Genomic DNA, 72,089 nt, shown 5'->3' on the forward strand with positions numbered 1-72,089 from the left:
CTATTTTTTCACATTCTCACTTTGTTTCCTTTATATGCATTTGCTGTATATGTAAATGATTTGTTGATTATCCCACACTTTTAAACAATTACACATTACCATTAGGACATAATATATTTACTGATTTTATGTGTTTAGTCATTTTCATCCTTTCTCAAAATTCCTGTATCATATATACCTTGTTCCTTATGTACAGTTTCCTATACTTCAAAAAAATTTTAAATTCCAGTAAATATACAGTGTTGTATTAGTTTCTGGTGTAGAATATAGTGATTCAACACTTACATACATTAGTTTCCTATACTTTTATCTGTATCCAAAGCTATTGCTTATAAAAACACTCTTGAAAATTCCTCAAGCCAGCATCAAGTATTTCAGCTTCTCTGACCTTTTCAAAAAATTATTTTACATTATTCATTATTTTTCTAATCTTAATTTCGTTAATTTCTGTTCTTATCTATATTATCACCATCCTTGCCTTGGATTTAATTTACTTTTCTTTTTATATTTTCTTAGAGGAAGCTTAAATTTTTATTTTTATTATTTTTTTGAAGCTTGAATTTTTAAATCTGAGTTCCTTCTTTCTTATATAAGCATTTATTGACATAAATTCCCATGTAAAGCATGACTGGCTGAATCCCACAAATTCTGATATTTTTTCGCTTTCACTAAATTGAAAAGTGTTTTCTAATTTCACTGAATAGTTCCTTTTGATACATGACTTAGTAAATATATATTGTGTAGTTCCCAAATAATTGGAGACCTCACAGACACATTTTTTGTTAAATTCTTTAGTTTAATTCCATTATGGTTAAGAAAAGATTAAGTTGGTTAATAGCATTGTTAGGTTTCTTCTATACTTCCAGATATTTGGTTTATCTTCTACTATCATTTACTCAGAAAGGAGTGTTTAGTCTCCAAATATAATTGTAGATGTGGCTATTTCTCCTTTCAGGCTTATCAGTTTTGGTTTCATGTATTTTGAAATTCTACCCTGGGTGTATATACATCAGGATTGTTATGTCTTTATGAATCAGCTCTTCCATCATTATGTAATGTTCTTATTTATCCATATTACCATTTTACATCCCCACCATTCACGGATGAAAGTTCCAGTTGTTGGTCTTCCTTGCTTGCTTTTAGTAATGCTCTTTTAAAATTAAAAATTTTTTGTTTTAATTTTAACCTCTCTCAAATGTGTGCTGTGGTATTACATCATAGTTTAATTTGCATTTCTCGGGCAGCCCGGGTGGCACAGTGGTTTAGCGCCTCCTGCAGCCTGGGGTGTGATCCTGGAGACACGGGATCGAGTCCCACGTCGGACTCCTTGCATGGAGCCTGCTTCTCCCTCTGCCTGTGTCTCTGCCTCTCTCTGTGTGTGTCTCTCATGAATAAATAAATAAAATATTTAAAAATTTGCATTTCTCTATGGCTAATGATGCAGAACACTTTTTATATGCTTATTAGCCATCCCCACATTCACTTTGGTGGAGTGTTTATTGACATCTTTTGCTGATCTTAAAATTGTGCTCTTTTCTAATACTGGAATTTTGAGAGCTCTTTATATATTCTGCACATAAGACCTTTGTTGGATATATGATTTACAAAAATGTTCTCTTCCTGTTTGTAGCTTGACTTTTTATTCTTATTCTCAGAGCAAATTTTTTTTCAGAGCCAGTATTTTTAATTTTGAGTTATCTAATGTATCATTTTTTCCCTTTGCGGACCATGCTTTTTGTGTCATGTTTAAGACCTCTTTGCCTAACTCCAGGCCATGAAGATTTGGCTCTAGGTTTTCTTGTAAATATTTTGTAGTTTTTCATTTGACATTTAGATCTTATTTTTAGTATGAAGTTTGATGTTTAGATAAGAGATCACTTTTTAACATACTACTTATTGAAAAGGCCAGCATTTCTCAATTGGATTGTCTTCCTCCTTTGGAAAACTCCACAGGCCATTTTTGTATGAATCAATTTCTGGGCACTCTATTTGTTTTCATTGATCTATGTGTCTATCCCTTAGCCAATACCACATGGTCTTGATTACTATAATTTTATAGTAAGTCTTAAAATCAGCTAGTGTGGTTCTTCAAGCTTTGTTTTACTTTTTAAAAATGTATCCCTTCTCTGATATTTTCACTCATTTTCTCTCCTTTCCCTTTATTCTGTTTCACTATAAGTGAGGGTGACAAAACATGAGAGACACCTAACTCTGGGAAATGAACAAGGGGTAGTGGAAGGGGAGGTGGGCGGGGGGGGGGGTTAGGGTGACTGGGTGATGGGCACTGAGGGGGGCACTTGGTGGGATGAGCACTGAGTGTTATGCTATATGTTGGCAAATTGAACTCCAAAACAAATTTAAAAAATAAAAAATAAAAATGTATCCCTTCTAAAAAGAGGGGAAGGAAATTTAATAAACTTCTCTTGATTTTAAAGATAATATAAATTTTTTCTAAGATTTTATTTATTTATTTGAGAGAGAGAGAGAGAGAGAGAGAGAGCACAAGCAGGAGGTAGGAGCAGGCTCCCCACTGAGGATGGAGCCCTGATGTGGTACTCGATCCTAAGAATCTGGGATCATGCATGACCTGAGCTGAAGGCAGATGCTTAACCTACTGAGCCACCCAGGCACCCCAGAAAATAAGTTTTTCTAAACACTGACACAATTGTATCTGTTTAAGAGATCTTTTTATTGGAAAAAACTGGTATGTCTTGAGTCAGAAGAAACTAAAATAAATATAAAAAATAAAAAAAAAATGCTCTTCTGGTTCCATTGCCTTTTGATACTTTTTGGATTAGCTTGCCTATATCTACAAAAACTTCTGGGATTTTTAAAGATTATTTATTTATTCATGAGAGAGAGAGAGAGAGGCAGAGACACAGGCAGATGGAAAAGCAGGCTCCATGCAGGGAACCCGACGTGGGACTCGATCCTAGGTGTCCAGGATCAGACCCTGGGCCGAAGGCAGCGCTGAACCGCTAAGCCACCAGGGGCTGCCCAAACTTCTGAGATTTTGATTGGCATTGCTTTGACTCTAAATCATTTTGGTGGGAATTGACCACTTCACTATGATGAATCTTTCAGTTCATGCTTTCTCCATTTATTCAGTTCTTTGTTTTCTGCGATCAGCATTTTGTAGTTTTCGGCATACAGATACTATCTTTGGTTAGATTTATACGTAATTAAGTATTTCATTTATTTGAACTATTGAAAATGGTAGTTAAAAATTTTTGTGTTCCAATGTTTATTGTTGTTATATGGAAATATGATTTATGTTTGAGTATTAATTTGCTATCCTAATATTTTGCTAAGCTTACTTTTTAATTCTAGGAGTTTTTTTATAGTTTCCTTGAAATTTTTAACAGATAATTGTGTCTTCTAAGAATAAGGACACTGTTTTTCCATTCCACCCTGTATACTTCTTATTTATGTTTCTTGCTTTATTCCACAAGTAAGAATTCCACACAATCTTGAATAGGAAGAGAATAGTGAAAATAGACATTCTTGCCTTGTTCCTGATCTTAGGAGGAAGACACTCAGTCTTTTACTATAAAGTTTAATATTAGCTCTAGGTTTTTTGTAGATGTCCTTTATCAAGTTGAGTAGAGCTCCTTTCTATTTTTTGTTTTCTGAGCATTTTTATTATAATTGGATATTTTGTGTTATTTTGAAATATTTTTTGCTTCAGTTTAGATTATTATAAAATTATTTAGTCTGTTAATATGGTTTATCACACTAATTAATTATGATACTGAACCAGCCATGCATTTCCCAGATAAATCCCATTTACTTGTGGTGCATTATTATTTTTCTATATTGCTGGACTCTCTTTGCTATTATTTTTTGAGGATCATTGCATCTGGTTCATGAGGGGTATTGATCTGTAGTTTTTCCTCTTCTTATGCTATTTTATCTTGGTCTTAATATGAAGGCAATGCTAATCTTAAAAAAATGAGTTGCAAAAATCTTCCTCTTGTTCTATCTTCTGGAAGAGATTTTTATATAATTGATGACAACTCTTCAAAACTTTGGGAGAAATTGCTAGCAAAACCATCTGGATCTAGGCATGCCTTTTTAAATGTTTTAAAGTATTCCATTAATTTATGTAATAGTGTATAGTACTACTCAAGTTATCCATTTTATCTAGGATGAGCTTTGGTAGTTCCTGATTTTTAAGGAATTGTTCAGTTTCATCTAAATTTTTGAATTAGTTTATCCAAATTCTTCTTAGTATTTTTTCATCCTTCTAATGTCTGCAGGGTTTGTAATGGTATCCCTTGTTTCATTTCTGAAATTAGCCACTTAATGTCTTTTTTCTCTTTTTCTTTGTCTCTCTAGAGTTTTATGAATTCTCTTAATCTTTCCAAAGAAACAGCTTTTGGTTTCCTTGGCTTCCTCTATTTATTTTTTTAATCTCATCAATTTCTTACCTTTTATTTCCTTCCTTCTGCTTGCTTTGTCTTTTTGTTTCCCGGTTAAGGTGGAAGCTTAGATTATTGAATTGAGACCTTTATTCTTTCTTAATCTAATCATTAAATGCTATCATTTTCCCTCTAAATATTCCTTCAGCTGCATTCCACAAGCTAAGATATGTTGCATTTTAATTTCAATTCACTTCAGTGCATTTTTAGTTTAAGACTTTCTCTTTGACCCATTAAGAATGTATTATTTAGGGCAGCCCCGGTGGCTCAGCGGTTTAGCGCCGCCTTCAGCCCAGGATGTGATCGATCCTGGAGACCCGGGATCAAGTCCCACGTCGGGCTCCCTGCATGGAGCCTGCTTCTCCCTCTGCCTGTGTCTCTGCCTCTCTCTCTCTCTCTCTCTCTCTCTCTCTCTGTGTATGTGTGTGTGTGTCTCTCATGAATAAATAAATAAAATCATTCTTTAAAAAAAGAATGTATTATTTAATGTCCAAGTGTTGCGATCTTTTTCCCAGTGTATTTGTTATTGTTTGATTTCTAATTTGATTCCATTATGTTCAGATAATATACTCTTCATGGGTTCAAGTATTGAAAATTTGTTGATCCTTTTTTTATGACCAAGAATATTGTCTATTTTACTGTATATTCAATATGTGCTTGAAAAAATGTGTTTTGCTGTTAATGAGTAAAGTAATATTTGTTCCATATATACTTGTTTTCTGTATGAGTAGCTGGGGTTGAACTGGGGGCTTGATACACCACCTGATGGAAATCTTTTCTTTTTTTTTTTTTAATAATTTTTTTAAAAATTTATTTTATGATAGTCACAGAGAGAGAGAGAGAGAGAGAGAGAGAGAGAGAGAGAGAGAGGCAGAGGGAGAAGCAGGCTCCATGCACCGGGAGCCCGACGTGGGATTCGATCCCGGGTCTCCAGGATCGTGCCCTGGGCCAAAGGCAGGCGCCAAACCGCTGCGCCACCCAGGGATCCCGGAAATCTTTTCTAATATTCCCTCTTCTCAGCAATCTCCACTACACTCTGACTCTAAACGACTCCCTTTCGGTCCTCTAGCTAAAAAATGGGTCTGTAATATAGCCAGTCAGCTGTGCACTTCCTTTGAATGGTTTTTCTTCAGTGGTCACATTGTGGGAAAATAAAAACTAGGAAAAGAGACTTTTCTCACATCACACTTTTTGGATCTACATTTGTGTTAGAGAGATGAATTCCCTTCTGAGAGTTTTAGGTGCCTACACAGCTATTGCTGATGCTCTCACCACAAAATGATAGCTAATATTCCAGTTTTATTTATTTTTGAGTTTTATATAAATCGAATCATATAGTATATAGTCTTTTATGTTTGGCTTCTTTAATGCAGTGTTATGTTTGTGAGATTCATCCATGTTGATATATCATTAGTTTATTCACTCCCATTGCTATTTAGTTTTCTATTGTATAAATGACCATGATTTTAAAAACTAATTTCACTATTTGCAGATATTTTAAGGTTTTTCTAGTTTGGGGCATTATGGATAATTCTACCATTAAAATTATTAAAAATGTCCCAGAGCAATTTCTGGGATATACTATGAACATGTCTTCAAATTTAGTAAATAATGCCCTAATATTTTCCCAAGAGATTATAGCAATCTACACTCCTACTAGTAGTGTTTAGATCTTACTGGTGCTCTGCATCATTATCAACATTTCTTTTTGACAGTTATTTTATCAATCCTGGTTGGCATATTGTATCTAGTATCTTATAGTGGTTTAAATCTGGATTCCTGAATTTACTAAATAGGTTGACCACCATTTTATATCCTTATTGTCAATTTGTACAACTTCTCTTATGAAGAGTCTATTCTAGTCTCTTGCACATTTTAATATTATGCTGTCTTTTCAGTATAAGAAGTTCTAAAATTTCATAAATATTGTAGTATCTAGGTGGTGGGTATAAGTGCATTCATTATATAATTCGTTCAATTTTTTGTGTATTTGAAAATTTTTATAATGAAATGTTGAAAAAATTTCCATTGTCACCACTATTCTATGTTAGGTACATAATACTGTAATGGAGAAAGCCAGAGGCAATAATAAATTTTTTCCTTCAGAGCTAAAATAAAATTAACCACCCTACCTCACACAGTCATTATTACTCCTACACAGAACAAGCAGTGAAGATATGTGATTTTCCACAACCTTACAAGAGGCACTTCATTCCAAGTAATATAGATGATAATTACAGTATAGGTTTCCAGTATTCCATTTTTCCACCTGCAAGGAGGTCCTCACTGAATTTCAGCTCAAAAACCACCTCCAGAAATTCATTGTGAGTGCCTATTTCTTAGGAGCACTCTTTTTTTTCCATATTAAGATTGCATTTTTTATTTTATTTTATTTTATTTTATTTTATTTTATTTTATTTTTATAATTTTTTTTAGGTATTTATTTATTTATTTATTTATTTATTTATTTATTTATTTATGATAGTCACAGAGAGAGAGAGAGGCAGAGACACAGGCAGAGGGAGAAGCAGGCCCCATGCACCGGGAGCCCGACGTGGGATTCGATCCCGGGTCTCCAGGATCGCGCCCTGGGCCAAAGGCAGGCGCCAAACCGCTGCGCCACCCAGGGATCCCTATTTTATTTTTTGGTATACATTTTATTGGAGTTCGATATGCCAACATATAGCATAACACCCAGTGCTCATCCCGTCAAGTGCCCTCCTCAGTGCTCATCACCCAGTAACCCCAACCCCTCACCCACCTCCCCTTCCACTACCCCTTGTTTGTTTCCCAGAGTTAGGAGTCTCTCACGGTCTGTCACCCTCACTGATATTTCCCACTCATTTTCTCTCCTTTCCCCTTTATTCCCTTTCACTATTTTTTATATTCCCCGAATGAATGAAACCATATAATGTTTGTCCTTCTCCAATTGACTTATTTCACTCAGCATAATACCCTCCAGTTCCATCCACATCAAAGCAAATGGTGGATATTTGTCCTTTCTAATGGCTGAGTAATATTCCATTGTATACATAGACCACATCTTCTTTATCCATTCATCTTTCGATGGACACCGAGGCTCCTTCCACAGTTTAGCTATTGTGGACATTGCTGCTATAAACATCGGGGTGCAGGTGTCTCGGTCTTTCACTGCATCTGTATTTTTGGGGTAAATCCCCAGTAGTGCAATTGCTGGGTGGTAAGGTAGTTCTTTTTAACTCTTTGAGGAACCTCCACACAGTTTTCCAGAGTGGCTGTACCAGTTCACATTCCCACCAACAGGGCAAGAAGGTTCTAGGGGCACTCTTTATACAAGAATTATATCAGGCAGAGCCCAGCCTGGAAAACAGAAAGGAGAATTAAGCACCAAAAAACTGTTACATAGCGAGTGAACAGAGTGAGGCAACTCAATGAAGACTGGAAAATATCTACCATCTTCAGGTCTGAAGAGACAATGGAGAAAGTGGTAAAACCTGAGAAAACTAGAAGTTGGTGTCATCCATTAAGAACCACAGTAGAGAAAAAAAAAAAAGAACCACAGTAGAGGGGCACCTGGGTGGTACAGTCGGTTAAGCATTCAACTCTTGGTTTTGGCTCAGGTCTTGATCTCAGGGTCATGTGATTGAGCCCTGAGTTGGGCTCCATGCTCAGTGTAGAATTACCATAAAGATTCTTTCTCTTTCTTCCTCTGCTCTTACCCACCCCCACCCCCTCTCTAAAATAAGTAAATAATTATTTAAAAAAAATAACCACATTAGGGGCAGTCTAGTTTGGCCTGGGACCCAAGAGGGACTTGAGTAAATGTCTGATAGGCTGTTCAAAGAGGAAGGGGATCCGGGTTTCTCCCTTTCTTTTTTTTTTTTTTTTTTTTTTTTTTTGGTTTCTCCCTTTCTTTTACACACTAGTCTTACACATCACAGGCGCTTGTTGACTGAACCTATATGAAAGATGGTTAGTAAGGTAAGCTGAGAAATATGGTTCCCTGCAATGCAGAGCAGTACATGCAAAGGCCAGGGAAAGCATATGGCAGCAAGTGAGCTAACGATAGGCATAAGGAGAGTGCTCTCTTTTTTCTTTTTCTTTTCCTGGAAGATTTTGTTTAAGATTGATGTTTTTTATTCCTTAAATATTTAGTAAAATTTGCTGATGAAGATATCTGAGTTTGGATTTTTTTCTCAGAAAAATTTTAATTACTGATTCAATTTCTTTAATATTTATATAACTATTGAGATTTACAAATTCCTATGGGGAAACTGGGTGACAGGCACTGAGGAGGGCACTTGAGATGATCACTGGGTGTTATACTACATGCTGGAAATTGAATTTATTTTTTTGTTTTTTTAATTTTTTAATGGAAATTGAATTTAAATTTAAAAATGACGGGACGCCTGGGTGGCTCAGCGGTTCAGCGCCTGCCTTTGGCCCAGGGCGTGATCCTGCAGACCCAGGATTAAGTCCCACATCAGGCTCCCTGCATGGAGCCTGCTTCTCTCGTTGCCTGTGTCTCTGCCTCTCTCTGTGTCTTTCATGAATGAATGAATGAATGAATGAATAAATAAATAAATAAATAAATAAATTTAACAATGTAAATAGAAAATAAAAAAAGAGATTTATAAATTTCTTGTAATGTAAATTTGGTAAGCTGTATTCATCAGGATTTTGACAATTTTATCTAAAATTATAAGTTTATGAGCCAAAGTTTTTTTTTATTTCAAGTTTTAATTTAAATTCTAGTTAATGTATATATTATAATTGATCTCAGGTGTATAATTCAGTGATGCATCACTTACATATAACAGCCAGTACTCATCACAAGTGCCCTCTTTAATCCTCATCACCCATCTAGCCCATCCCCCACCCACCTCCCTCCATCAACCCTCAGTTTCTTCTCTATATTTAAAAGAGAATGGCTTCTTATGGCTTCCTTCTCTCTCTCTCTCTCTCTTTCTCTCTCTCTTTTCCCCCTTCCCCTCTGTTCATCTGTTTTGTTTCTTAAATTCCACATGTGAGTGAAATCATATGGTATTTGTCTTTCTCTGGCTGACTCATTTTGCTTAGCATAATACACTCTAGCTTTATTCATGTTGTTGTAAAAGGCAAGATTTCATCCTTTCTGATGGCCGGGTAATATTCCATTGTGTATACCACATCTTCTTTATCCATTCCTCAGACTGTGGACATTTGGGCTCTCTCCATAATTGGCTATTGTAGATAATAATGCTGCTATATGGGATCCCTGGGTGGCGCAGCGGTTTGGCGCCTGCCTTTGGCCCAGGGCGCGATCCTGGAGACCCGGGATCGAATCCCACGTCAGGCTCCTGGTGCATGGAGCCTGCTTCTCCCTCTGCCTGTGTCTCTGCCTCTCTCTCTCTCTCTGTGACTATCATAAATAAATAAAAATTAAAAAAAATGCTGCTATAAACATTGGGGGGTATAAACCCCTTCAAATCAGTACTTTTGCACCCTTTGGGTAAATACATGGTAATGTAATTGCTGGGTTGTAGGGTAGTACTATTTTTAACTTTTTGAGGAACCCTCCCATACTGTTTTCCAGAGTGGCTGCACCAACATTGCATTCCCACCAACAGTGTAAGAGGGTTCCCCCTTCTCTGCATCCTTGCCAGCATATGTTGTTTGCTGTGTTGTTACTTTTAGCCCTTCTGACAGGTGTACGGTGGTATATCATTGTGGTTTTGATTTGTATTCCCTGATGCTGAGTGATGTTGAGCAAGTTTTTTTTTAATAATAAATTTATTTTTTATTGGTGTTCAATTTGCCAACATACAGAATAACACCCAGTGCTCATCCCATCAAGTGCCCCCCTCAGTGCCCGTCACCCATTCACCCCCACACCCCAGCCCTCCTCCCCTTCCACCACCCCTAGTCCATTTCCCAGAGTTAGGAGTCTTTATGTTCTGTCTCCCTTTCTGATATTTCCTACCCATTTCTTCTCCCTTCCCTTCTATTCCCTTTCACTATTATTTATATTCCCCAAATGAATGAGAACATATAATGTTTGTCCTTCACCGACTGACTTATTTCACTCAGCATAATACCCTCCAGTTCCATCCACGTTGAAGCAAATGTTGGGTGTTTGTCATTTCTAATGGCTGAGTAATATTCCATTGTATACATAAACCACATCTTCTTTATCCATTCATCTTTCAATGGACACTGAGGCTCCTTCCACAGTTTGGCTATTGTGGACATTGCTGCTATAAACATCAGGGTGCAGGTGTCCCGGCGTTTCATTGCATCTGTATCTTTGGGGTAAATCCCCAGCAGTGCAATTGCTGGGTCGTAGGGCAGGTATATTTTTAACTCTTTGAGGAAGCTCCACACAGTTTTCCAGAGTGGCAGCAACATTTCACATTCCCACCAACAGTGCAGGAGGGTTCCCCTTTCTCCGCATCCTCTCCAACATTTGTGATTTCCTGCCTTATTAATTTTCCCCATTCTCACTGGTGTGAAGTGGTATCTCATTGTGGTTTTGATTTGTATTTCCCTGATCGCAAGTGATGCAGAGCATTTTCTCATGTGCGTGTTGGTAGTCAACAAAACTAAAAGACAACCTACAGAGTGGGAGAAGATATTTGCAAATGACGTATCAGATAAAGGGCTAGTATCCAAGATCTATAAAGAACTTATTAAACTCAACACCAAGAAACAAACAATCCAATCATGAAATGGGCAAAAGACATGAACAGAAATCTCACAGAGGAAGACATAGACTTGAGCATCTTTTCATGTGTTTGTTAGCCATGTGGATGTCTTCTTTGGAAAAATGTCTACTCACATCTTCTGCTCATTTCTTCAGTGGATTATTTTTGGGGTGTTGACTTTGATAAGTTCTTTATGTATTTTGGATAGTAACGCTTTATCTGATATGTCATTTGCAAATATCTTCTCCCATTCCATAGGTTGCCTTTTAGTTGTGTTGATTATTTCCTTCACTGTACAGAAGCATTTAATCTTGATGATGTTTATATGTAGTATTTTCATTTTTTTCCACTCGAAATATTATTTAATTTACATTGTGCTATATTCTTTGACCTATGAGATATTTAGAAGTAAGTTTCTTAATCTCCAAACCCATGGGTAATTTCCAGTTGTCTGTTACTTTTTCTTGCTTAATTTTATTGTAAATATTACTCTATGTGAGAGACAGCATACATAACAGATAACATAACTTAATATGATTTCTATTTTTTGAAATATGAGGTTTGCTATATGATCCAGCATATAGACAACTTTGTATATGATCCATGATCACTTGGAAAGAATGAGAATTCTGCATTCGTTGTATGCAGTGTTCTATAGATATCCATCATATCAAGTTCACTATTTGTGTTGGTCAAGTATTCTATGTGTTACTAATTTTTTTTCTGCTTGATCTTTTAGTAATGGAGAGAGATGTGAAAAAATTTGGTACTGTAATTGTCAATTTGTCTATCTCCATTTTTAGTCTTAGTAATTTTTATTTTATATGATATACTTTATATTATTAGATAAATACAAAACTTGAGAAGTTATAGCTTCTTGATGCCTTGAAATTTAGCATTAATAATTGTCCCTCTTCATTTCTAGTAATGCTTTTCACTATGAAGTCAACTTTGAAATTAATATAGCTATGCTGACTTCCTTTTGATTTGTGGTTTTTATATCATAATTTCTCATACTTTGACTTTCTGGTTTCCTGTATCCGTATATGTATCTCTTGTAAATAGCATTTTAGTCTTTCACAGTTAATGTAATTACTTAAATATATGAGTTTAAATCAATCATCTTACTTTTTGTTCTATTTTTTTGTCTCACCCATTCTATGTTATTTTCCCCTCTTCCCTTGCATTCTTTTTGGTTTGGTTAGGATTTTTTTCCCTGATTTTTCTCTCAAGTAACTTGGAAGCAATGTATCCCTGCATTGTTGTTTTTGTCGTTATTCAAAAATATTCCTCTATACTTGTCTGACTTAACAAATATTTATGTAAATTACTAATTATATCCTTTTCCCTAATAATTCAAGTGACTTAGAATATTTTAACTCTGTTTAGTTCATCCTACTTCCAAATATTTGTTTTTGTTTTTTTAACTATACACTTTTATTATGCACACATATACATATATACACATATGTGAGTATGCATGAATAATTATATTGTTGTATGCAGTCAATATTTATTTAAATTTACCAATAAAGTATTTATCATTTCTTTTGCTCTTTGTTACTCTTTGTATCTTTGGTCTTCCAACTGGAATCATTTTTCTTCTGTTGGAAAAACCTATTTAATATTCTGCCATTAGGAGAGATCTGATTGTGATAAATTTGGTTGTTTTTTGTTTGTCTGAAAACATTCTTATTTTACCCTTTAAAATTTTTTTTAAATTATTTAAGATAGAGAGAGTGCACTCGAGAGAGTACAAGTGAGGCGGGAGAGGCAGAGAGAGAGGGAGAAGCAGACTCCCTGCTGAACAGGGAGCCTGAGGTAAGGCTGTATCCCAGGACCCTGGGATCATGACTTGAGATGAAGGCAGATGCTTAACTGACTGAGCCACCCAGGTGCCTCTTACCTTCATTCTTGAAGTATATTTTCTCTGGATATAGAATTCTAAATTGGAAACTATGTTTCTTCTGTGTGGCAGACAACATACCATTATATTGTGCCCCCAGTTTCTGTTGAGAATTTGTCAGTCTAATTATTGCTCTTCTGATGTGTGGTAGACTGAATAATTTTCCCTCACATAGTATCCTTGTCCCAATCCCTCTAACTGCTGTATTCTACTTTCTGTGGCAATTTAAAGATCTTGAAATGAGAGGTTATCCTGAATTATACAGGTGAGGCCTAAATGTAATCATAAGTGTCTATATAAAAGAGAAACAGAGATTTGATAGACAGAATGGAAGAGGGCAATGTGACTATAGAGGCAGAGATTGGAATGATGTAGCTACAAACCAAGGAATGCTGGCACTCGCAAGAAGCTAGAAGAAGCAAGGAACAAAAAAAAAACAAAAAAAAAACAAAAAAAAAAACAAAAAAAAAAAACAAAAAAAAAAAAAAAAAAAAAAAGAAGCAAGGAACAGATTCTCCCCTAGAACATCTGGAGGGAGCACAATTGTACTGATGCCTAGATTTTGGTCTACTGTTGGTGATTTCAGGCTAATGTTCTCCAGAACTGTGAAAGAATATATTTCTCTTGCTTTAAGTAATCAGTTTTGTGGTAATTTGTCACAGAGGCCATGGGAAATTATCTGAAGGTAATTTGTTTTCTTATTTCAATCCTTGGCTTGGTCTACAGCAGTTTTAGTATAATATGCCCAGAATAGCTTTATTTATTTGTATCCTGCTTGTGTTCATAGGACTTCTTGAATCCATGAATTAATGTCCATTGTCATTGCAGAAAAGTTGTTACCATTATCTCTTTAGAGATTATATTTACTCCATTCTCTCTTTCATCTCCTCCTGAATTCTTTTTACACTATGTTATACCTTCTCCCTGTGTTACCTATGTCTCTTACCTCATCTTATGTATTTTTCATCTTTTTATCTGTACTTCACTCTAGATATTTTCTTCTGATCTATATCTCACTTAATTAGTATTTTCTCCTACTGCGAGGAATCTGTTGTTATATTTACCTTTTTGTTTTTACTATCAGTAATTGTATTTTTGACTTTATTTTTTTATTATTTGTTTATCTATTTTATATATATTTTTTATTGGAGTTCAATTTGCCAACATATAGTATAACACCCAGTGCTCGGGGATCCCTGGGTGGCTCAGCGGTTTCGCGCCTGCCTTTGGCTCAGGGCGCAATCCTGGAGTCCTGGGATCGAGTCCCGCGTCGGGCTCCCAGCATGGAGCCTGCTTCTCCCTCTGCCTGTGTCTCTGCCTCTCTCTCTCTCTCTCTCTCTCTCTGTGTCTATCATAAATAAATCTTTAAAAAAACACCCAGTGCTCATCCCATCAAGTGCCTTCCTTAGTGCCTGTCACCCAGTGTATTTTTGACTTTAGAAGTTTCATTGTATTATCTTCATTAGTACCAGTTCCTTGAAATAATTCTCAATCTATTGTTTCATTCCCTTTAGCATATTACACATGATTATTTTAAATCTGTGACTAATAATTTCTAAAGCTCGAACCCTCTGACTACATTTTAATTGTCTTTACTGGTTCAGTTTTTTGTTATTGTTATTTCCTATATTGGGAGTCTCTTCTACTGAACTGGAAGGAGAGAGTGGGGAGCAGTCTTCATTTAAATACCATAGATTCTTACCTTTCTTGTGGAATATTTTTAGATATTCTCAAATAGATGTTTCTTCATTTGCTTTTACTTAGAACCATTTCCAGGGGCTTTAAATGATTGTTGCTTTGTTGTTGTTGTTTGTATAGTTTTCACCATTTCACTGGGGAGAAGGTTAGCAGAACCCACCCCCCATACACTGTCATGCAGGAAGATGATCTCTCTCCATTATTTTTAAATTAGCAAAACTCTGCAAAGTCCTCAGGTCAATAACTTTCGTCCATATATATGAATGTTTTTCTTCCATGGACTTTTGATAAAAAGTTTGCTCTTAGTTTGGCTACCACCCAGAGTGTTTGCCTCTTCTCTTACTGTGTCTTGGGATGAGATCTAGTCAAGGTCTAGAAATACAGCATAATCACTTTTATCATGAAGATGTGATATTTCCTGACATGGAATTAATATCACATTTCTCTTGACAGGTTGGATTTGAATTTTGACCAGCATGTGGCTGGTTGTCAGTAGTTCCTTTACTATTTGTCAAACTTGGTGATAAAGATGGGAAATATCTAAGTGACCTCATTGCAGGCTGCTCTTATCCATAAAATATGGAACTGGTTTGAAATCCATACCAAGGCTAGGTCTCTATTGCAAGGTAATCATTTCATTTTTAGAGGAGCTTCTGAAATTTTGTAAAGCCCATTCTTATGGCAAAGAAACAATTTACTGGGCCTGAGTCCTGGCAGAACTGACTCCACAGTTTGAGAAGCGCTACCTGAGGCTCTATGCACTTTGGATCACCCGTCTTGTCCATTTTATGAGATTTCCCTCAAGTACTTTACTTGAAATGTGAATACCTGACCTTAAAAACGTCATAACGCTGCATTTCCCATTGAATTTTTACTTATTCTGGTGGGAATTATCTGTCTGAGGGTTTTACTTGTCTGCCTCTAATTCAGTTCCCTATCAGCTTCACTGGAGTCTAGGTAAAACTACATTTATCAAAGAATTAGGTATGCCACATGGTTACTGAGCTCAAACTAAGAGTGTGCAAGTCAAGCTAGACTGAACATGCCCTTCAGGAGAAGGAAAGCATCACAGTTGAAATTTTCATTCTTGGATCTTGCACTTTCAAGGAGAGTCTGTCCTGAGTATCAATTAAAGGATACAGGACACCATGGATTTCCTTTCTAACTTGGAACTTCAGTGTGCTCCTTTGTGCAAAGACTGATAGTTTAAGTTATGCAGAGAAAAGTCTCAGCTGCACAATCTTATCCAAACCATCAACAAATGTTATTGGTTCAACCTTAACAATTTCCCTTATTGATGTACTTCTCACTCTCTTCATCCTGGTCCCAACCACCATGAACTTTCACCTGCACTGTTGCAATAGTCTCCTAAGTGATATCATTATATATGCCATTTTCCAGTGATGGAATAATTTTAACACCATAGCTTGGGAGATCCTTTAAAAAAATGAAGACAGATGAGGTCATTTCTCTGTTCAAGAGCCCTTGTACTCAGAGCAACAGCCAAACTTCTTACAAATAACTAGATGACTTTATATGATCTTGCTCTCTTCTGCCTCTCTTACCTGTCAAATTACTCACCTTAGAGTTCAGTTGATTCCAGCCACCCTGGTCTCCATGCTATACTTCATCCACATCAAGCATGCTCCTGCCCAGATACTCCTTAGTTTCCCCATTCTGCTTTATTTTTCTACATGGCATTTATTCACAGGTTCTGGTACACTGTAGGAGCTCACTCCATATCTCTTGAATGCCAAAAATTATGATCTTGTTAGAAAAACAAACCCATATCAGATAAATGGTATAAACCAGTAGATAATAATGTTGAGATGTTCTGCTAGCCTCTGCATTTCTTATCTTATCTCCAAGGCCTGAGACTTGGACTTGTGACCACTGGTATGGCTCTAGCTCCATTCTCGCTCTCCAGCCAACACAAAGGAGAGTCTGTCCTAAGCTCGTGAACACACAGTGGCATTTATCCTTTTGAGATATAATATTATGAATCATATAGAGATCTATTATTCCAATAAAATGGAATATTTAGTCCTACTCAAAATTCCTAATATGCTATCCTATAGCCAAACTCTTCAAGTCAGTATGGGTAAAGATGGCTAGATGTCTTCATTATGGTGTTCCTTAGCTGACCTTCCCAGCTAGCTGAGTTATGATGCCTCTGGTAATTTAACTTTTTTCCAAGATCCTGGGCACAGTTATTTATCCCATTGATACAAAATGGCTATATGTGAAAAGAGGAATAATATATATTCTATCTATTTCATATGAACATTGAGGATTTGGGTCATTTAGCATAAAGCACACAGGATTTAGTCATGGCCCTTATCAGAACATCAGAGGAGGGCAAAAGTTGTAAAAGTAGTTCTTATAAGCGTTTCTCCATATCAATTCACCCCAATGGCCAGGCACCCCCTTCCTATGGCATTTGCTTATGTCTGACTATTATGCTGGGAGAGACATAGGACTGTTGTAGGGAATATGGAAAATTATTTTAATTTTAAAGCTCATAAGTTTCCTGTGAAAGCCTCTTGCTCTGAAAGTCAGCTTAGGAAAAGGATTTTGCTGCGTTCCAATCATGGTGATACATGTTTTTGCTAATAAAATTGCATGTATTTCTGTCTATCAAGTTGTCTTATCCTTTAATTACATTATTCTTGGAGCCTGGGGTCCTCAGCTACAGGGTCAGGATCAGCCCCGGAAGTCATTGCATTCTCTCTATTCTCAGTGAATCAGACACTTTTCCTATCTATTCCTTTCCTATGGGGCTCTTTCTTCTATAAGACAACATAGTCATTATAATATATATATATGTCAATTATAATATATATGTCAATTATAATATATATATTATAATGAATTATAATGACCTGCTACAGATTAATATCCTGCACCCTGCCTCTCTCAAAGCTCTCAGACTTCTATGTTGCCTGATATATGGACCAGAGCAATAATCTTGGGGGTGGGATATTTTGTTCCCAGAACCCAGAGAGGCCTACCATGTGCACTACTTCCTTCTTTGTAGTGGAGGATTCAAGACACGATTTGTCTTTTACTTTGGAGGTGGCAGCCTGACATGCCTCTGACTACTAGACTCCTAAAAACTTCACTGAATTGATAACTTCCTGAATCTTTGCAGAGTTTATCTCCTACCCTCTGGAACACGTCATATTTTACTCATCCTCTCTAATCAGTAGATGGTGTCACTGGATGGTGTCAGTAATGGATATGAGTGATGTTTTGTGTGATATCTTGACAGTCTTGATCTTTTCTGACTATATTATGACTGGGCATATGAGAATTAACGAAGCCCTGAGGAAAACTACAAATAAATGTTCGTATTCTGTCTATTGTTTTTAAATCGCTTTTCTAATTGGAATGGAAAAGCACACGTTTGCCAAATCAATTACTGTGTACGATGTACTTGGGACTTTGTTAACCTACTCTAGCAACAGTATGGTACAGCAGCTCCAATCCAAACTATTACTTACCAAAACCTGTGGTAATATATATTATTCAGGATCCATCCAGTTTCTTCAGGGCCTAGTCTGGTAGATTAAGTGGAGACATAAAGGGGACTTGCTTGAGATCTCTAAGGGTGGCACTAATTACTGTCATCTGGTTTGTTATATTGTTATTTTTTTACTCTCTTGGCTGGGAAAGGGCATTTTTAGAGGTTTCCACTTGGCCTTTCCCACTATGATAGCTCTTATAACAGAGATCATGGACTTAATTTAGAGGTTACTTCAACTTCCAGATATATCTAATTCAATTATATAATTACAGAACTGGGAATATTGCCACTGAATGGGTCTGTAGATCTGGTCATCCCACTATGAACCTCTACCTAGGATTCACTTTATTACTTGGTCTCCATAAGTCCTCAGATCTGACAGAGAAGTCTAATGATGGTATTCTGGTATCAAAATGAATTCAGACCTATGTCCAATAGTCCTTGAGATGTCTTGGTATCCCTCTCTCTGAAGTCTGCAGTCATCTGAGTTAATGGCTGGAAGATCCTTTGAAAAATGAATAAGGGTATAATCACAGTTATAAGGATCTCTCTGTACGTCATCAATATAATTTAGCAATAACTGGCCAACTCTGCTCTCTTTGTATAAACTGTTTCTGCTATAGCCCTTAGGTGCCTGAATCAGCAATCCAGGTTCCCTTCACTAGCATGCTTTCCCAGGTAACCACCAGTGAATTGGGATTGGGCTCTCACATTGTGCCACATGCTATTTGTGCTTCATATACCACTCAGGGTGAGTTGCTCCTTGACAGCCAGATGGTGAGTGATCCCATCTCAGAACCCCATCTTACTGTGTGCTTTCTCATATTATTCATGGTTTCAACTGTGAGAGCTTAGGTCATCTGGGAAACAGATGCTAAGATGGTATTAGAAGAGAAAGAGATTGATTTTGGGAAATGTTTGTGAAAGGTAAAAGAAGAAAGAGCAGGAGCAGACTGGAGAAACCTTTAGGTGGGAATGTGGTCTGACACCTGAAAGGAGAGGGAGAAGTAAAGAAGAATAGGGGGAAGACCACCAAGCTGTAAAGCAGGTTTGAGAAGTACCAGTCAAGTTTATGAGAAGCTCTGGAATAGATTGCTTGTTAGAGGAGTCCCTCTGCATTTGACACAAGTGTCCATACTCTCGTACTCTCCTCAGTCTTGGGCTGGGAGCAGCCCAGGGACAATAGGACTTCAAATAAAGTATACTTATGCTAAAATTTATTTGGTGCTTATCTAAAATTCAGATTTAACTGGATGTCCTGGACTTTTATTTACTCTATTTGTCAACCCTATCACAATGGCAGGGTTGAGGTTGTATGTGGGCACAACAGCATGGTCACCTACTCACTAAGGCTGTTTTAGCTATTGACCTTGCCCACCTCAGAGACCAGTGGTGAATCTCTAATACGTCATCATTCTTGAAGGAAACCAGAAATCGACTTGGGGGTAAGCTGAGTCCATTAAACCTCTTCAAAACTGCATGTGGCAATGACTCATCTTGACTGTAATCAACGCAATTTTTGAATATGAATTTGCCTTTCTTCCTGGAGGGCCTCAGCCAGCACTACCATTTAAGAGCAGAGGCTGTTGATCTACTGAGACAGGATTTCATCTAAAATACTGGATTGGACCCAGAGATCCACTTTCTGGCCAAAGGAGTCCAACACTAAGCACATGGCCTGGGATTCCGTTATATACTGCACCACTGAAAAGGTACTGAGCAGAGTGATGAAATGATGTGTTGATGACACAACTGAAGTGCCAGTTTGGAGATGATACCATGAGAGGATGGGCCATCACCTACCAGAAAACATTATATATCCTAAATCAGTGTCATCCTAAATCAATATACGGAAGAATATACAAGTTTGGGAATGGGAGTAGGAGTTGTTTTGTTTGTCATCATTCCCAGTGATTTTGTGCTTCCCATGCTCACAATTCTGTGTTCTGCAGGTTTGGAGCTCTTGACTCTAAGACTGCAAGTACCTTCACCAGGAGACACACAGAAGCCCCATTGAATTTTAATCTATGGTTGCTACCTGGTTACATTTCGCAACAGCCAAAAGAAAACAAACCGCCCGGTCACTTTTGGTACCATCCAAAAGAAAACAAGTCAGCATTATGACAGGGGAAACTTACTCTAATCATTAGGAGGGGATGAGGGTATCGCTATACAATGGGGTTAGGCAAGAATAGATTTGGTGTCTAGGTGACCCACTTAGCTATCCCTTGGAAATGATAGGTTTTTCAGCCATGGCCTGAGAAGGGCATGGTGTCTCAGACCCTTCAAGGGTGACGTTTTCAGTCACTGCACCAGATAAGATACCTATGTCAGCAGAGATACTAGCTGAGAGTAAAAGGAACTCTAGAATGGGTAGTTTAGGACAGAAATAATGAGTACCAGTTAAGGTCCTGAAACCAGCTCCAGTGGCAGGTGCTATAGTGTCTTTCACTGATATTCTAAGTTTTCTGCAGGAAAGAAGCTCAACATAACCATGAGATAATTTCTGCAGAATTTATCTATATGAAGCAGATGAGCCTGAGTAAGGTGAGGAATGAACTATAGTAGGTGTTACCAACACCTCCTACATCCCTGCTACTTTGACACAGAAGCTCTTGTTTCTCCAGCCGCTGAGATTGTTGGAGGCTGACAGGCTTCAAGCGAGTCCTTCTCCAAGCATACTTGAGTTCGTGTCCTTCCAGCTTTATGCTCACATCCAACAACTAATTGGTCAGTGAAAACATGTCAAGACCTAACCCCATCGCCCTGATTTGCAACAATTTGGAAGGCCCATCCCAACCCCAGAACTTCTCATGTGTTCAGCTGAGGCCCTTACTACTGTAGGCCAATCTCTTGTCCACCCAGCCTTTCTCCCTTCACTCCCCTCAATGGACATGGACCTTAAAACCACTCCCTAATCAACCTCCTGTGTGTTAATTTCAGTCTCAGAGACTGCTTCTCAGAAAAACTAACAAGTAACTGTGTTCTTTGCTTTTGTTTTAATTATTGCTATTTCTTCGTAAGAAAAGATTTTTCAATATGTTCCTTTATAGTTTCTAGCGTTTTATGCTATGCTTAGAAAGGCCTTTACCATCCTGAGATGATAAACATAATCACCCCTGTTGTCTTACAGTTTCCCTAAGACATTTTAAAATTTTTTAAAAAATTATTTATTTATTTATTCTTTTATTGGAGTTCAATTTGTCAACGTATAGCATATCACCCAGTGCTCATCCTGTTAAGTTGCCCCCCTCAGTGCCCGTCACCCAGTCACCCCATAATTTTGATATTACGAGAGGTACAGACTCAGTTTTACTTACTGATTTTTAAATGATCTAAAAATTCCTCTTTTGCTGAATCTTTTCTAAGGTGTGTTTTTATCCTTTTTTCAATTTCTAGGTTTCAATACTTAACTCATTTTTCATGCATTGTGTTTAGTACTGGAAATGCTTAAATTATGAATTTTTCTGAGTGCAGTGTTGGCTGCATCCCACATGCTTTACTATGTAGGTTTTTTTCATTATTTTTTTTAGATATATCATGCACCCAATTTCAAATTATTTTTGAAGAACTGTTTATATGAGCTTTTTATAATTTATAAATGATAAGAATTTTATTATTTCTTAGCTCTATTAGAGTGTGATTAAGGAATCTGTTTTGCACTATTTCTATTTCAAAAACATAACCTGACTACTTTTTATTTTCTGCATCTTTCTAATGTAAGTAAAAGTGAGGAACTATTTTCCTCATTCTAAATTGTTATTTGTACTTTGCCATGGGTTAGGAATCAAAAAATACACAATAAAGTCATGCAGATTTCTTATAGGGAAGGTCTCATTTCAAGAACTTTAGAGTAAAAACATTGGCTGTTCACATGCCATTTTGTCTCCTCCTAGGTTCTTGTTTTTGTTTCTGAGTTCCCTTAGAGTTGGATGTGTCACCTGATGCCAGAGCCAACACTCCTCAATATGCCTTTAGAGAGTTTTAATTTGAAGGGTGGATTGATCAGGCTCTCCAGACTTACTCCCAGCCAAAACAAGGTATTGGGATTCCTAGGGTCTGGTTCCACTCCACTATCTGCTTGTGCAAGAGTAGATATTCCTCTCTGGGCCTCAGCATCTCCATCTCTACATGGTGGCAATGGGGGAAAAGTGTTCTGAGTCTGATAATCTCCAGGAAACTTCTAGCTTTCTGCTTAGGTGAGGTGAGAATGATGGACAAAGCAAAGAGGACATGGCGGGGAATAAGGGCATAGGAGCAAGTAAGTGAAACAGTAAAAGGGGGCCATCCACTTGGTCACCCTCTTTCCTTCACTTTTCCACTAACAGAGAATTCATGGTACATGCTTGGTAGGTCTGGGAGTCATGGATGCAAGAGGGGAACAGACAAATTTGGGTCATTTATTTGAGATTTAAATCCTGAACTGAGAACAAACTTGAATGCCTAAGAAACCAGCTACACCTTCTGTGCTTTGCTGATATATTTATTGATACATTTCCCCTTTTCAGGTGATGGTGACAAAAAGCAGATGTATCTCCCTACCCTACCCACCCCCCAGCAAAATACAGACACAGATTTCATTCAGCATATACAAGCATTGGGGCGTGTCCAAATTCACCTCACTGGGTTACCAGAGCCAGGAGAGGTTCGGTCTTGGGGGCCCAGGAATCGAGCAGGCCAATGCTGAAAAGAGGCTGCCATTCTGGGTCTTGCCACTGGGGTGTTGGCAGAGGCTATAGAATCAAACCATGATGAACAGAGCTGCCTAGCCCTGTCATGTGGTCTAGAAGGTGACAGTGGGCTCCTGAGTAGTTTCCAGTGAGATCCACAGTCCCATAGAAATCTGTGCCTCAGGGTTCTCATCTGCAAAATGGGGATGAGAACCCTGCCCTGAATATATCCCAGGGCTATGATGAGGCTCAAAATAGAAATAATTTGTCAAAAGTGCTTTGCAAAAGGTAAAGTGCTATACAAATTTAAGGGAATTCAATTCGTTGATTGTGATTGTGAGTGCCCCAGGATAAGAGTGGACTGGCTCATGGGTCCAGGGGCCAAGGAAGTGGCAAAACTCTTATGTTGTGCCTTTAGAGGGCACCAATCTGTGCTAGTAATGTCCACTGCAAAGCAAAGTTCTCTTAGTGTCTTGGCCCCAAGAAGTCACCATGGCCTAGCACCTGGGTCGGGGCTGGGAAAGCCACTGGGGAAGTTACAGATAACGTCACAGGGGTCAAGGAAGAGGAAAAAGGTGGCATATAAAGCAAGGGGTCATTACTATTACCACACACAAAAATAGATACCCAATGGATGCAAGGCGTTGAATTTGTAGTGCAGATGAGGGATGGAGGTAGGGAATGCGGGGAGAAGGAGGTGGCATAGCAGCAGAGGGAGATACTATCCCAAAGAGGCTCAATTGCTGCCTCCCCTCCTTGTAATAGAATAATACTGGTGTCTATCTGTAGGGGAAGGGAGGGCAGGAAGACAAAACCAAGAATATAATAATCTGAACTAAAGACTAGAGTCCCCTTCCCCCTTTAAAATGCTGTCCAGCATTTTAAGGAGATGTCACTAATAGGCAAGCAGCTGTCTGTGCACTTTGAGGCTGAGGCCAGAGCTGGGCCTGGAGCACCACAAAGGCAGTATTGTTTCTGGATAAAGGCAGTGGGTATCAGCACTGGGAGACGGCTGACCTACTCATACACGGGCATGGTCTCAGGGAGCTAGTAATTGACAGCCTGTTATATTTAAGCCTGAGAATAATTAACGCTCCTTGAGGAATAGAGAGGTGGGCCATTTTACTCAAAGTGGGCTGCCATCGAAGGTCAGTAAAAGGGTCAGGTAGGGGGGAGGGCCAGGAAAGAGCAATTCACAGGCTTGTGTTTAGGGAATGGGGAAGGAAGGACACTCTCTTGTTGCTCCTGCTGCTGCTGCTGCTTCCCTCTGACTCCCTTGACAAGGGGTGTGGGACCTCCTGGGGAACTGAGGAGGTTGCTCACAGGGTACCAGCTGGCACCTACAAGTTAAGGCAAACAAGCCAGTAGAGCACATTGAAGAAGAAGAAGGTCACAGGAAAAATAACTCGTGAGTAGTTATCCAGGCGGTAGATGTGGATGAAGAGGCGGCCCTTCTGCCAGATGCTACCCTCACAACTGGGGACCATACAAAAATACTTCTTGCACCACTTGCAGCAACCACCAGGCCTCTGGGTGGTATCTAGGCTAAGAGACTGCTGGGCTGGGCAAGATGGGCCCTCCTCTTCATCACTTTCCTCAGAGTCCTCGATCTGGCACACAAAAGCTTCTGGATGCTGGTGGACATGGGCACGGGGAGGGGTACGGGAGCGGGCACGAATCTGTGGCTGGAACAGACAAGGGAAGAAGTGTGAAAAAAACAAATATGAATCAAGTCTAGGTGCTGCCTCAGGGTTTCTGGAGGCTTTGTCCTTGGCACATTTTTAAATCTCCCCCCACCACCCCCATTCCCAGCATGACATCAGAAAGTATATTCAACTCCACCCCCCCACCTCAGGTTCCCTCTCCCATCACTTGGTGAGCTGGCCATCCATGTGCCATGAACCCCAGTGCCCTCACTTGCATGCCTCCACACTCCAAAAGCTTGCCACCACTCCCATACCCAGGTCATACATGGCGAAGTTTTGGAGAAGCACGGGGATTTGTCCGGTTGTAAGTCAGGAAGTTGAGCACAGCAAACTCCATCAGAGCACAGAAGCAGAAGACGAAACAGATGGCAATATAGAAATCCAGGGCTGTGATGTAGGAGACACGTGGGAAATTCTTACGGGAAAAGGTGCCCAAGGTGGTCATAGTGAGTACAGAGGTTATCCCTGTGAAAGCACAGTAGTGGAGGTGGGCTTAGCTACCAATCCGTATATTACACTGCTGAAAGGACCCTTGAGAAGGCAACTCTGTGCCAATTTGTGTATATTACCCACTTACCTAAAGAGGTTCTGGCTGGAGCAGAGTCTCTCTTGATCCAAAAGGAAACCCAGGAGAGCATTGTGGTCACAGAAGAAGGGACGTAGTTTTGAAAGGCTACAAAGCCAAACCGCCTGCTCACATTGAAGTAAAGTGTCATGACCGTGAAATCACCTGGAAGACAAAAATACCACTTCATTACAGCACTGACATGAGAGTCCCTTCAAGGCAGAATGTACACATTAAGGGTCTTGTTCAGCTCAATAAATCCCCACCACAGTCCTAAGATAGAGGCACATTATGCCAATGCCACATACAGAGAATCAGAAGAAACCCAGAGAGGGGGCTCACTGCACGACCCATGGTCAGTTAAGAGCTAAGCCAGGGCCAGAAATGTCGTTGCTTCTTTCTCAGCTCACTGTCCCATATCCCACATCTGTCTCCTCAGGGTGGCAAAAGTATCAGATGAAAGTGAAAAACTCGGGGGCAAGATGGTGGAAGAATAGGGTCCCCAAGTCACCTGTACCCACCAACTTACCTAGATAACTTTCAAACCATCCTGAAAACCTATAACATCGGCCCCCGATTTAAAGAGAGAACATCTGGAATGCTACAGCAAGAAGAGTTCGTGCTTCTATCAAGGTAGGAACAGAAATAAATAAATAAGTAAATAAATAAATAAATAAATAAATAAGCATCCAAGGGGGAGGCGCTCCCCGAAGAGCAGGGAGAGAGCCCCCAGGACAGGAAAGCCCAGTCCTGGAGAAGCAGGAACTTTACCAATCTTCCCAGATCGAAAGGCGCTCCCAGGGAGCTCGAGCAGGATCCCAGGAGGGGCAGTGGAGCCCTCAGACTCCCGGGGTCACTAACAGAGGAAGCAGCGCCCCTGGGGAGAGCGTGCCACACTCTGCGGCCGAGCTCCCTAAAGGGCTGCAGTGCACGCACAGTGGGGCCGGGGAGCAGCTCAGGTGGTGGCTCCGTCGGCGGCTCCAAGCGGAGGGGGCTGCGGGATACAGCCCAAGATCCGGCAATCCTCCCCCCGGGGACCAGCGGAGGCCGGGAGGACACAGGGCAACAAGGACACTCCGGCCTCCTGGTGGCCCCCAGCTGTGCAGATCAGCGCCCCCCGCCCCCAGAGCATCCAGGCCCCTACAGACTGGGAGATGTGGTAGTTACTGCGGGAGCTGACTCTAGGGCTGGAGAACTGGCTGCCACCACTGTTGTCCCTCCTGGTGTCACCTTGTGCCTGGGACTGAGCGGGTCTGCCAAGGAGCAGGGGCCTCACAGGGTCAACAGCTCCCACTGAGCCGTGCACCTGGCAGGGGGCGGGGCAGCTCCCCCAGGTGCACACACCTGAGAATCAGCACAGCAGGCCCCTCCACCGGAAGACCAGCTGGAAAGACAGGGGAAGAGCAAGTTCTCCACCGAGCAGCGCTGGAAAGTTCCAGGGGAAATCGACGGACTTACAGTATATAGAATCAGAGGATACCCCTTCTTGTTTTTTGTTTGTTTTCCCCCTTTTTTCTCCTCTTTTTCCTACCTTTTTCCAGGACAACTTATTCTTAGCCACTCTGCACTGAGTAAAATGACTGGAAGGAAGAACTGACCACAAAAGAAAGAATCAGAAACAGTATCCTCTCCCAGAGTTACAGAATTTGGATTACAATTTGATGTCAGAAATCCAATTCAGAAGCACAATTATAAAGCTACTGGTGGCTCTGGAAAAAAGCATAAAGGATTCAAGAGACTTCATGACTGCAGAATTTAGATCTAATCAGGCTGAAATTAAAAATCAATTAAATGAGATGCAATCCAAACAGGAGGTCTTAACGACGAGGGTTAATGAGGTATAAGAATGAGTGAGTGACACAGAAGACAAGTTGATGGCAAGGAAGGAAGCTGACGAAAAAAGAGAAAAACAATTAAAAGATGATGAGGAAAGGTTAAGGGAAAGAAATGACACCCTCAGAAGAAAAAAATCTACGTTTAATTGGGGTTCCAGAGGGCACCGAAAGGGACAGAGGTCCAGAAAGTGTATTTGAACAAATCATTGCTGAGAACTTCCCTAACTTGGGAAGTGAAATGGGCATTCAGATCCAGGAGAGAGAGAGAGAGATCCCCCACTAAAATCAATAAAAACCGCTCAACACCTAGACATTTAATAGTGAAACTTGCAAATTCCAAAGATAAAGAGAAGATCCTTAAGGCAGCAAGACACAAGAGATCCCTAACCTATATGAGGAGAAGTATTAGGTTAACAGCAGATCTCTCCACAGAGACCTGGCAGGCCAGAAAGGGCTGGCAGGATATATTCAAGGTCCTAAATGAGAAGAGCCTGCAGCCAAGAATGCTTTATCCAGCAAGGCTCTCATTCAGAATAGAAGGAGACATAACAGCTTCCAAGAAAGGCAGAAACTGAAAGACTATGTGACCCCAAACAGCTCTGCAAGAAATATTAAGGGGGACTCTGTAAAAAAAAAGAGGAAGTAAAAAAAAAAAAAAAAAGAAAGAGGAAGTCCAAGGAAACAATCCACAAAAACAGGGACTGAATAGGTATCGTGATGACACTAAATTCATAACTTTCAATAGTAACTCTGAATGTGAATGGGCTTAATGATCCCGTCAAAAGGCACAGGGTTTCAGGCTGGATAAAAAAGCAAGACCCATCTATTTCCTGTCTACAAGAGACTCAATTTAGACCTAAGAGCACCTACAGCTTGAAAATAAAAGGTTGGAGAACCATTTACCATTCAAATGGTCCTCAAAAGAAAGCAAGGGTAGCCATCCTCATATCCCATAAATTAAAGTTTATCCCAAAGACTGTAGTAAGAGATGAAGAGGGACACTATATCATACTTACAGGATCTATCCAACAAGAGGACCTAACAATCATGAAGATTTATGGCCCGAATGTGGGAGCTGCCAAGTATATCAATCAGTTAATAACCAAAGTTAAGACATACTTAGATAATAATACAATTATACTGGGAGAGTTGAACACGGCGCTTTCTGCAATTGATAGATATTCTAAGCACATCTCCAAAGAAACAAGAGCATTAAATGATACACTGGACCAGATGGATTTCACTGATATTTACAGAACTTCACATCCAAACGCAATTGAATACACATTCTTCTCAAGTGCACATGGAACTTTCTCCAGAATAGGCCACATACTGGGTTACAAATCAGGTCTTAACCAATACCAAAGGATTGGGATTGTCCCCTGCATATTATCAGACCATAATGCTTTGAAACTAGAACTAAACCACAAGAAGAAGTTTGGAAGGATTTCAAACACATGGAGGTTAAAGACAATCCTGCTAAAGTTGAAAGGGTCAAGAAGGAAATTAGAGAAAAATTAAAAAGGTTCATGGAAACTAATGAGAATGAAGATACAACCGTTCAAAATCTTTGGGATACAGCAAAAGCAGACCTGAGGGGGAAATACATCACAATCCCTCAAAAAACTGGAAAGAACTCAAATACAAAAGCTAACCTTGCACCTAAAGGAGCTGGAGAAAAAACAGCAAATAGATCCTACACCCAGCAGGAGAAGAGAGTTAATAAAGATGGAGCAGAACTCAATGAAATAGAGACCAGAAGAACTGTGGAACAGATCAACAAAGCCGGGATTTGGTTCTTTGAAAGAATTAATAATATAGATAAACCATTAGCCAGCCTTATTAGAAACAAAAGAGAAAAGATTCAAATTAATAAAATCATGAATGAGAAAGGAGAGATCACCACCAATACCAAGGAAATACAAATGATTTAAAAAACTTATTATGAGAAGCTATACACCAATGAATTAGGCAATCTAGAAGAAATGGACGCATTTCTGGAAAACCACAAACTACCAACACTGGAACAGGAAGATATAGAAAATCTGAACAGGCCGATAACCAGGAGGGAAATGGAAGCAATCATCAAAAACCTCCCAAGACACAAAAGTCCAGGGCCAGATGGCTTCCCAGGGGAATTCTATCAGACGTTTAAAGAAAAAAAACATACCTATTCTACTAAAGCTGTTCTGAAAGATAGAAAGGGATGGAATACTTCCAAACTCACTCTATGAGGCCATCATCACCTTAATTCCAAAACCAGACAAAGACACCACCAAAAAGGAGAATTATAGACCAATATCCCTGATGAACACAGATGCAAAAATTCTCAACAAGATACTAGCCAATAGGATCCAATAGTACATTAAGAAGATTATTCACCATGACCAAGTGGGATTTATGCCCGGGATGCAAGGCTGGTTCAACACTCGTAAAGCAATCAATGTGATTGATCATATCATCAGGAAAAAAAACAAGAACCATAGGATCCTCTCAATAGATGCAGAGAAAGCATTTGACAAAATACAGCATCCATTCCTGATCAAAACTCTTCAGAGCGTAGAGATAGAGGGAACATTCCTCAGCATCTTAAAATCCATGTATGAAAAGCCCACAGCAAATATCATTCTTAATGAGGAAATACTGGGAGCCTTTCCCCTAAGATCAGGAACAAGACAGGGATGTCCACTCTTTCCACTGCTATTCAACATAGTACTAGAAGTCCTAGCCTCAGCAATCAGGCAACAAAAAGGAATAAAAGGCATTCAAATTGGCAAAGAAGAAGTCAAACTCTCCCTCTTTGCAGATGACATGATACAGTACCTAGAAAAACCAAAAGCCTCCACCCCAAGATTGCTAGAACTCTTACAGCAATTCGGCAGTGTGGCAGGATACAAAATCAATGCCCAGAAGTCAGTGGCATTTCTATACACTAACAATGAGACTGAAGAAAGAGAAATTAAGGAGTCAATCCCATTTACAATTGCACCCAAAAGCATAAGATACCTAGGAATAAACCTAACCAAAGAGGTAAAGGATCTATACCCTACAAACTATAGAACACTTCTGAAATAAATGGAGGAAGAGACAAAGAGATGGAAAAATATTCCATGCTCATGGATTGGAAGAATTAATATTGTGAAAATGTCAATGTTACCTAGGGCAATTTACACATTTAATGCAATCCCTATCAAAATACCATGGACTTTCTTCAGAGAGTTAGAACAAATCATCTTAAGATTTGTGTGGAATCAAAAAAAGACCCCGTATCGCCAGGGGAATATTAAAAAAGAAAACCATATCTGGGGGCATCACAATGCCAGATTTCAGGTTGTATTACAAAGCTGTGGTCATCAAGACAGTGTGGTACTGGCACAACAACAGACACATAGATCAATGGAACAGAATAGAGAATCCAGAAGTAGACCCTCAACTTTATGGTCAACTAATATTCGATAAAGGAGGAAAGACTTTCCAGTGGAAAAAACATGGTCTCTTCAATAAATGGTGCTGGGAAAATTGGACATCCACATGCAGAAGAATGAAACTAGACCATTCTGTTACACCAGATACAAAGATAAACTCAAAATGGATGAAGGATCTAAATGTGAGACAAGAATCCATCAAAATCCTAGAGGAGAACACAGGCAACACCCTTTTTGAACTTGGCCACAGTAACTTCTTGCAAAATACATCCACGAAGGCAAGGGAAACAAAAGCAAAAATGAATTTGGGAGTTCATGAAGATAAGAAGCTTCTGCACAGCAAAAGAAAAAGTTAACAAAACTAAAAGACAACCTACAGAATGGGAGAAGATATTTGCAAATGACGTATCAGATAAAGGGCTAGTTTCCAAGATCTATAAAGAACTTATTAAACTCAACAGCAAGGAAACAAACAATCCAATCATGAAATGAGCAAAAGACATGAACTGAAATTTCAGAGAGGAAGACATAGACATGGCCAACAAGCACATGAGAAAATGCTCTGCATCACTTGCCATCAGGGAAATACAAATCAAAACCACAATGAGATCCCACCTCACCCCAGTGAGAATGGTGAAAATTAACAAGACAGGAAACAACAAATGTTGGAGAGGATGTGGAGAAAGGGAACCCTCTTGCACTGTTGGTGGGAATGTGACCTGGTGCAGCCACTCTGAAAAACTGGGTGGAGGTTCCTTAAAGAGTTCAAAATAGACCTGCCCTATGACCCAGCAATTGCACTGTTGGGGATTTACCCCAAAGATACAGATGCAGTGAAACGCCCGGACACCTGCACCCCAATGTTTACAGCAGCAATGTCCACAATAGCCAAACTGTGGAAGGAGCCTTGGTGTCCATCGAAAGGTGAATGGATAAAGAAGCTGTGGTCTGTGTATGTAATGGAATATTACTAGCCATTAGAAAGGACAAATACCCATCCTTTGCTTCGATGTGGATGGAACTGGAGGGTATTATGCTGAGTGAAATAAGTCAATCAGAGAAGGACAAACCTTATATGGTCTCATTCATTTGGGGAATATAAAAAATAGTGAAAGAGAATAAAGGAAAAGGAGAGAAAATGAGTGAAAATATCAGTGAGGGTGACAAAACATGAGAGACACCTAACTCTGGGAAATGAACAAGGGGTAGTGGAAAGGGAGGTCGGTGGGGGTTTGGGGTGACTGGGTGACGGGCACTGAGGGGGGCACTTGGCAGGTGAGCACTGGCTGTTATGCTATATGTTGGCCAATTGAACTCTATTAAAAAATAAATATATTTTTTAGAAAAGTGAAAAACTCATCCTACTATCTGTCAGGGCCACATGGCTAATGTCCAGACCTTCATATCCATCAAGGTACCCTATCTAGTCTGCAGAATCATGGACTGACACATGTACCACTGGCCTTTACAATGGATACTGTCAGAGAATAAGCCGAGGGTGGGTGGGGGAAGCACAGGATCCATTTGACCTCCTTCCTATTCATTCATATGCTGGTAAAATGCCTTAGTTAGCACTGTTGTATCAGAGGCCAAAAGAAATCACTTGCCCTTCCCAAACCTCTGATGGTTCCCTATTCCACAACAGCTGTAGAATCAAATGGACAGTCTAACCTGACACTAAAGGCCCACCATGACTTGGCTCCGACTGACATCTTACACACACCTGCACATACACACCTCCCTGTAAGCTAATGCCATGTATTCTCAAATTCCCTGACTTAGCCTGCATATTTGCATCATTATCCAAACTATAGACTCCTTGTTCTTAGTCTATACCTTAATTCAAGCTGAGTGTTTCAGGAAAATAGAAGAATTAGCTTAAAGTGAAAATTGGGGCATCATGTCCTTAATGTTGGCTCTTCCCCTACACTGTGATGGCTCTTATAGTACCTAATGACAACCTACATCTCTAGTTGGCATCTTCTATTATACCATTCGTGCTGCCTTATACTCTGACACACTCATCCCAAACACTCTGCCCATGATGACTCTAGAGATTCTGGGGGCTTTCCTGAGCCCAAGACTTTCCATTTCATTTTCAATATCACATAGGGTTTGTGATAGCTCAAATTCTGGCTCCTTAGTGAAGCTAAGTTCCAAACTTCTACATAAGTGATGCTGTAAAATTTCTTGGCTTTGAGTTAGGTAGGCTTTTAAACCCCGTCAGGGTTTAAATCTCTCACATAAGCCCTGTGGCTTGGCTCTTGCCCATCCTAGCCCAGCATGGGCTGGAACCTAGCAGATGCTCAGTGACTCTTGCTACTACTGTCTGGCAATAGCTTTGTAAAACAGACCAGAACACTAACATGTCCACGTGTCCTATTGTTTTGGAAAGTAGATCACCTGTGTAGCCAGGCTCTCTGTTGGAGCAAAACGAGGAGAGCAGCCTTTCCTACTCACCTTGGCAGCACTGACGCTTAAAGGGCAAGAGTTCTCAGAATCTTCTGGAAAAAGGCAAGGATGTGGCTTGGGGTCAGTTGAATATCTGTATTCAGAGTAGTAGCTTTAGGGATAGAACTCTTCCCCCAGGGTTGCAGCAGGAACCACTCACACTTGCCCACTGGCCAGAACATATTTATCGGGTTCTTGTTCTCTTGCCCCAGGGTCTTGACTGCAATTTAAGACACCCCTATTTAGCTACAACCACTCCTTGTGAGACATATATTATTGTTTTGAGATTTATTATCCTATCAGGTTTTCCTATGTTTATTTTATTTATTCCAGCCAAAGAACAACCTTCTTCACTTCTCAAGATATGGAAGTTTGTCTCTGAAAGTTGAGGGAAGGATACTAACACATGATTTCTTATTCCCGAGGAATAAAGGAGGATGGGCAAGGGAAAATACATATCTGGGGCTAAGGAGCTAAAGCCAAAGCCAAACACCCCCCACCAAAAACTAAAGATTCTTCTGCTTTTCTGTCATTTGGCCAGACCAGAGTTGGACACTGCACTGTTAGAGGAACAATAATTTAATAGTCTAGTCCAGAGGACTGGACTAGCAGAATGAGTGAGCCCAAAGCCATGAAGAAAAGGAAGGAAAAGGAACTAGACTGTAGAGTCTATAAAAGATTGTGACTCTGGGCTGGGACCAAAATACTGGTCCTTTAATCTTGACCCCATGGAAGAGTGACTGGGTTTACCATAAGTTCAGTAGTTCTAGGGAAAAAGAGTTCCAATGGGTAAGAGTTGCAGAAATTCCAATTTCAGATGAACGGGAAGTTTTCTGATGGACAGAGTTTTTCAGAGAAGGAAAAAGCTCCCTTGTGAGAAAGGAAGTCTTGATCATGGGTAAGATCCATCAGAGTCTCAACAGCCACCAGTGAAACTTAACTCACTCACTGGGGGCAAGGCTGGACTCTGTGAAAGCCTTCTGAACCAGAGATTCTCTGGTTTGTGGCCCTAGGTGACCAAAGTAGCAAGCTACCACCACATTCTGAACCCTTAGGAACCAAGTACATAAATCTGCTTCAGATACAAAGAACTGCCCAGAGGCTGTTAGGAAGAGTTTGAGCCCAGCCTCAAAAAGAACTATGATGCTAGAGAAAGAATAATTCAAGAACAAATAGCCTCTAGTAAAAGCAAAAGAAGCCCTTCTTTTCCCCCAAGAGCCCTCCTCTTTCCCAAGGAGGGCCAGTGCTTACCTATTGCCATTACTTTGCTGATGATGCTGGCTCTGGGGCTTTGCAGTCACTAGGGCACCATTTTGAAACAATGCATAATCATCTACTAAACGGAACCACTAGTGACTTGAAAGCCCCTGGGCCTTGTCTCTTCTGCCGCTTTTGATGATGGGTCCCCACCTGTCTGGGAAAACTGAGGTGCAGAAAGGCAAGAGGCAGGCCCATGGTTAGCTGGCAGAAGAGCAAGGATCCCGAGTCAAAGGTGGCACAACTGCTTACCCAGAGAGCCCGAGAAAAAGAAAAGCATTTGCAAAACAGCCCACCCCTGCCCCGGCCTAGTACTGTGTAAGCAAAGCTCTAGCTGGATGAGCATGAGCTATTCCTCACGCAGTGACCAACTCAGTAAGTAAAGCAAAAGCAGATTGTCTGCCTAGCCACACAGAAGCAAAGCAAGACTCCTATGGTAAATGGCTGGTTTGGTGACTGGTTCCATCTGCATTCTTGAAACGATGAGAGCAGTGCCTCCACTGCCCTGACTTGGTCAGTGTGAAGAGGGTTTCCAGGGATGCTCCAGGAGCAACCCTGGGGAGATCCCTTAGCTTCTCATTGAGATCACCTAGGAACACAAGCAAAGACACTCATATCTGATTGGAAGCTGATGTGGAAAAGATCCAGCCCCCCCCCCCTTAGTCCTTGTCAGGGACAAAGTCAGGAAACCAATGGTCACCATGTCCACGTTGAATCCACCATGAAGCCTTTGGCGGGAGTCTGTCCTTCTCAGAGCTGCTTCTTTAAAATAAATGTTGACGCAGTAGCAGTGGTAACAGCTGAAACTTCCCCCATACCATCCCAGCCCTCACCCAGTCGACATTATAACTCTAGCCTCCACTTCCCACTAGGGCCAACTTTGTTTCCCACTCAACCAGCTTGGATTGGTTCTGGGTATGGAGAACTCACATGAGCTCAATTCCCCAGTCATCCAAATAAGCCGGTTGTAGCAAATAACTAGAAACTGAAGGGTCGGCATGATAGAGCTAGGTGCAAATCCTGACAGCAATAAAACTTTAGCTACTTACCTGTCCTCTGAGGGACTTGGCAAAGCACTTACTTCTTTGCAGATGAGACTGAGATGTAGTTACAAAGTCTCAGTTTCCTCTGCAAACAGTTGTAAGTGCTTAGCATTTCCAAGACAGGAGTCATGTTCTACAATATTTCCATGGGATGATTACATACATTTATATGTGGCCACCTCCAGTCATCCTCACCACCCTCCTGGGCCTCTGCCTCGCTCTGGTTTCAAAAGTGTACGTACCAGCTGGGGTTGAGATAGTTTCAGTAGTGTTGGTCACTCCTGTAAAATCAAACTGAAAGAGCTTCCAGGTATTCCTCTCATCGATCTGAAGCTTGAAATTTTCCCATTTGTAGATCATTTCACTCTCAGGATAGGAAACTGTAAAGCAACATGGGAAGGAGGGTCGTGTGAGACTGGGAAGCCCAGCTGTCTCTACCAACATGGAGTCTAAGCAATGCCTTGGAGTCCTGACTCTGGCCTCACCAGCTGTAGGACCTTGCTTCTCTTACCTTGTTGTTGAAGTCCATTCAATACGTGCATTTACTGAGCACTCCTTAGTACCAGGCTCTGTGCTGGAAACACAAAGATGAGCAAGGCAGACACCTTGCCCTCAAGCATTCACATTTTATTGAGTAAGATAGTAAGTATACATTTGTAATTGTTGAAATTGCTGGGAAACTTCCACCCATGGGACAGTAGTAGAAAAACAGGAAGGATGAAAGACCACTTGGGGATACACTCAACAAAGATTTCATAGCAGGTGACATTTCCAATAAATCTTAAAAGCTAAGTAAATATTCTCTGTATGGGTGAGGCTGCAAAGGTGAGGAGGGTTTTCTATGCACAGAAAGGTGAAAATGCCTGATGGATTATGGAAATGCCTAAAGTTCAGGATGGCTAGCTCACAGACGCTGGATGAAGCATACAGGAATGAGTGATAGGGGCCAGTTAATGAAATACTTTGAGGGTCATTCTAAAGAATTTGAAATTGATCCATGACAGTTGAGGGAGGATTCAAAACTAAAACATGACCTGGTCTAGATGATGCTTCAGCTAGGTCACCCTTGTCATTATATGAAGATGGTTTGTTGACAGGGAGACCAGTTTTGGGAGGCCAGTGCAGGAATCTGCGCACAATAAAATGAATGAAGGTAGGAATCAAAGCTGTGGCAATGAGAATGCAGAAATAGATAGGATCAACAGACACTCAGGAGGGAAAATCAATAATATGTGTCAATTGATTAGATGTAGGAGGTGATGGAGAAAGAAGCATCAAAGTTCTTGGCTTGGGAAACTGAGAGGGTGATGGTGCCTTTCAACGAGACAAATGTGAACACAAAAGCAACACATTTGTTTTGGGGGGTAGAGACGGGGGGAAAGCAATGTATTTAGTTCTGGACATGTTCAGTTTTAAAGTGAAGGTGTTGTGAAAGCCCAAGTGGGAGATGGCAAAGACCTAAACCAACGTACTGACAGTGGCAATGGAAAGGAGCAGACATACTTGAATTATACTTCAGAGGTGTGTGACTGACTTGAGATGGGGTGAAAAGAAGAGGGAAGAGCCCAACACGAGGCCCAGTGAAGCAACACAGTATTGTCAGCAGGAAAGGAGATGAGGAGGCTCTGGGCAAATCTGGCACCATTTTAGGAGAAAAGCAGAGGCAGAAAAATGTAAAGGGTAAGGATGAGGAAAAAGAAGGGGCTCAGTATGATTCTGGGGCCCCAGAGACCTAAAAAGGTACTCACAGCTAGAGAAAGACAGAGGGCAAGAGTGAGAATCCATTGGAAATTTGAGCATGTAGAGTAAACATCCAGCATCAATGGTCATCCTGGAAGGGAGAAAGGAGCCTCATTAGGCTGGCCCTGAGCACTTAGGTATCCACCCATTTTGGGCCTGGGAACCACCACCGATGAGTGGCAATAGTAGGATTTAAAACAAAGAGCTCAAAGGAGAGACAAAAAGAGTGGAAGAACAGCTTGAAAGTATCTGGCTACTTTGGCTTCCATCATCAGAGAAATGTGTGGACCAATTTAGATGGGCTTTTGTTGTTTGCCCATCCCAGCTTCCAGGACTTCCCAACATTCTCCCACTCTGTACCACCTTCCCACCTCATACCACTGATATACAACCTTCTCCCACCAGGCATTCAAATGTCCAGCCTGCTCTTAGGTGTCTTTCCAACCGCTGTATTGCTGCTCCGCCTGGACAATTCCACCACCGTGGACGTGTTTCTACATCCAGTGCCCACTTGGGATGGAATTGTCCAGGCAATGCAGTCATACTCTAGTGTGGGGACCTATGGACTGGGAGGCAATTAACTGGGTACGAGTCCCAGCTCTGCCATGAACTTGGTGTTTGGACTTAAGTAATCTTTCTATTTTGAGGCCAGTGTCTGTGTTTATACATGAAGGGGGTAGAACTCATGGTCTAGTAAAGCTGGAAAGGCCCTTAGAAGTATCATTCGGGATGAAACCTATGTCCATGGTTCTTTGGTGAAAAGAGTCCCAAGAGGTAATATTCCAGAGGCTTGACATACCTAATTGTGTACAACACCTTGCCATCCTTGTGGATGCGAACCATCTGGTTCGGCATGGTGATCACATGCTCTTGAGTCCTCTTAGAATTCCTAAAGACTGTGTCTGGGATCCAAAGCTGGCTCACCATGTTTCCATTCAGAACAAAGCTCTCAAAGCTGCCATTGTAACGGAGGCGTTCATCATACCAGGTCTGGCAGAAGGTGATGTCAATGGTGTATTCCTGGTGGGATTGATAGAAAAGCACACACCTAGAGCTATACAGGCAAAGAATATTCTCATGCCATCCTGTGAAGAGTCTATCAAGTAGATAGGAACCTACTTAGGTTTGCACAGAGGAAAAGAGCATGAATTATACTGTAGGAGTTATCTATTTCCAGACATTCTCAAAAGAAAGGAACATTCCCAGATAAACAACAGTCAGGGAAGACACATTTCATCTTGAAACAGACAGGCAATGGTGGTTTAATTGCACAGACTGGTCTCATCACATCACCACTGCCTTGTAGGGTTATGGGATTACTCCAGCCAGGTTAACACCCTCTCAGCCCCCACATTTCCATACAAACCAAAGATCTCAACTCAAAATCATCTTGAACATTTATAAACACACACCCCTTTGGCTGTATATGCTGGAGTTTCCCCTTTCAGCTTTTATTAGGGGAGCACAAATGTTAATTAACCTCAATCCTTCATTCTCCAGAGTTATACTTAAAAATGAAGTGCTTTGAATCATAAGAGAAGTGTGTGTTTAGTCTCATGTTTTTTGAATAATTGTTTTGTTTTTCCTTTTATTTCTTAAAAATATTTTATTTTTTTATTCATGAGAGATACAGAGAGAAAGGCAGGGACATAGGCAGAGGGAGGAGCAGGCTCCCTGAGGGGGAGCCTGATGCTGGACTCAATCCCCGGGCTCCAAGATCATGCCCTGAGCTGAAGGCAGACACGCAACCACCGAGCCACCCAGGTATCTCTGTTTTTCCTTTTAAACAAGGGCACCTAACCTCTGAATGTGCTTGTGCATCTGCATAGCTATACCCATAACTATTTGATCTCCAGGTGATATTGCCTATCCCATAAACTGTTAAACATGAGAAGGATGTTTAACAGGAAGAAGCATGAGAAGCTAGAGATTCGCACTCCTGGTATTGAAGGGTAAAAAACAGACTGCAGTAGAACTGCAAGCAGTGTGAAAAGCAAGTGCCAGAACTAGGCCTAGGGGGAACCTTAGGGCTAGCCCAACCTCCTTTACTTTTGAAGCTCAGAGAGAAAAGGGCCTGTGCAAAGTCACACAGATAGCTAATGGCAGCATATTGGCTCTGGTGCTTAGAACACCATTACTATGACCTTGCCCTGGGACAGCCTTCACTGATTTCCCTCTCTAGTACTTATTTCACTTGCACCAACAATCCCTTTGGATGTCTAGGTCCAATTTTCCCCTGTAGAATTCCTAGGTCTTTCTCCTGAGTTATCCTCCATCCAACAATGAACACCACCCAGTAGAGCCCCCAGGGGAAAGGTCTAAACAATCCCAGCTTGGCTTTGTGGCCCAGGCCAAAAGGTGATGAGAGCCATTGCCAAACTGCCAAGAGCTGGCCTTCCAGACTGAGAAGGTTCCCTGGAGTAATCCAGAGAAGCAGACAGAAAAAAAGCCAAGCTATCATCCACATGGGAGCCCTCAGCTCTGCCCCATCCAGCCCTGCCAGCCTTCATAGGTGGCCTTCAGAGTGTTTCTACAGTCCCAAGTAGCTGGCAGTTCCAACTTGGCTTATGGAGTCTCCTTCATTCCGAGGCCATGTGAACTGCTTGGTAGCTAGGGGAAGTCTTCCCTCCCCAATACAGGCTGTTTTCCTGCTGTATGTTATAGTGTTTCAAATGAGCATTTAATTTCTATTTAATAAGATACCAATTGTAAGTTCATTACACAGCAACTGATAACTAAGAGTTCAATTTTTCCTCAGTTTGACAAGGGAGCTTAGGCTGTACATCTTTTTTAGCTCACCTGAAAATCTAGAAATTCAGTGTCAAGGAATTGGCTTAATTAGGGTTGCTCACAACAATTATCACAGCAAGAAGAAGCCTTAGCAACTGTTGATGTTATGATGGGCAGTCATTCCCAGACTGGTCATTGACTTCTAAGCTCAGGCTAGGTGTTTCAAAAATTTAACCAGGAAACAGGTAGAAACATTTGATTTAAATCTCCATGCTATGGGCTCAGGTTTCTCTCTCTAAGGACTACTCCTATGCTCTACACAACATCTGATTAACTGAGGGGTGTTGGAACTCTATTCAAACAACCACACCCCTCCTGTAACAGAATGCTTGCTGAGATACCCAGTTGCTTCAAATGTAAAATGAAGATCCTAATGGCAGCCTTGCCAGCCATACAGGCTGTCGTGAGGATCCAAGGAGACAAGTATGCTCTGTTCATTGGCTGTGTGAGAAAGACACACACACTCCCTCTTTACCAAGTACAAAACTCCAGTGTCACAAGGGAAAAGTAGACTGTACAAGAACTGAGAACTCCCACAGTTGTAAAGCACTATTTGGTATTATGTAAAAGACCAGGCTTCTTGGGGGAAACTTAATACCACATGAGTCTTTGGCATCTCCTAACAGCACTTGGCCTAGGCTAAAGCAGCACTTTATTGGCCAAAGAAAATCAAATTGTTGGCTCCTCTTTGGACCAGTTCTGTGTTGCATGCCAGGTTCAGCGACTGCTAAGTTATTAGACCGTATCCCGTGGGCTTGTTAGGTATCAGGGAAAAACAAGTCACTTCTATAGGACATCTTTCATAATTCATTTCCGCAGTTAGCATACACTGAGTCTTTGATACCAAGGAAACCATGATGGTGAGAGCAAGGCAGACAAACAACAGCTAATTACAGTACAATGAGGTATAGAAGATCAGGTAAATAACTCTGATATAAGCTAGAAAAATATGAATCCTAAAGAGAGGAGAATGGTGTGAGTATGAAGGGAGCAATTTATAGCTGTGGAGGTCAAGGAAGATGCCGTGGAAGAGATGCCATTTGAGAGGGGCTGGGAAGGATAAGGCTTGTGGCAAGTAGAAAATTACAGCAGTGGCATTCCAAGCAGGAAATAGCTTGAACAAAGACCCAAAGGTACAAGGTGATTTGGTAACACCCATACTCTAGTGTGACTAGAGCACACGCGGTCTCTAAAGGAGTGGGGAGGAAAATAAAACCAGAGCCTCAATTGGCTCCAGCCATGGAGGGCCTTGGCCAGTAGAGTATAGTGTTGAACTTCAGGCTGTAGGCCAGGTTAGAACTGCAGGAGGCACATCACACACGAGGCCAGGTCAGTACGTAGACTAGCATAGGCAGCGACTTTGACTTTTGCATATTTCAAGGAGAGATAATAGAAGCTCCCTGAGGACAGTCTTGACACTAGAATGATGACAACAGAAAAGGAAAGAGGGAACCAGGCCAACAGGAGAAAAGCAGTCTTACAGCAATAGTTAGTAACTCTAGACTTAAGTCTATAGAAACCATTGTCAGAAAAAAAAGAGCCGTTTTGTTGTGGTGTTCAAAGTTACTTTATTATTTTTATCTTGAATGGAAGACTAGAAGATATGGTCAGGATTCTGAATGTCCTCTTCAGGCAGCAAGGGATTTACCTTTTCCCACCTTTCAGAGTCAGTGTTGGTTTCAATACTCCTGCTCCAAAACCAAAACCAAAACCAAAAACTCTTATGGAGACACAGAACCAAAAAAAAAAAAAACAAAAACAAAAAAAACAAGTATGTTAAAGGCCCCATGGGTCAGCACCCTGGGCTATGAGACACTCTAATTACAAAAAGATCAGTACTCACCATGTCCATGATAGAGATAGGGCCAAGGGTATTGACAGAGAGCTCGACAGTGACCACAGTGGGCCTTTCTGTAAAGGAAGCAGAAGTGGCACAGGTAAGTGTCAAACAGGGGCATGGGACAGGGGGCAGCATGGTCAGAGGGGAGAACAGGGATATGGGTGATGACTAGGGACATGGTTTCAACATCCAATCCTATTTCTTTCTTTGTTCTTTCATCTTAAGATCCAATTCATTGACTGTTAAGAGCTGGCCATAGCTTGAAGGTCACTGATCTAGTCTACTCACCTTATCATAGAGTTGGAAAAACTGAGGGTGAGAAAAGGAAAAAAAAAAAGTCTAGATCAAGGTCAAGAGCAGTGCTGAGACTAGAGTTGATATCAGCAACAGATGTTCCTGCCCTCACCTATAGCCCACACTCATTCTCCACCCCTTGACCTCACCCTCCCACTCCACGAGGGGGAAGAGTTAGGTTCTGCTACTCACCACCTATGCCAGGGCGCAGTTTGTGGTCATAATTATTCAGGATACTGTTCAGGATGTGAGTGGCTGCTGGCAGATTGCCAAGCCTCATGGTGGACTTTGTTTCTTCAGAGAGGAGCTTCTCTTCAGGAGCCTGGGGCTGAGGCCCATACACATCATCACGGGCAGAGGGTGCACTTTTTGATTCAACATGAGGTCCTTCGCTCCTAGAACATAAAAACAAACATAAAATGAAGCTCTGTTCTCCACTCTGTAGGGGCCCTGGCTGAGGCCTTTTGGGACAGAAGCAAACCCACATAAATCTGTATCCCAAGGCATAAAGAGTGACTGGTAAGAGCAAATTTTGAGCCAGCAACAGATTATATTTGTTAATTTCTTCTAAATCTTTCTGCTCTCTGGGGACTTTCCTAGTATCCCTCCTTTATGGTAATTCTTTATTTAAAAAAAATCCCAGTAACAAAACCAAGCTAAAGATTTTAAAAGAACTTGGGATCCCTGGGTGGCGCAGCGGTTTGGCGCCTGCCTTTGGCCCAGGGCGCGATCCTGGAGACCCGGGATCGAATCCCACGTCGGGCTCCCGGTGCATGGAGCCTGCTTCTCCCTCTGCCTGTGTCTCTGCCTCTCTCTCTCTCTCTCTGTGTGTGTGACTATCATAAATAAATAAAGATTTAAAAAAAAGATTTTAAAAGAACTTCTCAATGTAAGATGAAGGAGATATTGCTGTAGGAGCTTTGGCCAATCAGCTGCCATTACCAACCCTGGTCTCCAGTCGGCCTGACCAGCACCACTGGGGAGCAAATGGGTGGGCAGGGGGCCAGGATCACTGAGGAATGCTCGGGAAAGCCAGAACAGCCTCTCCCACGGAGGGCCAGGACACCAGGACACCGTGGGAATATTCTGCATTTCTTTGCTTTTGTGATATTCACTGCTTTCAAATTGGGGGCAGTGGGAAACTGGGGAGTGAGGGGAAACTCTGAGCACTGAGGAAAGTCAGGAGTCCATTACTCGGAAACTGTCTTCTAGGAGAGATGGTAGACTAGATCTCAGCATGAGTGCCACAGCCAAAAAATAAGAATTAAATTAAATAAAATGAAAATTAAAAAAGCCATCTGGCAATGTAGGAAGCTCGCCGAAGGTGTTAGAAGTTAAGAGTCCTGGTACTTTTGCAGTGAGGAAGTGGGCATCAGGGGGCTTCTGAGATTCCAGTCATGTTCTAGTGCCTGATGTGGGGTACTAACACCGGTGTGGTCATTTTCTGACAACTCATCAGCTACATAATAATGATTTGAGCACTTTTCTGTATATACGTTCTAATTCAATAAAAAAAAGTGTTTTGAAAAATAAATGCTGATAAAAATCTGCAAATGTATGGATCTTATTTGGCTCCTGATTTGCAAAGGCAAACTAAAACACAACACAAAACAAAAAAAAAATTTATGACACAACGGGAGATTCGAACACTGGATAGAGCAAATTTTGAGCCAGCAACAGATTATATTTGTTAATTTCTTCTAAATCTTTCTGCTCTCTGGGGACTTTCCATACTATCCCTCCTTTATGGTAATTCTTTATTTTTAAAAAATCCCATTTTGTCTTCACCATGACAAATTCATTCTAATTTTTTTGGCATAATAGTGGTATTTTATTATGTGTTTGGAGTCCTGGCATTTAGAAATGCATACTAAAATAATTGCATATGAAATGATATGATGTCTGAGATTTGCTTTAGAATAATTTAAGCTGAAATGGAGAGTGGTGGGGGATAGAGAGATGAAGTGTGGCCGTGAATTGGTAATAACAGGGCTGGTGTTGGGTACATGGGGTTTCACTCTACTGTATGTACTTTTATGTATTTTTGAAAAAAATCAAAATTAAAAGCTTTTTTGAAAGCCATCGGCAAAGTTAGTCTATAATATTGTAAAGCAGAAGAGTGGTTTGCTTTGGGTAAGAGAGTGTACTGGGAGGGCATGTGGTAAAGCTTGCAGCAGGGGGGAGTAGGTGAAGCCACAGGCATGGCTTCTGTGGTGCAGAACAGGGGCCTGACAACTTGTGCAGCTAAATGCATTTTCCTGCAGTATCTCAAGCTCTTAGAATTGCCTAACTGGCATACAGATGTGCCAGATTTATGCCATTTTTCATGTCTGAAGTGGTTAATTCCCACTGTGGGCAAGGGAAGAGCTGGGCTTGAGAAAGGCAGTTTCCGTTTCCAAATAACACATGCAGAAATGTCCTCTTTCGCTGAGGCATCCATCCCCCCCAGTCCTCTGACTTTTGGAGGGGCCGAGGGAGAGGGAGAAGAGGCCTGGGTGACGTGGCCACGAGCACGGTATAATCAGGATGGGGCACTGCCAGCCAAGACCACCCAAGAGCCTGCAGCAGCTCCTCCCAAATGTCTGAAGCCAACAACAAGAGCCCCAACGTTCAAGAGGCACACAAGAAAAGCCCAGGGATCACTGAAGCCCCTCTGCTCCCAAACTATGTCTGCGATGAAAATGATATCAGAAGGTCCTGAGGTTGTCGTAATTCTCCAGTCAGCCTTCACCAGTAAAAATACAAACAAAACAGACATGCTCATCGTGGGATCCTTGAGGTTAAGGAGCTGCTGACACTGCATACCTTTCCTCAGCCAGCCACTAAGCCCCCTTTCAGGGCTAGAAATAATAAAAACTTGAAAAACACTCATGTACTGGGCTAGTGGAATCTTTCCATGGGGACTTTTCATGCACTCACATCCCTCTAGATGCAATAGTCCAAGATGGAGCTGGAACTCCGCACCCCTTCCCACTAGTGAGGATGCTCTTCCAACTAACTGTGGGTGATGGAAGGAGAGGAAGAGGGGACTGGCAAAGCTCCAGGAGGGGGCCCACTGGCTTGTTTGTTTTTTTCCCCCCAAATCAGCCCTCTTTTTAACCTTTCGGGTAAGAAACTGAGCCCCATGTGGGGAAAGGGCTGAGCCCAAAGTCACCACCATTTGAGGCTGAGCCTGGACCAGAGCAAGGTTTCCTGGTTCGATGTGTCTCTTGCCAACACACTGCATGGCCACCTTTAGCTCTTTGCTGACATCATGGGTTGCCATGTTGACAGTGTCTGAACACCACTTGCTGCAGCCCTTCCTCCCTGGGCCCTTCCTCCCTTGCCCCCTCCCCTGACAGCAAGAGTAGTTTCCATGTCAACAGCCCCTGTTCCTAGCTGTTCTTCCCAGTTCCTCCCCTCTTCCTTTTGCCCCCACTCCGAGACCCCTCTTTTGCCCTAGCCAGTAACCATGCCAGCTCTCCCAAACAGTCCAATTCATATCTGGAAGGATGTGGATGACTGGAAATTCCTAGCACGCATTCAGAAATATTTGCCAAGCCCCTGCTGAGGCCAACCCCCACACCCCAGGGCTCCGGTGAGCCAGCAGCGAGCCCTACAGCCCCTCCCCTGAGGAGCTGAAGCATTGTGGGGTGAGAGGAGAAGCCATCTCCCCTCTGTCCAAAACAGAGAACCAAGACAGAGAGACTTGTGGAATGGAAACTGTCTCAAAAATATGAAGCAGTCATTTTCTACTCTAAAAAGTCAGAAGTGCAGGGAACAACCTTCTGAGCGAAGTCCTGGGGCCAGAAGAAAGTGTGAGGGAAGCTGGCTGCTCCAGGGAAACCTGCTGTTAGCCTTTGGAAAAGGGGGTGGGGATGGAAATCCGGGACCCAAACCTCAGACCTCAGAGAATAACATTCTTGGCGTCTGGCTCGGTCAGTCCGAGACCCAGTAGGGTGTTTGGTGCTGGTGGGGGTGGGGAGTGGGGGGTGAGGGGTCGGGGGGGGGGCGGCGGTGGATGCAGGAAGGGGAGGCTGGGCCGAGAGGAGGGGGCTGGATAACGGGCGGGAATCCTTGGAGTAAACTGGGGCTCGTGCCTGGGACTGGCAATGAGAGGAGCGGCGGGAAGGGAAGCAAGTAAAGTCAGAGTTATCTGGCGCAGTGCCTGGTAGTTAGTAGGCGCTCAGAAAAAGAAATTCGAGAGGACACGCAAGCCAACGCTCCAGCATTTAGGCGCAGTTTGGCTCCCCAAGCCCGGGCGCCCTCCCGGGTTCCATCTTCCCAAAGCCTCCCCCCACACCCCCACACCTCGGCCTCAGAAGCACGAGCCTACCTCGGCCAGTTACCCCGCGGGCCGCTAGCCTCTTCCAACGGAAGATCCAAGGAGGGAGAAGCGTGCTAGTCCCCCGGCCCTCGCCGTGGTTTTGGAGAGCGGGAGTCTGGGGCGCGGGGCGGCCAGGGAACAGGCTTCCCGCCTTCCTTCCTGGGCGCCCCCTCAGGGGTCTGGGGCCCCCATCCTACAGGGAGCGAGTTGGAGGCCGGTGGCGCGTCGCCGGGCCCCGGGGCCCGGCTGGCCCGCGCAGTGGCCGGGAAAAGGTGGGCGCGGGGCTCGAGGATCGCAGGGACCCAGGGGTCCGGGGAGCTGGTCCAGCTCCAGGGGAGGAGGAGCTGGGCGCGGAGGGCTTCTGGGTCCCGGGCTGGAGACTCACCTAGACGGGAGGATTATGGACGTGCCCAGGAGGATCAGGAGAACTTTGGCTAACATCGTGGTGGGGACCGGCGCGACCACCTGCGTGGAGGTCGCTGCGCACGGTCTGGCCGCACCGAGCGCGGTGTGCGGGGTTTTGTTGGGCTCCAACTTCCACTCCTCCCACTCGCCCCGCCCCGCGCCCCCCACCCTGGCCCCGCCCCCTGAGCCCCGATGGAAATCTCCGACGACGTGTTTGCTGCCGCTGCGGAGAGTGGGGTGGATAGGCTCGCGCGGGCGGGAGGCAGGAGGAGGGGGAAGAGGAGGGAGCCCGGTCGCCAAGGCCCCCCGCCCCCTGCCGCCACGACTGCGGCGCTGCCAGACAGCCAGGGGCGGGGGACGGGGGAAGGGAGGAAGAGGCGAGCCGCGGCGCGGGCCCCAGGCGGGGGAAACCGGAGGCCGGCGGCGGCGGCTGAGAGGACGGCCACACACTGGGCCTGGAAAGGGGAGATGCAGGGGCCGGGGGGTTCCTGCCTCCTCCTAGACCCCCTCCAGTCCGCTAGCGCACTGCGGGATCGAACTGTGGCTGCCTGCCCTAGACTCCCTCCCCTATCACCTGTTGCTTCCCCAGATCTCCTGGCCTCTGAGATTTCCCTTACCCCACCTCCAGACCTTCAGGTCCTTCAGAGTACATCTCTAGGCATCCGAAGGAAGTTGGGTAACTGAGTACCTTCCTTGGCACAGGGGAAGAAGAGACACTTGGGTGGGGGTGTCTCTCCAGCAGGCTCTGGTCTCAGCTACTTCACAGGCCAGTTTCGCAGGTGTTAAGGGTAGGGGAGAGGACCCACCACAAAGGACCAGGCCTAAGCAATCCCTGGAGCACTTTCCCGGAGCCACATGGAGGCACTGACTGACTCAGGTTTAGCCCTGGGGCCTGGGTGTGAGAGGGACCATCTGAGGGTGGAGGGACCTCAAAAACCTCCTCTCCAAGACTGGCTGGCTAAATCTTTCTGGAGACTTGGCTCTCAGTCATGCCAGAAGTGGAAGTGAGTAGACACTGGGGGTGGGGATGAGGGTGGCGGTCACTGCCCTCAAACAGTGGTGATAGTGAAGAGTCTCAAGCATCCTCGTTGTCACTGAGACCCTCAGGATTTGCTTGAGAGGGAAAAAGATTGCAGAAATTTGCCTGCCAAGTTGATGCTGAACATCAGCAGCATCCTCACCTGTTGCTCTAGAAGGGGCCGTGTGCATCGTAGCTAGCAGTAGTCTCCTTGGAGAGCCTTTGCCTTTGCCATATCAAGCTAACCTAATACTCCCTCTCCACTGCCCTACCCCTACCCCATCACTCTGCTTCATCATCTCCACAAAACTGCCCACTAACTGATGATGTTCCTGGGCATTTCTTTGTGAGCTTGTTTATAGTGGGTTTTCCCAACTGGAGCAAGCTCAGTGACAGAAACCAAGCTAAATCAAACAAAAAAACATGTGTGTCTGGTTTTCAACCATATCTATGAAACTTATAGGAGTTCTGGGGACACAGGAGGCACTACACAAATATTTGTTTCTGGCCTGTGTGCAGCTGTGTGTGTTCTTTTGCCACCGAGTTTACTGGGATCTAGGCTCCTTCAGCCTCTGTGCGAGAGAAAAGAAAAGACTGCAGGACACATTCAGACCTCTTGTGTGCATACTTCCTAGCCATGTGGCAGGGCAAACTTCATGGGCTTGTGACCTGTGCAGAAGGGCCCCACTTTGCTTGATGCTTTGCAGTCCTCCTCTTGAAATTCTTAATAATTGTTGAGCACATGCCTCTGCATTTTTATTTTTTCCCTCAGCCCTGCAAATGATATAACCACTCTTGCCCTAGGGCAATATGCTGCAAAGCAGGAATGAAGTACATGCAGAGCATTCCCAAGCATACTACAAGAAGAAAGCTGTGCACCATCTGCCTGCCTTCCTGTCCAGCACCAGAGTGCTGCGGAGAGCGGCCTTAGGCTTGAAATGTCTTATATGGATGTTCCTTCCTCCACTGACACTGGAGTTCCAAGAGATGGAACTCCCCTGGGTAGAGCACAGTGCTTAATGGCCAGCATTAGTTATATTTGCTGAATAAGTGACTGAGTCCCAGGCAGCCAAAAGAGGCAGGCAGTTACAGTGCCCTAATCAGAGGACCCATCTGGGACACCTTTCTCTTAACGGTGGAGATTAATCACACTTTACCATCTTCCTTACCCACCTCATCCAAAAGGATAGCTGCAAGGACCTGTGGAAACTCATGAGCCTTGTAAAAGGCAGGGCATGATTACTGTGTTGCAGCTCTCCAAGTACTTCCTGCGTGCTTGTCTATGCCAGGCCACAGACTTGGCAATGGACAGATAGAAAGCAAGGCCTTGCACGTAGTCTTGGCTCTCACATATGTGGCTCAAGAGAAGAAAAGGGACTTCTCTCGGAAATTACTAGCACAAGGTAAAAAGTCAGGATGCCCTGGAGTCCCCAGGAAGACCAGATATCCCTCTGGTTGGGCAGTTCTGGAAACTGCAATTAGGAGGAGGAGCCTGTGCTTTATTTACATGGACTTGAGACTTGCAGCAACAGATGGGCCTTACTGGCAGAGGTGCAGAGATGGACATTCCAAGCATAGAGCCAGTCAAGATATTGAAATCAGAAATGTGTGGTGTTTGATAGAAAACAAGGAGGAGTTTGCTGGGAGAATTTGCATGAAGAGGCATTGTCAGAGATAAAGCTGAAGTGGCAGGCTAGACAGGCTAGTGTTGGGCCTTGAATATTGAGCCAAGAACCTGCACTTTCTCTTGTAAGCAAAGATGAAGTTACAGAAAATTTTCAAACAGGGACACTGCATGTCAGAACTGTTCTTCAAGGCGACCCTCTAATAGGTCAGGCAAAAGTGTTTACAGGAAGAACAGGTTGGAGCCCTTTTTCTCCCAGAAATGGAATTGTATAGATCTGAATGAGAGCAGAGTCACTAGGATGATTAGAAGGGAGAGAGCAACATGGGGAGTGGTGGCTTAACTGACACAATTGATGGCTACTTGGATTGGGGGAGGAGGCAAGGGAAATGGGATTGCTAGAGATGATGCAGTGTCTTCCCCCAGGTGACCAGGGTAGCGAAATAGTAATAAGGAAGGCAGAAGGAAGGGGGCAGGTGGGGGGAGAGCTTTTAGTCCCAGTAATGAGAATAGTCCCTTGCACTTTGTGTTTCACTTTCTAATGTTCCAAGAACCTTCATATTTATTGTCTAGATGTGTGTGTGTGTGTGTGTGTGTGTGTGTGTGTATCCCCACTTCTCTATCCTGTGCTGATTGCTTCAAATATATCTCTCTACAACTTGATATTCAAACTGGATATAAACAAAAAAAACAATATATCAGCTGCATTTTCTTTTCTTTTTTTAAAAAGATTTATTTATTTATTCATGATAGAGAGAGAGAGGGGCAGAGACACAAGCAGAGGGAGAAGCAGGCCCTATGCAGGGAGCCCGATGCGGAACTCGATCTTGGGACCCCAGGATCACGCCCCAGGCCAAAGGCAGGCACCAAACTACTGAGCCACCCAGAGATCCCCTCAGCTGTATTTTCATAACTAAACCAAGCTATCCATTGATCAGAACAGCCATGAGCAACCCCTTTGTCAGCTGTGAATGATCACATTTAATAATCAATACCAAACCATGTGTCCTGCTATACATGTGGTTTAGGGGTAAAACCAGAGCTTCTGGTCCTAAAGTCTGTGTGTTCTTGTCTAAATTGGCCCAAACTGTAACACATGCACAACGTGTTTTTCCTATTAGACCAAGAGGAAAATACCAGTCTCAACAAGTTGTGCGAGATTCTTAGCTAGTTAAGTATCTGGGCTTACGGCAAGACTAAGATGCTTGGGACACTGGGGGAGGCAAGCTGGAGGAAGCACTATCTATAGCGCTAAGCTGGGAGCTAAAATGGATAGAGGGACAAACAGCAGAAAACCAGGCTTCAGAGCAGATAGATAGATAGTAGAGGTAGAGGTAGCACAGGGTGCTGATTAGGTCCCTGTGCCCCACTACAGGTGGGACTAGGTTTGAATTTCAGATCCTCTAGTAGAAACTAGCTGAATGAACAAAACTTATGTGCCATTTTCACCATTAATGATAAATTACTGACAAATAGTAGTGCAGGCACACCTGGTATCCCTGAGATCTTGAACAGTACCTAGGAAGTGTCTGACCAGGAAGCAAGAGCCCAGCCCCAGATACGCATGGCAGAGCAAGGCTCCTATTTCAAGAAGGTGATAATGGAGTGGACAAAATAGGCTCTATACCTTGGAGAATTGAACCACTGAGCAAGTATTCTTGCTGCAAGGCTGCAAGGGAGGAGAGGCATGGCTGGGAATGGAGACTGAGAGTCCCACCACATGGCTGCTATTCAAAGCCATGAGACTAGATGCAACCAACCAGGGAGAAAGAGGATGGCGTAAGCTTGAGCCCTGAGAGAACTGTCACAGTAGCCAATAGAAGAGAGGAGAATTTCTATTAGGATGGCAAGTTCAGGGATCCCTGGGTGGCGCAGTGGTTTGGTGCCTGCCTTTGGTCCAGGGCGCGATCCCGGAGACCCGGGATCAAATCCCACATCGGGTTCCCAGTGCATGGAGCCTGCTTCTCCCTCTGCCTGTGTCTCTGTCTCTCTCTCTCTCTCTGTGACTATCATAAATAAATAAAAATTAAAAATAAAAAAGGATGGCAAGTTCAACAATGTTCTAGTAAGACAAGGATTGAATGAAGTCCATTGGGTTTATCAACAGGGAAGCCATTGGTAAGCTTGACACAAGCTGTCGCAGTGGAGCATTGGAGCAGGGCCAGTTCACAGAGGGTTGAAGAGTGCAGGAAAGGGACAGTGAGAGAAGGGAGGATATGAGCAAGGATAGCTTGAAGTCTGGCTGGAAAGCAGGGAGAGTTGTCACTGTCTCCCAGACCAAAAGTGGGGATGCAGCTTAATGAAGGAGCCACGTCTGATTCTTCTCTGGGTCGTTAGGGTCTGGACCAAGGCCTCAGAGAACAAGATAAAGAGTTTCAAGGAAGGAACTAGCAAATGCTGGTGGGCACCATTTGAGAATGATGAGGTCTAGAAAGTGTCTTCTGTGAGGAGTGAATGAGGTGAGGATGTGAAGTCAGAAAACATAGACAACTTCTCAAGAAGTTTACAGTGAAGGAGGACAGAGTGCAACAGCTAGAGGGAAGCAAATATTTGGAAAACTTGGATTTTTGTGTTTAAAATATGAATGAGACATGTTTATAGGCTACAAGGAAGAAGCCAATTGAAGGGAAGAGGGAAGGGAGGAAGTCATTAAGGAGGCAGTTGGGTATGGTCAGAGTTCAGTGTGCAGAACTGGTCTACTAGTGGAGGATGAACACCTCTTCTTCAAAGGAGGTAAAGAGTGAAGGAAAGGAGAGGAAAGAGACAGGCTTATTCATTTATTCAATCAACACTTGTTACCATGCACTAGGCACTGTCTCAGATGCTAAAGAAAGGAGAAAATAAAAATTCCTGCCCTTGTGGGGAACACTTTCCAGGGGAGGAGGCTGACCATAAAAAATACATTTAATAGGAATACTTATAGCACTTTAGAGGTAATATGTGGTTTGGGGAAAAATAACAAGTGGAGTAAGGTAAGTAGGATTAAGAGTGCTGGGGAGAGTGGGTTATAATTTTACATAGGATGGTCAGGGAGGGCATTACTAAATGTCTGAAAGAAGAGTGTTTTAGTACAAAGGAACCGATAATAAAAATAACCTAAGGGCAGAACATGTTTGTCATGTTCCAGGAACAGGAAGAAAGCCAGTGCACCTGGAGAAGAGGGAACAAGGAGGAGTTAGTGACACACGAGGTCAGAGAGAAAATGCGTTGGCCTGTCAAATCATGTAGTATCACTGAAAGAACATTAACTTGTCCTCTGCTTAAAAACGGAAGCCATTGGGATGATTATGAGAAATGTAGTGGCATAATATGGCATAGAGATGACATTGAAAGCCAGGGGACTAGATGAGATGAACATGGAGTGAGTGTAGCTAGAGAAGTGAACCAAGGACAGTAAGAGACTGGGGAGAAGAGAAGGAGCCTGCCAAAAAGACTGAGAAATGTGAGCAGTGAGGTGAGAGAATTATCAAGAGTAAGGCATCATTGAAGTCAAGAAGGAGGGAGGAATTCAATTGTTGACTGCTGCTGGAAGGTCAAGTGGGATAAGAGTAAGAGTTGACCATTGCGGTTAGTGAGTCATTAGTGACCTTGATGAGGGAAGTTTGTATGGTGGTCGTTTTTGAATGGGTGGGACATTGGAAATAAGGAGCATAGACAATTCCTTGGGTAAATTTCATCAGACAGCAGCCAAATGGGACAGTTGAAGAAGGAAGGAGGCTCAAGAGGTTATATGGGAGAAGTGACAGCACGCGTATAAGCTGATGGAAATGCCCAAGTATAGAGTGAAAACTTTATGCTACATGGGAGTGAGGGTGAGAATGATATCATGAAGTGAGCAAGAGGGGATACAATGTAATGGTTTGGAAGCAGCATTGTAGAATGGGACAACCCTACCTGAGACCCTAAAGGACTTTGACCACAGGAGAATAAACTGCTTCAGATGGCCTCCAGAGCTGGTGCCCTACCCTAGTGTATTGACTGGATTAATGACTGTGAATGGGAGGACTGTGGAGAGGAGCTAGAGTTGGATTTGGATAAAGAGGTGGGAAGGTGGAGGCCTCTGTCTCATAGAGCAAGGTGCTGGTGGCCTAGCAGGAGGTTTTGAAGATATAGGGGATACCAGAGTGGTCAGGGTCTGATTAAAGTTACAGAAGCACAGAGCAGTGCAGGGATGGGTGTGCTATTAGAGAGCAATGAGCACAGAGATTTAAAGTGGAAAACTGGGGTGTGGAATGTGGTGGGTCTTACTAGAATTTGAGGGAGATGATTACCTACACCCCTGTCCCTTCCCCTCCAAATTCAGAGTAGCTTAAAAATAAGATACAGGGGTCAGAGAAGAACAAATACTTCCCCACATCCCTTAATAAAAGGAGCAGAGGCTCCAAATTGACTTCCATAAATGCCATCCTAACCCTCACCCCTGCCTCAAATTAAGCTTAACTACTTTTCCTGAGGACAAGCAGCTGCAAAAGGCACATGGCCTTCTGGTGCATTTCAGAAGTCTGACACAGAAGAACCAAGGATCACTGTGTTTTCTTTTGTTCTATCTTACCAATCAGGTAGGCCACTGCTTCTCCTTAGGGAGGAGTAAAAGAGGTAGCAGAAATATATTTCACATACAGAAGCCTCCTGTTATATGGGCAAAGACACTAAATAGAGGATGAATCATTACACTTTACAATCTCCAGGTTTTTATTCTTTTTAACCACATAAGGTTAATGATTAAGTCTAAGATTAATCATAGGTTAAGCTATGACCCTCATGTTTGTAGCAAGGGTTGGGGAGGATGGGACATTATATCAAAAGCCCCTGGTCACAGAGAATCCTGTTCTTCCTTTCATGAAACCCTTCCCCATTACCAACTCCTGCCCTCTTTGTATACCCTCCTTCTTGGTGTAGGGAGGGGCTAACATTTTGAACCTTCCCTCTCCTTTCTCACAGATGCTGTTTTGGGTGCTAGGGATCCAGTGACAAGCCAGACTAAGTCTTTGCCTTCATGAAACGTACATTGTTATGCAAGGAATAGGAATACCCAGATAAGGAAGTAAATCTGATAATTTCCAGGACAGAATACCATGGGATCATTAAGAGTGGTAATGTAGCCAAGAATAACTGCAGGAGAATGACAGTGGCCTGTTGCTATGGTCAGGGTGCAAAGAATATCCTGGGCTCCTTTTGGACCTTCTGGGTAGCTTGGACACTCAGGGAAATCAACTCTGAAACCAGCCATCTCTAATTCCAATGTGGAGTAAAGAGAGCATGAGGAAGGTAAAATGACAAGGCTATTAATATATGAGAGCCTGCCAAGCTATTATCGTTTATTTCAAGTGGTGGTAAAAGCAGATGACTCATCCTTCAGAGCTGCAGGACTTTGCACTAGTCTGGATGGTTTACTGGCTTGCCTGTTTTCCCAAGCCTGAAGTTTGGGGATAGGACTTCTGAATGCCAGAAACACTGAGGAGCTACATTTCTTCACCCCAGCTCTCAGGAAGATTTTCACAACTGTCTGAGGTCCCAAAGGAACAAACAGATTTTTCAGCAATGACTGGGAGCAGGGTGGTCTCCTGATGGGGATGGAGCTAAGCAGTTAGATGCAAGAGTCTGTGTTTTACTCACCCTCCCTCAGCAGACACACTTCCTTGCCTTGTAGGTTAAGGAGGAAAGGAAAGTCTTTTGTTAGAATTCCCAAGAGAGGCACCTTTTTCTCTGGTGCTCCAGGCAAATGTAGCCTATTTCATGAAAGACATTTCTCTTTCCAAAGCTTTGGAAAACTGATTGGCAAGTTCATAATGCTTGCTAGGCCCAGCTGCCAATCATTTGTAACAATTGGGAGTGTTGAGTTTGGTTAAGTGCTCTGAGAGGCTCCCTGTATGGAAGCTCTGCCATTGAATCTACAATGTGAAGCTGCCTGTTCTACAAAGAGATTGGTTCCAACAGACTAGGAGGTGAATTCACCAAGGTAGTATGTAGTTTTAATGTAAAAAGGTCTTTGTAAAGAGCAGGTGTTCTTTCTTTTCTGATACATCATCAATAATATCATTAGTTGGGCCTCAATTCTAAAATTATTAGGGCTGGTGCTCTTATATGAAATAGAAAGGGCTCCATGGTGGGCCAAATTAATTTGAGACTTCCTATTTCTATGGGGAATTTTGACAGGAGAAAAAAATAGAGAATATGTTTTCACCTCTAAGGGCCTAGTATGATGGGCTGTAAAAGGAATCAGGATTTGGAAGGTACTGTAAGAGATTTGATGAAGCTGGCACTAACTTCCTCCTGAAATAGGAATCTCTTTTATAGTCTCCCCTCACAAGTAGGGCATTCAACCTTAGATTGAACCAGGGATGGGTTGCCCACTACACACAGGGCATCTTGTGTCACTTTTAGACTAGCAAAATGTCCTTTTAGTGCAGCAAAATGTCCTTTGACATAAGTAAAGAATTGAGGCCAGTCAGAATCCTTGCTTTTCAACTCTAAGTTGGCCAGAACAAAACATTTAAACTGAAAATCATAAAGTGCAGTCCTACCACTCTTTTGCTCTACCCACATAGGCAGGCATGGTTTGAGCACCCCTTCTATAGGTGTGCACTCTGTGACATTCAGTAATAATTTTCACATAAACTAAAAATAATTAGGTGACAGATTATCCTAATGCTTCTGATTTTATATGGACCAAATATTAGCCAGGAATATAGAAGACATCATATTCATCAGGATGTCCCAAGGTTGACACTAAAGCCTCTGCCATTTCTTCATGGGCAAGTCCTTAGAACTTCACTCAGAGCCTGTTTACTTAGTCTACAGTCAGTTCTAAATACTTTGTGGAAATCTGGTTACCCAACCCATTGCAATTTAGTAGCACAATTATAAGGGACCAGGGTTTATTCAGCTGATAATCCAGACTGCAAATATTTTTTAGTATTGTCACAATCAATGGAATTAACCATAGAATTTTCAGTGTATTCTTGGGGAAATTACTTTCCTTCTCTAAGCCTATTTTTATTTTTGTTTGCTTGATTGATATGAGAGAGATAATAATTCCCATGCATACTTTATACAGGCCTGTGTTATTACTTGAGTCAGCTATTGTGTTGGAACATTTACAGTGCTTTTAGCAGCAAGTAATGAAAACTCTTACTTAGATTGACTCAGACAACAAAAACATTTATAACAGGAGGTTCAGAGGTATGTGGGCTATTGAGTTGCTTAATTCAGCTGCTCAACAATGTCTTTGAGGACCATCTCACAGATAACACAGGGTAGCTGGCTCTTTTCTTTAGTGGCAGAACTTGAACTAGAACAGGAACTGAACTTAAAGGCATCTGACAATTAACCCAGAACCCTTTCCAGTGCTCATGCTGTCTTAGAACTTTGGATATTCCATTGTTAGCAATTGCCTTCTGTATGAAACTGTATTGGGGGAAAAATCACTGGAAGTTGAAGAAAGCTATAGCAAGGGAGCTTTTGATGTCAATTGGTTGTAAAGTTGAATAACTCCAAGAAGGATCTAACTCTATGATATTGTGCAAGGTATATTAGAACAGAAAAGGGTCATAAAGGTTAGAGAGACATAGTCTGTTTAAGATGCTTCTGATTAGGAATGTGAGAACATTGGGTAGTTAGAAGGATAGGGTGGGAAGTGAAGCTGGCATGTATCGCTAGTGCCAAGGTGCTAAGAGTGGGTTATCTCTCTAAAGGAACATTGCATGATTCTAAGTAGAGGAGTTTAGCATAGTCAGATTTAGGTTTTTCAAAGATTAGTATGGCCAAGATGGCAAGCATGAATTTGGAAATGTGGAGTGTGAGACCAGAGATAGCTGAATCTCTTAAGATGCTGTTGCAGTATTCTAGGAAAGAAATGCTGAGAATCTGACCTAGGTCGAGGCAGAGGGGATAGAGAGAAAGGGCTGAGAATCCTTCAGGTTTTAGTCTCAGCCTGGTTGTTGGTAACAGATTGGATATGGGTGATGAAGGAGAGTTCAGCCTATGGGAATTTTCAAGTTTTAGGTGTGACCCCCTAGTGCCTCCAATGTCTTTCACTGAGATAGGCTCCATAGGAGAGACAGAATGTCCTGCAATGGAAGATAACATTTTTGGTAGTTTGGAATATATTGACTCTGAGGTGTCTGTGGCATGTCCAAGTGGAGAGTTCTAGGAGGCAGTTGAATGTATCAAGCTGGAGCTTAGGACAGAGGACTAGGGTAGAGATTGACTCATTAATACTATGAATGATATTGTATAGCACCTTGTGTTTTATTTTTTAAAGATTTTATTTATTTATTCATGAGAGACACAGAGAGAGGCAGAGACATAGACAGAGGGAGAAGCAGGCTCCTCACAGGAAGCCTGATGCAGGACTCGATCCTTGGACCAGGATCACACCCTGAGTTGAAGGCAGATGCTCAACCATTAAACCACCCAGGCATCCCAACACCTTGTGTTTTAAAAAGCATCTTCATCTTCATGATTTGATTTAATCCTCACCCCAATTCTGTGCAGTAGACATTATTTTTCCCTCTTCCTAGCTGAGGCAACTGAGTCCCAGAGAAATTAGATGATTTGCCTAAGATTACACAGCCAGAAGTAATAGAGCTGAGGCTAGAATGAGAGTCCCCTAATACAGAATGCCACACCTTTCCTACTGTTGTTCAAATAGCAAAGTCAGCTGCACAGAGATAGTGGGAGAAGCCATAGGACTTGCTGAAGTCCCTCAGGAAGCTTATGAAAAATAAGAGCAGAGCTGGGCAGGAGATGGAACCCTGGAGTTTTCATGGAAGTAAACATGAGCTGCCTGAAGCTGGACCTACAGAATTCTGATCAATGTGATGTTATGATTCCCCTTGCCTTTGGACCTAACTGGGCTCCTTGGCCCTGCTACAACTTTACCTTTTCCAACTTTCCTCCCAAATCTACTCTAACTCCTTCCTCCCTGTGCTTCTACTGAAGTTACTCAGTTTGTATTATGGATCTTGGCTCTGTTAACTGTAGCTTGAGGTTCTGAACCCTGGCTGCATCCCTAGATTGTTGACTCACTGGCCCCACCCTGGGCCTCCCTGTTTGGGTCTTGGACTCTGTCCAGGGCTTAAGCTGGCTGGGCTTCAGGTTCTGGGTGTCAACACCCAGGGAGTGTTATAGGGAAGGAATGAATTCAGACATGTTTCTTCATCCCCTCTCAGGCCTGCTTCCTTGCTTAGTAGGTCATGGAGAATGACTATGATTTGCTTGATTGGCAAACAAACCCCAGTGAAGAGTCACATGGCATGTTAGACAGACATGAGGGCTTTATAAAGTGGAGGGCAATTTTCTAGATGATCTTCATGGGGAGGTGGTGAGGAAAATCCAAAAGGCAAGCATCTAATTGGGAGTGAGTTGGAGGAAGAAGGGTGCCAAGGGAGACAATGGAAGCTTTGGTTCATGTCTTTAGGAAAACTGAAAGCAATTTACTCCCATCCTCAGATCAGGAGAAAGTGAACAGCAGAGCTGTGCTGAGAACAGCCATACTTCTTATATCACTTTTTCCAGCCTGAGGAGTGAGGACTGTGCATGACAGAGTCTCTGTCTAAAGGAAGTTTACCACTTTCAGCATCGAGGTTTTTGAAAAGAGCGATTTAAACCACATATTAGAAAGAAAAAACCTACATCTTCCAGGTATGGCACATTTTTCTACCCTAGCAAAATGAAGCACACCAGACATATGTGACCTCTTCCTAATTAATCTTGGCTCTTATTGTGAACTTCATGTCCTGTTCTTGGCTATGACCATTGTTTTCTTGGTTGCTACTCAGCTGTCATCACTACTCTTATGGAAAATGGCCCCAAATGGATGTGCCTTTTGAGTCAATATATCTCTTTTTACAGTTTCTTCTCTTCCTTCACTATCAATCTGTCCACAAACCTTCTTCTTTAACGAAATCACTTTTTCTTGCCATTTATCATTTGCATTGACATTGGAATTTAGATATATATGTTTCATAGAACTTGATGGTAACTAAAGTTTCTGGGCACTGTCCCTCACCTCCACAAAAAAAGTGTGGAACATGATTTCAGTTGCTCTGAGGCTTTTCTCCCCTCCCCCCACCTCCTGCAGGTCAGTTGTATTCTCATTAAACAGGGCTTATTCATTTTTTCAGCAAATGTTTTCTGAGTACCTACCATAAATCAGAGATTCTTTTACAGGCAGGGATATTAGAAGCACAAAACAGAAAATTGTCCCTGGCTTCATGAAGCTTGCATTTTATGAGAGGAGGCACTTTAAAAATGTGATATATTAGAAGATGGAAAATGCTATGAAGGAAAATAAAGCAGTGGAAGGAATAATGTAGTGCCAAGGGTGCAGTTCATTATTTAAATAGGATGCTGTGATTTATAAGGGGATCAAATGGAGGGAGTGAACCATGTAGATATCTGAGAGGAAAGCATTCCAGGCACAAGGAACATTAATACAAAGGCTCTGATGTGTTGGAGAAATGACACTAAGAGAGTGGTAGAGGGATGAAGTCAGGGAATTACCAGGGGCTGGATCCTGAACCATCAAAAGGACAGACACTAATTTTCACTCTGAAATGGAGGAACATTAAAAAGCTTTTGAACATAGGAGGTTTTGTGAGCTGAATTGTGTCCCTCTCAATTCGTATGCTGAAGTTCTCACCCCTAGTACCACAAAATGTGACTGGTTTTGGAGCAAGGGTCTTTTTTTTTATTATTTATTTTTATTTTTTTATTGGTGTTCAATTTACTAACATACAGAATAACACCCAGTGCCCGTCACCCATTCACTCCCACCCCCCGCCCTCCTCCCCTTCTACCACCCCTAGTTCGTTTCCCAGAGTTAGCAGTCTTTATGTTCTGTCTCCCTTTCTGATATTTCCCACACATTTCTTCTCCCTTCCCTTATTTTCCCTTTCACTATTATTTATATTCCCCAAATGAATGAGAACATATAATGTTTGTCCTTCTCCGACTGACTTACTTCACTCAGCATAATACCCTCCAGTTCCATCCACGTCAAAGCAAATGGTGGGTATTTGTCATTTCTAATAGCTGAGTAATATTCCATTGTATACATAAACCACATCTTCTTTATCCATTCATCTTTCGTTGGACACCGAGGCTCCTTCCACAGTTTGGCTATCGTGGCCATTGCTGCTAGAAACATCGGGGTGCAGGTGTCCCGGCGTTTCATTGCATTTGTATCTTTGGGGTAAATCCCCAACAGTGCAATTGCTGGGTCGTAGGGCAGGTATATTTTTAACTGTTTGAGGAACCTCCACACAGTTTTCCAGAGTGGCTGCACCAGTTCACATTCCCACCAACAGTGTAAGAGGGTTCCCTTTTCTCCGCATCCTCTCCAACATTTGTTGTTTCCTGCCTTGTTAATTTTCCCCATTCTCACTGGTGTGAGGTGGTATCTCATTGTAGTTTTCATTTGTATTTCCCTGATGGCAAGTGATGCAGAGCATTTTCTCATATGCATGTTGGCCATGTCTATGTCTTCCTCTGTGAGATTTCTGTTCATGTCTTTTGCCCATTTCATGATTGGATTGTTTGTTTCTTTGGTGTTGAGTTTAATAAGTTCTTTATAGATCTTGGAAACTAGCCCTTTATCTGATATGTCATTTGCAAATATATTCTCCCATTCTGTAGGTTGTCTTTGAGTTTTGTTGACTGTATCCTTTGCTGTGCAAAAGCTTCTTATCTTGATGAAGTCCCAATAGTTCATTTTTGCTTTTGTTTCTTTTGCCTTCGTGGATGTATCTTGCAAGAAGTTACTATGGCCGAGTTCAAAAAGGGTGTTGCCTGTGTTCTTCTCTAGGATTTTGATGGAATCTTGTCTCACATTTAGATCTTTCATCCATTTTGAGTTTATCTTTGTGTATGGTGAAAGAGAGTGGTCTAGTTTCATTCTTCTGCATGTGGATGTCCAATGTTCCCAGCACCATTTATTGAAGAGACTGTCTTTCTTCCAATGGATAGTCTTTCCTCTTTTATCGAATATTAGTTGCCCATAAAGTTCAGGGTCCACTTCTGGATTCTCTATTCTGTTCCACTGATCTATGTGTCTGTTTTTGTGCCAGTACCACACTGTCTTGATGACCACAGCTTTGTAGTACAACCTGAAATCTGGCATTGTGATGCCCCCAGATATGGTTTTCTTTTTTAAAATTCCCCTGGCTATTCGGGGTCTTTTCTGATTCCACACAAATCTTAAAATAATTTGTTCTAACTCTCTGAAGAAAGTCCATGGTATTTTGATAGGGATTGCATTAAACGTGTATATTGCCCTGGGTAACATTGACATTTTCACAATATTAATTCTGCCAATCCATGAGCATGGAATATTTTTCCATCTCTTTGTGTCTTCCTCAATTTCTTTCAGAAGTGTTCTATAGTTTTGAGGGTATAGATCCTTTACATCTTTGGTGAGGTTTATTCCTAGGTATCTTATGCTTTTGGGTGCAATTGTAAATGGGATTGACTCCTTAATTTCTCTTTCTTCAGTCTCATTGTTAGTGTATAGAAATGCCACTGACTTCTGGGCATTGATTTTGTATCCTGCCACGCTACCGAATTGCTGTATGAGTTCTAGCAATCTTGGGGTGGAGACTTTTGGGTTTTCTTTTTTTTTTTTTTTTTTTTTTTTTTTTTTACTTTTGGGTTTTCTATGTAGAGTATCATGTCATCGGCGAAGAGGGAGAGTTTGACTTCTTCTTTGCCAATTTGAATGCCTTTAATGTCTTTTTGTTGTCTGATTGCTGAGGCTAGGACTTCTAGTACTATGTTGAATAGCAGTGGTGAGAGTGGACATCCCTGTCTTGTTCCTGATCTTAGGGGAAAGGTGGAGCAAGGGTCTTTAAAGAGGTAATTAAGGTAAATGAGGTCATTAGGGCAGTGCCTTAATCCAATATGACTGATGTCCTTATAAGAAGAGGAGATTAGGACACAGATCTATGCAGAGGGAAGACTGTGTGAAGACACAGGAGAAGATGGCCATCTGCAAGCCAAGGACAGAGTTTTCGGAAGACCCTGCTGACACTTTGATCTAGGACTTCTAGCTTCCAAACCTATGAGAAAGTAGGTTTGTTGCTGAAATCCCCCAGTCTGTGGTACTTCATTATGGCCGCTCTAGTGAACTCATACAAGTGGCATGATCAGACTTAAACTTAAAAAATAGAACCCTGGTCCCTCTGTAAAGAAGAAACTACCAAAGCACAAGGGTGGCCACATTAAGTAGCCTGTGGATATGAATAGTGAGGAAGCATAGTAAATGGTGTTTAAAAGTGTGTATTGGGCCCAGGGGTAGATAAACTAAGGCTTTAACCAAGCACAATGGAAAGTATACCAAAGAGTGCAAGTGACATGTGCAAAATGATTGAAAACTTGTTTTAAGCAATAGTACAAAAGACAGAAAACATCTTGGCTTGGCTATGCCCAGGAGTCCCCATTTGATGGGAACACACACCATCAAATTGCCAAGGTAAGTTTTCTTCAGTAGACAAGGCAACAATGGAGGTGAACAGCTAAGAACCATATAGCAGATGGTTATTATAAAGTAAGAAAGATGGAATATAAGATAGTAAAAAATTATAGGTATTTGGAGTTGGAAGATCATGTTTTTTTTAAGATTTTATTTATTTATTCATGAGAGAGAGAGAGAGAGAGAGAGAGAGAATGGCAGAGACATAGGCAGAGGGAGAAACAGGCTCCATGCAGGGGGTCCGATGTGGGACTCCATCCTGGGACTCCAGGATCATGCCCTGGGCTGAAGGCAGGCGCCAAACCACTGAGCCACCCAGGGATCCCCCAGGAAGATCATGGTTTTGACCATGCATTTGTCACTTGTGGGGCAGATAACTTCTTTGAGCCTTGCTTTATTTCTCTTTCCATTGGAGCCCCAAATTCATAGCTTGCCTGCCTCACAGTGGTATTGAGAATGTCAGGTGTGCTAAAGGCTGAAAAAGTGCTTGCTAAGTGAAACAATACAGAGATCTTTAGGCATATATGCAAGTAAAAGCATCACTGTAGCTTCCAGGTGTGGAAGAAGTGAGGAGAAATGGATGTGGTCAAGATTGCTAGCTGTGCACTTGAATCTAGTTTCATTTTCTTCCAAAATAATAAAATTGTGGCTGGGCACATGGCTTCCCAGCTAGGCCACATTTCCAAGAATTTCCTGTAGTCAGAAGCTATCATGTGACTATATTATCCCTAATGGAATATATGTACCTTAAAACCACAGTGTGTCTCCTCTTCGTCCTCTTCCCTCTTCCCACCAACTGAACCCATTTATTGTGGTTACCCACATTTAATTAGGTCAATTATATCAATGCCCTAATGGATAGCCAAGTAACAACTTGGAAGGATCCTGGGCTCATAAATGACCTCCAAGGGCCAGAACTATTTGCCTACCAGCATCCTTCACATCAGGACTGTTAAGTGAGAGAGAAACTGCTTTGTTATCTCTGCCATCCTATTGGTGGGTTTCTGGTAGAACGACTAAACTTTACCTTAACTAAAGGGGAATTGTGTCTTGAAATAGGGTACTACTGTAACAACAACCTAGCAGATACATGTGTGGAGGAGGACAAATATATTGGTATTATAGATTTGAAAGCTGGTAACTTCTTTCATGCCATGGCAAAGCATGGTAAAACTCTCACATAAACTAACTTGGAATTCAGTCTAATGCTTACAGAATCTAGCATTAAATATGTCATTGGAAAGAGTCAGAATGTTTGTGTTGGCTGCTTCTTGACGCTTTTAGAAAAATATTAAAAAGAAGTGATCTTGCCATTTGTGACAACATAGATGGACCTAGAGGGTATTATGCTAAGTCATATAAGTCAGAGAAATACAAATACCATATTATTTCATCCATATGTGTAATTTGAAACAAAACAAAACAAAACAAAATGAAAACAGACTCACAGATACAGGGAAAAAACTTATGGTTACAAGAGGGAAAAGGGGGGACACCTGGGTGGCTCAGTGGTTGAGCATCTGCCTTCTGCTCAGGGTGTGATCCTGGCTGTGGATGGAGTCCCACATCAGGCTCTCTGTGGAGAGCCTGCTTCTCCCTTTGCCTATGTTTCTGCCTCTCTCCCTGTTTCTCTCATAAATAAATAAAATCTTTAAAAAAAAAAAAAGAGGGGACGGGGATAGGAAGATGGATGAAGGGACACCTGGGTGGCTCAGCAGTTGAGTGTCTGCCTTCGGCTCCGGATGTGATTCCAGAGTTCTGGGATTGAGTCCCGCATCAGGTCCTCCTCCCTCTGCCTGTGTCTCTGCCTCTCTCTGTATCTGTCATGAATAAATAAATAAAATATTTTTAAAAAAAGGAAGATGGATGAAATAGGCGCAGGGGATTAATTATTATAATTATTATAATTATTCCAGTTATAGAATAAATAAGAGATGGAAATGTAATATACAGCATAGGAAATATAGTCAATAACATTGTAATAAATTTGTATCATGACAGGTAGTAACTAGACTTACTGTAGTGTCCATTTAATAATATATGTAAATATTTAATCACTGTGTTGTATACATGAAACAAACAATATTGTATGTCAATTATTCTTTGATAAAGGAGTAAATTTTTTTTAAAGGTGATCTCATAAGAATTTCTTCAATCTGTAATCTGACATGAAAGGGAAGAGAGATGGGATGCCTGGGTGGCTCAGTGGTTGAGCATCTGCCTTTGGCTCAGGTCGTGATCCTGGAGTCCTGGGATTGAGTCCTGCATCGGCCTCCCTGCAGGGAGCCTGCTTCTCCTCCTGCCTATGTCTCTGCCTCTCTCTCTGTGTCTCTCATGAATAAATAAATAAAATCTTAGAAAAGAAAAAAAAAGAAAAGGAAAGAAAAGAAAAGAAAAAAGAAAAGAAAAGAAAAAAGAAAAGAAAAAAAAGAAAAGAAAAGAAAAGAAAAAAGAAAAGAAAGTGAAGAGAGACAGTGCAAACCTCAGGTTTGGATAAGGCAAATACTTAAGAAATTCCAAATGACTAGAGAGAAGACTGGCCAATCAAAAGGAGGTGGGACTATGACAAAGATTAGACTAAGGGAGTTACCTTAATGCCGAAACCAATTGTTTTCAGAATTCCTCAGGTAGCATGATTAAAATGGTGAAGAGAAACATGAACCAAACAAAAATGCAAGGAAATAAAACAAGTAAAAAAAAAAAAAAAGGAAATAAAACAAGTTTAAGAGCTGTGTCTATGACTAGAACATAGAAGTGATTGGAAGGAATGTCCCAGAGGCTTACCAAGATTTGTATTTAAAAATTTTTTGTGAATGTGAATTCATTCATACTCTCACTCTTCCACCCAACTCCTCTGTGATTACTAACAAATGTTGTAAAAATCTACTATACTTTTATTGGACATTTGAATAGTTTCCATTTTGGGTGGTTAGTAGGAATAAATCTGCTATGAAAATTCTTGTACATATGAATACATGTGTGTATTTCTGTTGGTTATACTTCAGAAACTAGAATTTCTGGTTCAAAGGGTGTCCATATGTTCAGTTTTGGTAGGCATAGCTAAACAGTTTTCAAAAACGGCTGCACCAACTTATATTCTTGTCAGCAGTTTGAGTTCACATTGTTGCACATCCTTGTCCATGTTTTGTATAGGCAGACTTTTTCATTTTAGTCACTATGTTAGGGAGTAGTAGCATCTAATTATGATTTTAATTTGCATTTCCATGATGATATGGAGCATTATTTCATATATTTTTTGACCATTTGGATACCCTCTTTCTCTTACATTTCTTTTGCCCAGTTTTCTCTTGGAGTTTATACATTCTTCTTATTGATTTTTAAAAATTCTTTGTATTTTCCATACATGAGCCCTTTGTTGGATAGATTGTAAATATCTTCTTCTCTATGAGATCTTTTTTTCCTATTCCAATGCTATTAAGACATACTCCTATATTGTCTTCTGGAAGCTTTAGCACTGTATCTTTCACATTTAGTTTTGTAATCCCTCTAGAATTGATTTATGTATATAGTGTGATGGGGGGGCAATTAAAATTTTTCCAAATGGATATCAAATTGATCTAGCATAGCTGTGATACCTTTGTCATAAATTAAGTGACAATATTTGTGTGGGTTTGTTTTTGGTCTTTCCACTGTGTTGAAATGGTCTAAATTATTTACCTTTAGAATGAGTCTGACATCTGGTAGCGCAGTTCCTCCAGCTTTGTTCTTCAGGATAGCCTTGGCTATTCTTGGACCTTTGACTTTTCATCTAAACATTAGAATCATATTGTCAATTCACACACACAGACACACATACACACTTAAACTTGATGGAAGTTTGGGAATTGTGTTGAATCTATAAATCAATTATGAGAGAGTTGGCATCACTTGTAATATTGAGTTTTCCAAACCATGAACATACTTACATATTTTTTTCCCTGCACCTGGGATACCTAGCCTGGAGGTGGAGGTGGAGCTACTGACCACTCTTAAGGCAACTCTTAAGGAAGCATTTGGAAACAGCTGGAAAACCCCTGGATAACTTCTGACTTGGAGTCATAAATTCAACAGAATTTCATATAGGGTGCATTGTTCTTGATTAAGATTCACATCTCTGTTGTTGTTATTGAATGCTTAAAAATAGGTTTAACAATTTTATTCAAGCAAGTTTCTTAGGCAAGTCTCCTTTTAATACTGCTAGGAAATAGGAAAACTGATTTTGTCTATCTGTAGACATGTTCATGTATGAAGGTGAGTACACAAAACTAATTTGCAGCTATACCTCCTATATACAGTACTGGTTATGTATATGTTGTATGAAAATTGAGTTAATTTTAATTTTTATTGAGATATACTTGACATATAACATTATGTTAGTTTCAGGTGTACAACATAATAATTTGACTTACATGTTTTTGAGAGAATCTTGCTGGTAAAGAAACACAACCACCCAGATTTCCATCAACTGATAAATGGATAAACAAAATGTGCTATCCACACAATGAAATATCATTCAGTCACAATAAGCAATGAAATATTGATACATGCTACCGCATGGATGAAATGTAAAAACATTGTTAACTGAAAGGTGACATACTGAATGATTCCATTTAGATAAAATATCCAGAAAAGTTAAATGTATAAAGACAGAAAGTAGATAATGCTTTCCTAGGGCTGGAGGGGATGAAGGGTTTGGGAAGAGAATGATAGCTAAAGGGTATGGGATTTCTTTTTGAGGTGATACAAATGATGTAAAATTGATTGCAGTAATGATTACAATTCTGTAAATATACTAAAAACTATTAAATTGTAAACTGTAAGTGGGTGAATGTATGTTAATTATGTTTCATTATATTTTACCTCCTTAAAGCTGTGACACACACACACACACACACACACACACACACTCACATACCCCACAACCCTGGTCTGCCAAATTTCTTGATGTTTAAGCTCTACATCTGCCTCCGTAGAAGACATATTTTCCAATATTGTATAGCCTGGATATTTTAGAGAATGGGTGGATGCAGATGCTGTAGTAGGATGAGACAATGGATTGTCTCTTTTGAGGATACAGGCTGTGCTTTGTGTGTGCAAAGGACAAATACAAATATTGAAATAGATGAATAGGTGGACTGTAATGTAGATTGTTGATTGTCTACTGAATCCCACTTGCCCTTTCTTCCATTGTAATAGGATTATAAGATAATACACGGCTGCTCATGTTGACTACATTTTCCAACACTCTCTAAACTTGGGTGTGAACACATGAATACATTCTTACCAATAAATTGAGGGCCTTAAGAGAGTGGATGTTTGCTTTCTCATTCTTTTTTTTCTTTTTTTAATTTTTATTTATTTATGATAGTCACACAGATTGAGAGAGAGAGAGGCAGAGACACAGGCAGAGGGAGAAGCAGGCTCCATGCTCTGGGAGCCCAATGTGGGATTCGATCCCGGGTCTCCAGGATCACGCCCTGGGCCAAAGGCAGGCGCCAAACCGCTGTGCCACCCAGGGATCCCTGCTTTCTCATTCTTGTTGGCTGAAACACTTTTGTGGTGGCTACTGAATTTGAATCATGTAGAATATGGCATGTCCTAAGAGATAGAAGGGATCTTGAGATGCAGAGCTGAATCTTTCATATATGTATATATATATATATTAATCTGGCCTTAATTAAACAGGGGTCACTACATTGAAATGGCTTTAATGTTATGGTGGCCTATGTAAGCAAGCCAAAATCTAAGCCTGTAAATGCTTCAAGATTACAGAATAAAAATGCCAATCAAATAATTTATTTTCTTTGCTTCCACACTTTCTCTAAATGTCTTTCTCCTAGCTCCTGTCAGTGAAGCACTCCTAACCACGTCCAGTTTGGCATTGCCCTTATTTGAATCAATTTTTGCTCAAATAAAATCTTAAAGTTTTTAGTATGCCTCAGTTTATCTTTACCAACTTTATTATTAGCTCTTTTTTTAGTAGCTGAAGTTTACTGTAACTAATACAAGTGGTAAGAGTCTTCATTTTTCGTGCTCCTTATCAGCCAGCAATCTGGAATTTGGAAGCTCACACTTAACCAAGCTGAAGAAGAGGCCACCTATTTCTTAAGATTTGTGGTCATTACCTTGTTACACATTCTCTCATTGAGAAAAAATGCCCACATTTGGCACTTGTTGTCAAGCCAATAACTGGATAGCTGGTTGTCAATACAAGCCACCTCTATAGAAAGGCCCCAGGGAAAAAGAACAACACTAGGAAGAAGGGATTCAGGCCTGGCTTTGAGCTTGTGGCACTCATTGAAAGCCTGAAAGTTGTTTCAGGCTTCTAGCTCTCTTGAATCCCCCTAGGTTGCTAAAGACTTTATATCCTCCACAGTCTATGCTCATGGTGACTCAGGCTTTGAAGTAGAGAGGACATGATCTTTTACTCATGAAAATAATATTTTGGTGGTAGGAGGGCTCAGAGATGGAGCTGTCTCCAAATTCTCTAAGCTGCTTTATATTTTCCAAGAAACTCATGCTTTATTTCAATAAAGTTTAGGGAGCCAGAAAAGTAACTAAACAAATACCTAGAGACCTTTCTTATTGGCAAAGGAGGTCAAATTAGGAGGATTGTTCAAAATTTTTTAGAAATCTGCCTCCAAAGGCTGGAACTGACTCATACTTGAATTGGTGGTTCACTGAGGGAATTCTGGAATGCCACTGCTGATCTATAGAGCTCAGAATCCAAACCCTTGATGTAATAACAGAGACCTTGATGCCCAGAGAGCACAAGAGACTTGCCTATGGCTACCCAGCAGTCAGTGATGGAGTTGGGATAAGAACTAATGTTGACTGCCTCATTGTCTAATTATTCCCATAGTCTGGATCCAAACAGAAAATTTTCCTTTCTGGAAATTATTTGTTATGTCTATGGATTTTGCACAAAATTTTTCCCTTTACCAAATTCTTGCTGCTTGGGAAACTCAGAAGAGTTGAGCAAAAATCAGAGAGCTGCCTGTGTTGAGGGGGCATACATGAGAATGGACTTTGCTCCATTTTACTAATCCTCCACTAATTCTCAAAATTGATGGCCACTCTTCTACAAAAGCACCTTAAAGGCAGGCACTATGCCTTGTGTGTCTCACTAATCCTGTCCCCTCCTGCTCCTCTGGCTGCATTGGCACTGAGCCTGTACATGTGGGTGCTGTGAGCTGGGAATGTATTTGAAAGAGAACATTTCTTTGTCTCTGACAACCCCTAACAGGAACCTAGCAAAGTCTGAGGGCTGAAAACTCACTGACTGTGATTCTTTAAGGGGATATATGACAAAGATCATGCAGGTGACTCAGGAATACATGGTAAGCAGTTCTGAATAGTTTCACCTATGGCTGAAGCCAGGTAAACATATTATTTAGTGATCAATCAGACTATTTCTTTGTGATTAACAGTGCAACTAGCTTATTCCCAGCTATAAACAAGATGATTCACTCAACTTCTGCAACTCCTGCAGGAGTAGGTATACTCTTTAGTAAGACTATCAGCAGGGCTAAGTACTAGAGAGAAATAAGCTCAAAGGCCAATGAAATTTGATATGTAGCCAATGGATGAAGCGGGCCTTGAACCTTCACGGCCATCAGAATCACTTGGTGGACCTGTTAAAATTCAGATTCCTAGGCCCTTCCCTGGACATATTCATACACTTGATTCTGTTGCTGGTGGCTCAAGGGAGGACTACATGTTGATAATTGATCTCAATTACCCAGAAACTCACTTGAGCCAGGATCAGGTGAGCTGGGTGATTCTTCTTTCCATCTTTAGATGTGTCCAGTTACTCCAGTTGGCTAACTAGTTTTTCATCAGTGTGCTACCTGAACCTGTGAACACTAGCATCTGATACTGTACAGACCTTCTCACTTTCTAAAATGTCTCCCGGCCACACATTCATTTGATCCTCATGTTAGCCCTGAAATAGAGCTGGCATGCTAGCATGAGTAACCCATTTTACAGATGATGGAATTGAGAGTCAGTGAAGGAAAGTGACTTACCCAAGATTTCTTCGCCAGAGTTGCCAAACTGATTCAAACCATAATCTTCAGATTCTACTCAGGAAGTGTCCTTCTCCTCCAGCCCATAAGCTGTTCAACCAAGAGGCAGTGAGCTTCTGATTTTATTTAGAAGGTCTTTCAGAGGTTTTGCCATTTATTCTAATCCCTTAAATACATAAAAAAATGCCTTTGAAGTTAAACTCCGAGGTGGTTTTGGCAGTGAGAACTGCGGAGTAGAGGCCAAATCTTAGGAAAATGGGCCTTTGTCAGTAGGCTGCCAGTTTCCCTTTTATTACCTGAAGCCAAATCTAGCACTCTGTCATCCTCCATCAGGTGTCTGGAACCCCGGTAATTCTGACCTCCCTAAATAGGATGCCATGTCCCATACCTCTCCTTCCTTTTCTTCATCAGAGCATACTTTCCTGGGCTGGGCTCCTTACCTCAGAATCACCAGGTCTAATGGTTCAATCTAGTTTACTGAGGTCAGGGGAAACGAAGCAGCTTGGCTTAAAGCCCAGACTGGTCCTGAGGAGGGCCTTTTTCCACCCTTCAGAGCCAGGAACTCTGCCTGCCAGTCATCTTTCTCAAACTTACAATCCAACTCTATATGTTAAGATATTGGCCTCAAGCAGTTCAGAGTAGGACTTCCCTCCCCAGATCCCCTCTCTCAGTTCTGGAGGATTAAAGGCTTTTTTTGTCCATTCCCATGCAGAATATCCAATTCTCTTATGGGAAGACTTTGAAGCTTGTTTGGAGCCACTAGGTAGCTGCGTAGAAGCCCAATTAATGCCACACCCTTCAGGTCTGAGGAGATAGTTTGACATTTGACCTCTCTCACATTTTCCTCTCCAAGGAGGTCCCCATCTCATCCTAAAGATTATTTCTTTATTCAACAAATTTTTATTGGGACTCTGATATATCTTAAGCACTGTAACCAGCTCTGGCAACACAACACTGAACAAGATAGACAAGAGGATATTGAGAATGGCTGACACATATGACACGTAAAGCATGTACGTTTTACCTTAAGTAAAGGTAAAAAAGGTAAAGAGAAAAAAGGTAAGAAAAAAGAAGGGAAAAGTGTATAGTGAGCGCTAGGTCTGTGCACATGTGCTTAATTTTACAAAGTGCATCAGTGAATGCCTCATTTAGAAGATAACATTTGTGAAAGACCCAGAAGAGGTGAGGGATGAGCCATGTTGATATTTGGAAAAAAAATAGCATTTCAGACAGAGGGAAGAGTGGGTGCAAAGATATTGAAGTGACAGCATGCTTGGCATGTTTCAGGCGGAAGCAAGGGGGCCAAGTGCAGCAAAAGTGGAGTAAGCAAGACCAAGAATATCAAGACTTGAAGTCATAGAGGTTGGAGTAGGGAAGCGGAAGCAGATCTTCAGGGACTTTTAGGCTTT

The 72,089-nt window shown here is 41.8% G+C and overlaps 1 protein-coding gene across 1 annotated transcript; it reads right to left on the minus strand.

The window, feature by feature from the left end:
* Positions 1-22,675: 22,675 nt before the first annotated feature.
* On the minus strand, positions 22,676-46,689 carry GABRE (gamma-aminobutyric acid type A receptor subunit epsilon). The gene is made up of 9 exons (XM_025460686.3): positions 46,521-46,689; positions 42,022-42,224; positions 41,539-41,606; positions 37,705-37,925; positions 36,914-36,996; positions 35,408-35,545; positions 25,167-25,319; positions 24,855-25,054; positions 22,676-24,568 (listed from the first exon to the last, which is right to left on the minus strand). Exons 1-9 carry the CDS (start codon positions 46,574-46,576, stop codon positions 24,224-24,226), a joined length of 1,467 nt encoding a protein of 488 aa, XP_025316471.1. The 5' UTR covers positions 46,577-46,689; the 3' UTR covers positions 22,676-24,223.
* Positions 46,690-72,089: the final 25,400 nt, after the last annotated feature.

This window comes from Canis lupus, chromosome X, assembly GCF_003254725.2.
Source record: "Canis lupus dingo isolate Sandy chromosome X, ASM325472v2, whole genome shotgun sequence".
Taxonomy (NCBI): Eukaryota; Metazoa; Chordata; class Mammalia; order Carnivora; family Canidae; genus Canis; species Canis lupus.

Bases quoted from the DNA above. Each gene is read 5' to 3' on its own strand.
- GABRE (XM_025460686.3), bottom strand. From the start codon at position 46,576: ATGTTAGCCAAAGTTCTCCTGATCCTCCTGGGCACGTCCATAATCCTC. The intron at 42,225-46,520 runs GTGAGTCTCCAG...TTTATGTTCTAG, and splicing joins TCCATAATCCTCCCGTCTAG to GAGCGAAGGACCTCATGTTG. The intron at 36,997-37,704 runs GTATGTCAAGCC...TCTCCCTTCCAG, and splicing joins AAGGTGTTGTACACAATTAG to GATGACCATTGATGCTGGAT.